The sequence below is a fragment of the Medicago truncatula genome, chromosome 5 (assembly GCF_003473485.1).
Source record: "Medicago truncatula cultivar Jemalong A17 chromosome 5, MtrunA17r5.0-ANR, whole genome shotgun sequence".
Classification (NCBI taxonomy): domain Eukaryota; kingdom Viridiplantae; phylum Streptophyta; class Magnoliopsida; order Fabales; family Fabaceae; genus Medicago; species Medicago truncatula.
In genome coordinates, this window is record NC_053046.1 from 29,287,573 (window position 1) to 29,338,746 (window position 51,174).

General features: G+C 32.6%; 5 protein-coding genes across 9 annotated transcripts; 3 read left to right on the forward strand and 2 right to left on the reverse strand.

Annotated features, from left to right (window-relative positions):
- Nucleotides 1-1,263: 1,263 nt before the first annotated feature.
- LOC25494816 (glutathione S-transferase T3) lies at nt 1,264-2,133 on the reverse strand. Its single transcript, XM_013598635.3, has one exon. It carries the CDS (start codon nt 2,131-2,133, stop codon nt 1,264-1,266), a length of 870 nt encoding a protein of 289 aa, XP_013454089.3.
- An 8,805-nt stretch (nt 2,134-10,938) lies between these two features.
- Nucleotides 10,939-20,693, forward strand: LOC11442321 (kinesin-like protein KIN-4C). 2 transcript variants are annotated; one of them, XM_024784129.2, is made up of 27 exons: nt 10,939-11,313; nt 11,821-11,967; nt 12,074-12,229; nt 12,324-12,568; nt 12,978-13,117; nt 13,324-13,448; nt 13,981-14,017; nt 14,114-14,205; nt 14,325-14,441; nt 14,528-14,641; nt 14,759-14,842; nt 15,050-15,254; nt 15,440-15,546; nt 15,730-15,822; nt 15,918-16,010; nt 16,088-16,204; nt 16,306-16,386; nt 16,559-16,630; nt 16,709-16,799; nt 16,882-16,910; nt 17,026-17,111; nt 17,655-17,726; nt 18,132-18,356; nt 18,530-18,674; nt 18,869-18,934; nt 19,020-19,544; nt 19,889-20,693. In XM_024784129.2, exons 1-27 carry the CDS (start codon nt 11,170-11,172, stop codon nt 20,303-20,305), a joined length of 3,825 nt encoding a protein of 1,274 aa, XP_024639897.1. In that variant the 5' UTR covers nt 10,939-11,169; the 3' UTR covers nt 20,306-20,693. The 2 variants fall into 2 exon arrangements, with proteins under 2 accessions (XP_024639897.1, XP_003615299.1); XM_003615251.4 differs by having other exon boundaries at nt 18,135-18,356.
- Nucleotides 20,694-24,662: 3,969 nt separating this feature from the next.
- On the forward strand, nt 24,663-27,943 carry LOC11442322 (uncharacterized). Of its 3 annotated transcripts, none has more exons than XM_003615252.4 (3): nt 24,663-24,866; nt 25,781-26,265; nt 27,448-27,943. In XM_003615252.4, the coding sequence occupies exons 2-3, from the start codon at nt 25,800-25,802 to the stop codon at nt 27,495-27,497; spliced, it is 516 nt and encodes a 171-aa protein (XP_003615300.1). In that variant the 5' UTR covers nt 24,663-24,866; nt 25,781-25,799; the 3' UTR covers nt 27,498-27,943. The 3 variants fall into 3 exon arrangements, with proteins under 3 accessions (XP_003615300.1, XP_024640848.1, XP_024640849.1); XM_024785080.2 differs by lacking the exon at nt 24,663-24,866 and adding an exon at nt 24,873-25,009; XM_024785081.2 differs by lacking the exon at nt 24,663-24,866 and adding an exon at nt 25,353-25,670.
- A 2,670-nt stretch (nt 27,944-30,613) lies between these two features.
- On the forward strand, nt 30,614-34,186 carry LOC11426030 (protein NETWORKED 2A). Its single transcript, XM_024784906.2, has 2 exons — nt 30,614-32,392; nt 33,023-34,186. Exons 1-2 carry the CDS (start codon nt 30,614-30,616, stop codon nt 34,103-34,105), a joined length of 2,862 nt encoding a protein of 953 aa, XP_024640674.1. The 3' UTR covers nt 34,106-34,186.
- Nucleotides 34,187-42,816: 8,630 nt separating this feature from the next.
- LOC11427415 (beta-fructofuranosidase, cell wall isozyme) lies at nt 42,817-49,038 on the reverse strand. 2 transcript variants are annotated; one of them, XM_024783312.2, is made up of 7 exons: nt 48,882-49,038; nt 48,710-48,718; nt 47,111-48,003; nt 46,422-46,580; nt 43,735-43,979; nt 43,558-43,648; nt 42,817-43,028 (listed from the first exon to the last, which is right to left on the reverse strand). In XM_024783312.2, the coding sequence occupies exons 1-7, from the start codon at nt 49,036-49,038 to the stop codon at nt 42,840-42,842; spliced, it is 1,743 nt and encodes a 580-aa protein (XP_024639080.1). In that variant the 3' UTR covers nt 42,817-42,839. The 2 variants fall into 2 exon arrangements, with proteins under 2 accessions (XP_024639080.1, XP_003615304.4); XM_003615256.4 differs by lacking the exon at nt 48,710-48,718.
- Between the last annotated feature and the right edge of the window lie 2,136 nt (nt 49,039-51,174).

Below are 51,174 nucleotides of genomic sequence, written 5' to 3' on the forward strand. Positions count from 1 at the left end.
ATGCCAGATCCATAGATCATGAGATGCAACTGCTTCAAGAATAACTGTGGTGGTTCCCTTATCCCCCTGGTGAATTGACCTTCCCATGCTTTAGGACAATTTTTCCACTCCCAGTGCATGCAGTCAATACTCCCGATCATCCCTGGGAACCCCTGCATTTCACTAACATGTAGTATTCTTTGAAGGTCATCTTGGTTTGGTGCTCTCAGGTACACTTCCTCATACAATCGTATGATTCCTTTGCAGAATCTACGTAAGCACTCAAATGCTGTAGTACCTCCTATTTTGATGTATTCATCGACCGCATCTGCTGCCACGCCATATGCTAACATTCGCATTGTTGTGGTACATTTTGCTAACGGTGATATACCTTCTTTGTTAGCGGCATCAACTCGCTGGGTGAAGTAGTTATCAGTAATTGAAAGGTCTCCAACGATTCGAAGGAAAACATGCTTTTGCATCCGGTACCGACGACGAGACATTGCATCGTCATATGTAGGCTCATTGGCAAAGTAGTCGTCAATGAGTCTTTGGTTTGCCGCTGCATGATCTCTATTTAAATATTTTCTACTACGAGATCCACTACCTTCCTCTAATTCTTTTCGACGCTGAATAAATCGGTTGACGATATAAGTGTCTTCAATATCACGTTTTTGTTTGTAGGCTTCGATATCAAAAGGATCCATTGATAGTCTTTGGTGATATTGGAAATAGATAGGAATGAGATTTGTGATATTGGAAATAGATAGGAATGAGATTTGTGATATTGGAAGTAGACATGAGTCCCTATATATAAGTACATTGTGTGGTGGACACTGACGGATTCGAAATAAGTTATTGTATTGTATTAAAGCAAACACTGATAATTATTAAAGCAAACAGTGACGACTAGACAACACTCTGATAATTATTAAAGCAAACAGTGACGACTAGACAACACTCTGATAATTATTAAAGCAAACAGTGACGACTAGACAACACTCTGATAATTATTAAAGCAAACACTACGGACTAGACAACACTGACAAATATTAAAGCAAACAGTGAGGACTAGACAACACTCTGATAATTATTAAAGCAAACAGTGAGGACTACACAAGACTCTGGTAATTATTAAAGCAAACAGTGAGGACTACACAAGACTCTGATAATTATTAAAGCAAACACTACGGACTAGACAACACTGACAAATATTAAAGCAAACAGTCGGAACTAGACAGCACTGATAATGTTGACTGAATACAAACAAATATTTGATTAAAATTAATTTTCAAACAGCTCACGCTCCAACTTCCCCAACAGCTCATTCTTCCGGTCATCGAGATGCTCTTCGTCCCTTAACTTTAGATACATTTTCATTTTTTTAGCTTGAATCTTTTCTTGCAGCAACTTGTTTTTCTGTTGTTTCACCAAAGTTAACTCTTTCAATTGTTCAATCTCTTGCTCTTTTAATTCTTTGAATTGAACCCATTCCTTTTCCACCTTCTCCAATGTCTCGCCCTTGCTTTTCTTCTTACCTTTTTTTTTAGCTGCATCCCTACCCATTGGACGAGCACTAGATCCTACAGAGTCCTCGTAAGATCTCTTAGATCCACTACTTCCTGAGTCAACATTTCCTCCCACTTGACTACCATACCGTGGTTGATCTCGGAGAGCGCGCCATTCTTCCATTAAAGTAAATTGAACATTCTTCCCACATCCATATAATTCTTGAGCTTTTTTGAAAACATCATCTTCCGACCAACCGCTTCCTTGCATACGCTTAGCGCTATCATAAGCACCAACCCATTTATTTATTAATTTGTTCATATAATTAAAACGGTTTCGGCATGCAACTACATCGCGCGGAGAATCGAATGAGCAATGCTCGTTACAATACTCAGCAATTTTACCCCAATATGATTCACTTGTCTGGTTTCTTCCGACAACACTGCATGTTCCATATTTTATCCACCCACTAATTAACACCAAATTTTGTTCAGTGTTCCATGATGGTTGTTGGTTTCTCTTGCTCTTTGGAGTTGTATCCTCTGGAGTTGGAGCAACTTCATTATCTCGTGTCATTCCACCACGATTTATTTGTGATGAAAATTCAGGATATTCACCAACACTCTGAAAATTTTCATTCACCATTGGCATATAACCATTAAATGGGGGTGTTTGAGATGGATATCCCATCATAGATCTAAAATATGGATTAAAGTTGTTTGGAACAAAGGATGGGTGATTGAAATTTGAGGCAAAACCAAAATTAGACATGTTTTGAGGATTTTGGTTGGGGAATTGATTTGGGTTTTGAGGCTGTTGGTTGAGGAATTGATTTGGGTTTTGAGGATATTGGTTGGGAAATTGATTTGGGTTTTGAGGATGTGAGTTGGGAAATTGATTTTGGTAGCTAAAAGGGTAATCAGAAGAATTTTGGGTGTTGGATTGATTGTTAGTGGGATCCATTTCACTAATTAAAGACTAAAACTTCAAAAGAAATGCTAATAATAAGATTAAGAGAGTGAAAATTATGGTTTTTTTTCTGTGTCCAAATCAAATGATCCAAGTCTCTATTTATAGAGGAAAAAAAATCACGAATTTTGGTGAAAAAAAAAAAAAATTATTTGCAATGAAATAATTGAGTCCAAAGTATTAAGAAGATAAAAATCCAGGTCAGCCAACCAGAAAGCGACGCGTGGCAGCATCTATCCAAAACAGCTTCTCTCTCCGCGTCCAACTGTCACCGACGCGCCTTGTCGGCGCGTGTAACGCACGCGCCAAAAAAAGCTCAATCCGAACGCGCCACGTGGCTTCCGGCGTCAAGATTCAACCTATTGAATATATTCATCATCTCTTTCCTCCGGCTCACTTTCAACACCCCCCTCTCCAATGGTTTGCTTGTTGAATATGGCTTTCAACACCCTCATTGTAGTTGGTCTTAGGTATGAAACTCAGGCTCCGTAATAGAATCAGACTATGAACAAAATAATTGCGAAGGGAATTAATTTTCGACACAATAACAAAATCAATGTATGCATGAATAAATGACGGAAAATGAAAGGGTTAGTGGCCTAAACCAATAAGTCTACATACAATCAAGGAGCAAAACTTATTATAGTTTTATTTGTCTAATATAAACCCGATCCATGGTGAAACATCTTAATTTTAATAAATTTTAGTAAGTATTATATATTTCAATTCAGCATTTTTATTATTATATTTTTTTATTAAAAATAAATAAAGGTCCGGCTTTAAAGCATTTTTTAGAAGTTTATATTAGACCCACCGTTTATTATTATGTCACTCATAATTCATATTTAAATTGGACACTTGCATTAATAATGCAGTTGATAATAACTAACATATAAATTTTACATCTTTAACGGTATCTCTTATATTTAAGGATAGACATGGTTCAGTTTGGGATGAAAAATGTACCGAATCAAACTGAATTGTTTGTTAAATTTAAAATAACTAAACTGAACTGAATTGTTTGTATTTCGAACTGAGCTGAATTGTTTTAAATCGAACTGAACAGAACTGTTATTATTGATACCTTTGAAAAATATGGAAGAAAAAAAAAATCGAATTTTAGTTACCAAACCAAATTGTTTCGAATCAAACTGAACTTTTTTAAACCGAACTGAACTGTTTTCAGAACTATTAGTAATAGTTCAATTTTTTTTGGTTTAGTTCAGTTCGATTTTTTTGGTTTTTTTTTTCACCCTTGCTTATATTCATGTATGCAGTCACAAATCACAATCCAATGATGGACGGTTCAAATTTTAAGTAGGTCTTAAGAATATCAAAATATTTACTTTAAATTCTTCATTGTTTGATGATAATCAAAATCCTAATACATGCCGTTTGTTTTTGAAATTCTCGTCTTCGCATTATCATTTCATCTCAACCATATATTTATTTCATCTCAACCATATTCCTTTGTTTTTTTTACAGAAGTTTCAACCATATTGTATCAGACAAATGCTAGTGTCGCAACCACTAACACTCTCTTTTAATTTCACTTACCGGTAATCGGTTCATCCTTGTTACTATTTATTTTATTTTTTAATTATTAAATTAGTAAACTAGACTTTTCATGTTCTCTCCCATGTTTTCCTCTGTCAAAACTGCAAACTGGACAGCGTGACTACACCACATCCAAAATTGAAACATTCCTAATATCATTTCTGGAAAAAGAAAAAAAAAAAATCTACCAACAATGGATATCATATTAAAGTCCAAGAACTATGTTGCTTGTCCTGAACAAAATAGAGTACCAAAATGTGCCAATAATCCCAATGTCAAACCCGCTATAAAATAGAACCAACAGCTGCCAATCATTCTTAATTCACAACGACTGTGTGTGTTGGCGACGTGAGCTATTCCGGCGGTGGCACGATTGAAGATGAGGGAGAAGAGAGAGGAGATACCAACATAGATTGTGAAGGGTCGAACAGATAGCAAGAATTATGGATTTTTTATTGTGTTTTGGTGAATAGAATTATGGAAATTTGAAGGGGAAGAAGATGAATGCACCCAATATGAACAGTAGTAGAAGAAGATGAACGTGATTGGGGCAAGGGTAACCAATTGAACAGGTAACCAGTAAATGGGATTAAAAATGGAACACATGACTGGTTTTTATTGGGTGTATTAAAAGAGAGTGTTAATAGATGTGATCCTAGCATTTTTCATTGTACTATATTTATAGTGTTAATTAAATTTTTTTCTATCAATAATCTATGAAAGACATAAGCCATGGTAGATAAAACTAAAAGTGCTAATTAAAGCTCTTGTGGGCCGCAAAGCGTCACCCTACTAGATGGCTTATTTGAGAACAGGAGTATTCAGGAGAGAGTTACTTTTTCGCAAAAATTCTAAAAATATCTCTAGTTCAGATTTTATTTTCCGAACTAGATTGTTAGTGTTTTGCGAAAACTAAAATTCAGAAAAATACGATATGAAATTTTTGTGTCTTTCTTTGATGTCAAAGGTCTCTGTTGATCATTATATAACCCCACAGAAGCTGCAATGCAATTGTATGGGTCATATGAATGGTCAACAATGACCATGACACCACAGACACAGCTAAAAACTACCTAAAAAAAAAAAATTAAAGAAAATGTAAGAAAGGAGGTGAAGTGAAGAATGAAGGAAATTGTTGAAGATTCGAGTCTTTTTATAGCCTTAAATCAGTCATCGTTCATAAGTACATTCAAATAAAACGTGTTCCACAATCAAAACCGTCCAAAAATGTATTAAAACTCCACTAACCGTTCAAACCTTTGGTGAAACGCCACCGTCTAAAATGAACTGAGAGGTTCCGGATTTATATTCCATAATGCATTAAGTTTGTCCGAATTAAAAAAATCCAAACTGCATCACACCCTGTATTTGGAGCTTTTTCGTTGCGAATGGCTTGGAAAAAAAAACAAAGGTACATAACATAAATAAAAACAACATAAGACAAACAAACAGTTAAAAAAAGCCATAAAACAGAAGTGATGAATCTTTTGGGAAGGTGTTTGAAGAGGAGCTTTTGAACTTGATCATGTCGGCTTGCCAACTGATATGTTATGATCGGTAGGCCGACAAGATTGAGTTCATAAGAACCTCTTCTTATGAGTTAGATCTGCAACATAATGAAGAAAGGCAAGGTGTTTCAAGAGGATTTCTTTGAGTTAGATCATGCTTCCTTGTCAAATGACTTATTCATCTGGCAGGAAGCAAGATCTAACTCATAGAAACCTCTTGATGTTCATATTTATAGATCAAGTTCAGAAGCTAGATAGATATATACAAAGCTTCTCAACTTGATCTATAGATATTAACATCAAGAGCTTCATAATGTCGTCAAATAGAGAGCAATCTATTTGCGACAACATTAGAAAGATCTTCAGCACAATGACAAAAAATTTCATGGTTTCTTTGGTGTGTTTGTGTGTTTTTTATGGAAATGAAAATGAAAATCGGAAACACTTATTTATAGAGGTTTATGGATGTTGTGGACCACAAAAATTATCGGTGCAATGTGGTTCCCACAAAAGAATATTATGTTGCGGCAGTCCGGATTTTGTAATCCAAATTGTACATACACCCTATAAAAAGTGAGTTGAATTATTTTAATGTTTAAATGGACATCTTTGCCGTAAATTAAAACATAATGAAAATATAATGCAACAACATAATTAAACAACATATAACTAACACGTAATTAAAACAACATAGCACATTATCATGGATCACCTAAACTAACTTCTTCCTCTGGTCCCTCCAGCAGAGCCCTGATCTCTTCGTAGTTCTTGGGTCGGATCAAACTTTTTTGAATTTTTTCAACAGATCTAACTAACTAAGCGTCCAACTCGATCGGCCATCTAGTATTGTGCTGACTAAAGACATAGATCATGGTTCTCACGTCGTTGTCGTTTGTGAGTTTCATCCGACTGAGTCGGACAATGGACATCGATATTCAACACCGACCGCCATCCTCGTGTCTCTGTAGTTGAGTTGACGGTTGATTTGATCCAGCTGATCCTTCAGCACGGAAAGGGTGACATCGTTGCGAATCCTAAACAGATGGGGTGGTTTTCCCTCGTTGTAGTAGATTGTCGCTAGTTTCGTGTTCGGATCAAAGTTAGAGAATTCCATGATTTTTTTCTGGTGTAGTTTACTTGTAATGAAAACATGGACCCCTATTTATAGAGGTATTTGGGCGTTGTAGACCACATAAATTGTCGGTGCATTGTGGATCACACAAAAGAATCTTATGCTGAAGCAATCCGAATTATATAATCATAACCATCATTCAGCCTACCGAAAGTATCAAGTTTCCTTTTGTTTCACCATGATCGTATTTATTCGGATTATAAAATCCAGAAAGTAATGGTTCAGTTCGGATTATATAATACATATTGCATCAGACTCATTTGGACGGTGGTCTGCACCACATAGAAAACGTTTTTCAAACGTCTTGGGCGGTGGTCAGGTCCAAAAACATGTTTTTCGACCCCTATTTACGGTTTTGTGACCATCCCTTCCTATAAATACTATCCAATTCTCCACCATTTCTCACACAAACATCTCCCACCCTCTCCTCCTCTTCCTTCTACAACCATGTGTTTCCATCGTTAGCCTTTCATAAAAAGAGGCCTCTTTGGAAATTTTCAGGGATTGTATGAACAGTCAATGGAGATGGAACCGCGCTGCGAAGAAGTGCGGTTCATCTGGGGGGTCATGTTGGTCAGTCTGGGTCTGAGGTTGATCTGTCTGGGTGTCATATTGACCATCATGGTCTCTTGTTCCATAGAGGCCCATGTGCCCTCGCCAACATTGTTTTCTTCTTCCTTCCATCCTCTTTTCTCCCCCCATCTTTCCTCTCCACCTCAGCCACTGGTATAGCTTACCCCCTTCCCCTTAGAAATAGTTTTAGGTTCTTATGTAATAAGCTTAAAAAGCTTCAACATTATTGTAATTATTATTCATATATTAATAAAATGAGTTCTTTTTATCTTTGTGTTCTTTTTAATTTTGTTTTGTTTTTTTATGTTTATTTGCATTTTATTACACGAATTTGAAAGGCAAAAATAAAAAAATTCTGGAAAAAGAACATTCCGAATTTTAAAATCCGAGAAATACTAACAATCTGATTCAAAAAACTTAATTTGGACAGGGGTATTTTTGGAAGAAAAAAAATAGGGCGCACGAGAATTCCACGAGGTGGGAAAAGTAATTCTCTATTTAATATTCAGTCTGGATGTCTAATTTTTTGTGACAGATATTCAAATATAGTATCAAAATAATTTTAAATTTTATGTAAAACAATATGAGTTGCGTAGATTAAAAGAATTAAATAAAGGACCTATTTGTACCCTATGATTGTTTTCCTCGATGCACATATTGTGTGAACCCGTGAGCATCCAAACCTTTAGTCACACAAAAAAAAGCATCCAAACTCATCATCAAACCATCATGGGATCATGTTTCTCTTCTTCCCAAGAAACAAAGACAAAAAAACCTTCTAAACCCATCAAACCAAAGACCAAAAATGTTTATAATTAAACCCGTGAAATCATCAGGAGGTGCCATTGTTATGCCTCCATTTGGAGGTGGTTGTGGTAGAGGCGGTTGCTGTGCTGGTGGGTGTGGAGGTGGAGGTGGGTGTGGTGGTGGTGGATCTTAGTAGCTTTGTCCTCCTCTTCTTCTACTTCTTGTTAGGTTTAATTAAATGTGTTTTATGTATGAATGAAATTCTCACTATAATTTTGTTTGAGTTTGATCGATGTCTAAATTAAATCGTCAAGTTTGATAAATTCCCACTGTGTGTTGGGTTTGGATTTTTTTTTTGCACTATTTTGTATGATTATCATCCTTGCATTGGGCTCTCTTGTATCATATATTTTTTAAAAATATGAGAATGAGAGAAATTTTAATTAATTAATTAATTTTTTGAAGGAATCATTTACTAATTAATTAATTAATGTCATTTTACAACTGATTTAATTTGAACTCCGTATAGACTATAACAGATATAAATAAATATTTAATTGCTCCAAAAAAAATCTAGTCAGACCAAATCCTGTCTTTATTTGAAATCCTATCATGCCCAATAGGATTGATTTTAATTTAGCTCTTAACCACTCAAGAAATGATCCAAATCCAATTGGGCATTTCCAAGTAATTATTTGCATGATCATGGTTCATAGAAAATCCAGTTATAAATTGACACGTGTGGAATCCATTTTAAGGATATATGTGACCACGTTCTGATACACCGGCTCTACCTATGTGAAAGACAATGTAGAAAATGACACAATTTTTTCTCTCTAAATTAAAACTTGAAACCCCAAGCATGTGATACATCTTTTAGCGGCTGTTATTTTTTTTTTTCAATTTGAATATATATCTATGTAATGCAACCAGAATTTGTCAAAAAAAAATGTAATGTAACCAGCAACCCAAAGTAAGTAACACGTAGAAAAGGAATATTACAGCAAAAAAAACATTCTTGCAACTTTTATTTACCTGTTATCAATCAATAAAAATACAATTAAAGGAGACTAAATTCTTTTTTTGAATGATCTATCAACTAATCAAGTCTTGATTTTATGACGGAATTAACAAATCAATAAAACTTAACTCTGTTGCTTGTTATATGGTCTGAGTGCCGTGATCATACCAATGCAATTATACGGTTACTGAATGTAAGGTCGTTCGATTAAGATTGAACAGTTCAAATTTTAATCTTTACGATAGTGTTTTTAATGTGAAAGAAGTAAACACCTCCAAATGAGTGGTTGTGATTGTGACGTGTCCATACCTAGAATGTAAAAATCATGCAAGTTACACATTAAAAAATTGTTAGAATGGACTTTGTGAGTTGTGACAACACTGGATAGAAAAATCAAGTTAAATTAGGACTATTGTGATGGAGTAAGCATAAGTATTGAAATTAAATTAACAAATAGAGAAACCGAAAAGAAAGTAAAATAAATAATGAACTGAACATGAAGTGAGACAAAACTAATCATCAAATGGACGAACAAAAAAGGAGACGCATTCCTAAAATATTGGTGATGGTTTGTTGTAGCGGTTCTTGAACATTTTTACTGTAAAAGATTTAAGACTTGGGAAGACTGATGGCTTGACCTGATGCTTCCTCATACTGTGTTAAAATCTGCTTCATCACAATAGCCTGGCTCTCCTTCGCTTGAAAGAACAAGAAACAATCATCAGCGAAGAGTAAATGGGATACTCTCGGAGCAATACGGCAAACACGAACACCTTAAAGATCCCCTCTATTTTCAGCATTTCTGATCAACGCTGATAGACCTTCGGCACAAAGAATGAATAAATATGGTGACAACGAATCACCTTGCCTTAGCCACACAACCTGGAATGATAGGTCCCACCATCTCTTTGTTCATGATGACAAAATAGTCAACTGTTTCTACACGCATCGTGATCCATTGGATCCACTTAACAGAGAACCCCATTTTGTGCATGACATCTTTGAGGTAAGACCAATCAATTCTATCATACGCTTTCCTGATATCTAGTTTCAGCGCAACACTTATCTCATTGCCCTTCGTCCTTGTCTTCATGTAATGGCCCAATTCAATAGCTACTAAAGCATTATCCATAATGGATTTGTCAGGTGCAAAAGCTGATTGTGAATCGACAATACATTAGTGTAAGATTTTCTTCAGACGATTTGCCAGAAGTTAGTAACGCTCCCCTAAAAAAAAACAAGTTAGTACCGCTACAATTATTAAATTAAATTATAATTTAATCAAAATAATAAGTTAATCTTTAAAATCCCATTAAAAGTTAATCTTTTTTTGCAACAATATCCTTATTTAGGTGGGAATATATCTTTTTTTATCAATAGGTGTGAATAATTTGCTTCAATGTCTATTTTTTTTTTTGGCAATATAAAGATGCAAAATTATTGGTATATTTAATATAAGTATTTTTACTAGTATTTAGCTAGAGTTGTCATTTATATATTTGGTGGTGTAAAGTATGTCCTTACTTTTTTGAATGAAAAATGTTAGGATTTTAATTGTTATATTAGTTTTCTCTTTAGTAGAACTTAAACTCTGAACTTTTACCTCATCTATTCATTGAATCTCTTGGCTCCCACCCCTTTTTACCATAAAAAGATAATGAAAATATAAGAAAAACTAAATTTATTTATATTAAATGACATTATTTATACCACGCTCTTCAATTAATTTTGATTCTCCCAAAAAAAAATGATTTGATTTGCCAATAATCTATGTTTTTTTTCCTATGAAATGAAACATGCAATGAAAAATATTGGGATAAAAAAAAAAATTAAAGAAAAAGCGAGTATTAATTATACCGTTAGGAATCTCACTTATTTTCCCTTCATCACGTGACACGCGCGTGATCTCACTCTACATTTGAATTCGGACGCGAGCCATTTCCTCAAATCCACTTGAATCCAAAACCCTCAACGTCCACATTTCAAAATCCACATTTTCAAATCACAAACTCTTTCGTTCCTTTCTCTTCAAACTCTCTCTTCTTCTTCTTCTTCTTCTCTCGCATCTTAATCATCAAATCCACTTTCATTTCAAACCCTAACCCTAACCAGCTTCTTCAACCAATCACAGATCGAAGAAGATCAAACGCAGTTTTGATTTCTTCGTCCAAAAAATGGAACACACGGAAATGAACGGTGGTAAGAATGCAGATTCAACACAATGTGTTCGTGTTGCGGTGAATATTCGGCCTCTTATTACCGCAGAGCTTCTTCATGGATGTACCAATTGCATCACCGTTCCTCCTGGTGAACCTCAGGTTCGTTTCGTAATTCTTATTTATTAGCTCTAAAAGTTGTTTTTTCAATTAATTCTTCAACTCACATTGTTTAATTTTAGGTTTTAGTTTATGAAATTTTCAATTTGTATTTCTTTTGTAAAATTGACGTTAAAAGATGTAATTAATTATTCAATTGATATGAATTATTGTTTAAGTATTGGATTTAGTATTTTAGTATATGATAATCTGAATCTGTAACCGTGTGTGAAATTGATGCTTAAAGCTGTAATTAATTGTTCAATTTTGTAAGAATCATTGTTTAAGTGTTGGATTTAATTGTTCAATTTTTATGCAGCAATTTTTAAGTTTTGATTTTAGTTCATGAAATTTTGAATCTGTAATAGAGGGCCAATTTGTCGCTTAAAGCTGTAGTTAATTGTTCATATCCTTGGAAGCATTGTTTAAGTGTTCGATTTAGTGTGTGAAATTGAATCTGTGATAGTGTGCGAAATTGATTTGTTGATATTGTTTTTGGCTGATTTTTAGGTACAAATTGGGACACATGCGTTTACCTATGATTTTGTATATGGTGGCACCGGATCGCCGTCGTCTGCGATATATAATGACTGTGTGGCTCCGCTGGTTGATGCGTTGTTTCATGGATACAATGCAACAGTTCTTGCTTATGGGCAGGTATAGTTTAACTGGTTTTGATTTTGATCATGATGATTGAGACAATTTTATTTTAGATGCTTTCGTTTTCTTATGAAATTGGTCTAAATTTCCGTTTTTTTCTTAGACGGGATCCGGCAAGACATATACAATGGGCACTAATTATACTGGAGAAGAAAGTGCTGGTGGAATTATACCCAACGTGATGAGGACCATATTCAAGAGGGTTCAGGATTTGAAAGAAGAGTCTAATGAGTTTTTGATTCGTGTATCTTTTATTGAGGTAAAAATTCTGTTTAGTTTATTGTTTAGTGAATTTTTTTGGTGATTGATTGAGATTAGTCATTTTAAAATTTCTTTTTTTAAAAAAATGACAGATTTTTAAGGAAGAGGTGTTTGATCTGCTTGATCCTAATGCATCTAAAGGAGAATCCGTATGTAATGCAAAGTTTGCTGCCCCTGCTAGAGTTCCAATACAGATTAGGGAGACGTTAAGTGGGGGAATAACCCTGGCTGGTGTGACAGAGCCTGAAGTCAAGACAAAAGAAGAAATGTCGTCTTATCTCTCTCGCGGTTCCATGTCACGTGCCACTGGGAGTACAAACATGAACAGTCAATCAAGGTAAACCACTGTAAATGAAACTTAAGTTGGATACCGTAAAAGCCACATATTTAATTATATAGTTTGATTTGACGTAATGGCTCTAAATTCTAATATACAGTGCATATTCGTTAATTAATGTTGACGACTAATAGTTTTAATCCTTCCAGCTCAGCTGGGAAATTAATCTACAGAATAGTGCTAGCAACTCTCATTCTAACACACGCTTTCTAACACCAACTCTCTTATTTAGTGAAATTTATGAATCCCACCGCTTTATGTGGGATCCATTCCAGAAGTGGTGTGACCCCCATGTATTTCACCCAGTCAGAGAGTGATTGTTAGAAGGATTGTGTTAAAATGAGTGTTGGTAGCATTACTCCTTCTAAGCTATAATATGATGACTCTGTGGTTCCTGTGTTTGATCCAGTCGTTCACATGCAATATTCACCATCACAATGGAGCAAAAGAACGGCGATGATGTCTTATGTGCGAAGCTACATTTAGTTGATCTTGCTGGTTCTGAACGAGCAAAACGAACTGGTGCGGATGGAATGCGACTGAAAGAAGGTATTCTGATAGTTTGTGATACAATATATTTATCTTATTTGCAATTGAACAATTAGAGAAAATTTTTCTTAGTTTATCATACTTGTTACAATAGAATTTTGAAAATTGAGTTGGATCATGACCTCTCTATCAGCTCAGTCTCACGAATGTTTTATGTTATTTTTTTCAAAAGTTATTTGACTGTAATTTGATTTTTCATGTTTAAGGAATTCATATCAACAAGGGACTACTGACTCTTGGAAATGTAATAAGTGCATTGGGAGATGAAAGAAGGCGAAAAGAAGGAGGCCATGTACCGTATCGAGATAGCAAGTTAACACGCCTTTTGCAGGTTTACATCGTATTTGTTTAAGAAATACTTTAATATACTTATTTTAACTGCTCTGCATTTTCTATCATATGATATAACGATACTTTTATTCTACTTGGTGAAACAATGTAGCAAAAAATATCTGAACAAAAAATCTTAGCCTAATTATTTGTCATGTTTTGTTGGGAAGGGAGTGTGACTCTACTGTAGGTCTGCATGATATTTGTTTAAGCAATTTTTATGCACTTACCTTCAAAAAGTCTGTATCTTGTATCATATTATTAATATATAATGATTCTACCCTAAGTGGTGGAATAGTTTAAGATATAATATCTGGACAGAAATGAACATTCATGATCTAAAAGTCATGTTTTGCTGGGGACTGGAGTGAAAATTTCTTCTTGTTTGACAATTTTGACTGTCAGTTAGAATTTATATTTGAACACCTAAATCCAAACTTGAAAGCAAATGTTAATGAAGAATGTGATGACAAAGTTATAATTTCTTCTTATCATGTTTGCTATTGACATGCTACTGGTTAATTAATACGTAGGATTCTCTTGGAGGGAACAGCAAAACGGTGATGATAGGTACACTGTTATACCCAACAAATGACAATGGATTCTTAAATTTTTTATACCTTTTAAATATTGCGTGTCTCATTTAATCTGTTTGAAATGCCACAGCATGTGTTAGTCCTGCAGACACCAATGCTGAAGAGACGTTAAATACGTTAAAATATGCAAATCGTGCGCGGAACATACAGAACAAAGCAATCGTAAGTGCTTTTATGTTAGTGTTCTTTATAATTTTGATGTAGTTTTTGTTTGCTTCTGGACAGGGTCGTTTATGTTTCTTATATTTGATATTTGATGAATTTCACTTTTATTGTTTTAGATTAATCGCGATCCAATAGGCGCCCAACAACAAAGATTGCAAAGTCGTATTGACCAATTGGAGGCTGAACTTCTGTGTTTTAAAGGTGTTGGTGGTGTACCGTTTGAAGAAATTCAGGTACATCATTCTGTTAGGTAGTGTGTGAAGTTGCTCCCTCATTTACCAGTCATATGTTTCTGATGTCCTTTGCTCATCCTGCCCAGATCCTCAAACACAAGGTATCCTTACTTGAAGCAAGCAATGCACAGCTGCAACACGAGCTTCACGCCCGTGGACAAATTTGTGAGAGTTTAAAAGAACGTGCTTGTGATGCTCAGGTGTTTAGTCAATCCTTAGTGTTCTCTGTTTTGGTGAAATGTTGGGAGTCTTGCAAATATCATAGCGTTTTTTGACTTCAAGTTGTTGGGTCTGACTCAAAGTATCGAATGTTTTAGGTTGAAAAGGACCAACTGATCATGAAAATAGAAGCACTTCGAAATGGTAGATCATGGGATGAGATTGACTCCAACTCAAACCAGGTTTGAATACATCAGTTCATTTCCTTTTTTTTTCAAATGAAAAATGTTAGTGGAGGAGTTGAATCGACAACCACTTATCTCTCTAATTCCTGTGATCCTCCCCCGAAACCACCTCATCACTCCTTACATAAAATCTTTCTAATGCATGGTGAGTATTTTTTTAACGAAATAGTATGTCACTAACTTGCGATCTGATCTTGCTTTTAGGATTGTGACCTGGTGAAGTCTTATGTTTCAAAGATCCATGATTTGGAAGGCGAGTTGCTGCGTTTGAAAAATCTGAATGTGAAATCAAGCAATTTCGTTGACTGGGTTGATTCAGATGATCTTGGACTCCAGTCAAAGACTGGTTTATTCGGAGATGGAAATGAGTATTCTTCTGACTGTGATGTCAAACCTGTGGACATAACAGGTAACATTTACTGCATCATAATAATAATACTTGCCCATCAACTTTTTTAGATGACAAATTGATTTTTCAAGTTCAGGCATAACACACTATTTATTTAGGCTTCTCCATAGCCAGATATTTTGAGTTGTTATTGAATCCTAAATATCAACTAGATATTTTTTGAACATTGCGCAAATTTTATGCAGATGTGGAACCAGTGGAAATTCATGAAAAGGAGTTAGAACACTCTTCTGCACAACAAAAGTTGGACAGGGAGCTCAAGGAATTGGACAAAAAACTTGAACAGAAGGAGGTATAAGTTACTGTGTCCAGATGTCTAGTTTTAAATTCAACAAAGACACGGAATCATTTTGGTTTTCTAACATCTTGTTAAAAAACAATGCAAATTCACAATTTTTTTTACATGCTTGGTATTTCATATTTTATATTATCGATTCTAGAACATATTTGAACTGTGATTTTTTATTTGTTGAAGGCTGAAATGAAGCTGGTTAATAATGCTTCAGTTCTCAAGCAACATTATGAAAAGAAACTTAATGAGTTGGAACATGAGAAGAAATTTTTGCAGGTAATCAATATATGCGAAAAGTTTTTTGTGGAATTATTATTATTATTATTATTATTACTGTGTTAACTCAAATCCCTTTTTTGAATCATTGGTAGAGAGAAATTGAAGAACTCAAATCCACCTCTGGAGATAGCACTCACAAATTAAAGGAAGAATATCTTCAAAAGTTGAATGCACTTGAATCACAGGTGAATTATTATTTATAATGTTTTTAACTCTTAATTAGTGGCTACTCGAATCCGTTAATTATTTATTTACTTTCCAGGTCTCTGAGCTGAAGAAGAAACAAGATGCTCAGGCTCATCTTTTGAGGCAAAAACAGAAAGGTGATGAGGCTGCAAAGAGACTGCAGGATGAGATCCAAAGAATTAAATCTCAAAAGGTGCAATTTTCCTGTTAATGGAACATGTATTTATAGTTTGAAAAGTTCATATTCTTCTTTTTTTGCTTTTATGCTCTTCATTGATAGTTCATTTTTATTAGGTTCAATTGCAACATAAGATTAAGCAGGAGTCTGAACAATTTAGGTTATGGAAAGCTTCACGTGAAAAGGAAGTTCTCCAGGTAAATGTAGTAAGGATGAGTTTTCTTGAACTTTTTAATAGAAAATATATATAATAGGTTATCTGTTCTTGATAATTAGAGATGATTCTAGTTTCTAAATACTGTATTTCGCTGCTGAAAATTTTTGTCAACAAATTGTTAACCTACTAATGAATCATGGTATAATCTCCAGCTTAAAAAAGAAGGGAGGAAGAATGAATATGAGAGGCATAAGCTGTTAGCGTTGAATCAGAGAACAAAGATGGTACGTGCATTTTCAAATCAACTGTTGTTGTGGTCAAGGTTGCGGGGACATTCCCACTATTAATTTGTTTCATATTAGGTGTTGCAAAGGAAGACAGAAGAAGCATCCTTGGCTACAAAAAGGCTAAAAGAACTTTTGGAATCTCGAAAGGCTTCCTCACGTGAAACTGGTTAGGAGATTTATCAAGCCGTGCATCTTTCCCTATTTAGTGAGCATTTTACCAATAAGCCTAATTTTTATTTCGTATTCAGGTATCAGTGGGAATGGTCCAGGAATTCAGGTGCTAAGTTTGTGAATTTTGATCAGTGCTCTATGTTGCTATATATTATTATGTTTGTGATTTCTTGGGGGGTTTCGGTTTCCTCTACTTGACATGTAATTTTTCTATTTTAAAGGCTTTGATGCAGACAATAGAGCACGAACTTGAAGTCACTGTCCGAGTACATGAAGTACGTTCGGAGTATCAACGTCAAATGGAAGTGTATGTGTTATTATTATTATTATTATTTTTTAGATTCTTCATCCGAGACTTTTAGATACCTGAATAGGCTCCCTGATCAAATTTTTAAAGCATATTGTTGAATAATTTGGTAAAGGCTGATTTCTGAAATCTGGATCTTTTAGTATCCTCTAAGATTAACTTATGACAACTTTGTGTCAATTTCACTGTTTAAATTGAAATGAATTAGGACCTGAGTGATACTTAATAAAGTCAATTTTATAATTCATTATTTGGATTTATTTGCTATGCTATATATTCTCGATTACTGATCCGAACTTAAAATATGAGAAAGCATTATCTGATTTACTTACTATGTTTGGCTTAGATGTATTAATAATATCCACCAGTGTGAGTTTTCGAAAAATAATTGTTCCCGCGATTGTAGTTTACCAGCAAATGCCAGAATTCTGTGGTTGATTTTGTATTTTTGCAACGAAAACAGAAAACTAAGTGCCAAGTTAAAATGGCTACGGACCACTGATGATATACTTATAGTCATTTAATTTTTACTATTCATTTCAGGAGGGCTGAAATGGCTAAGGAGAGTGCCAGGTTGAAAGAAGAAGCAGAGATGATGAAGCTAAACAATACAAGGTGATAAGAACCATAGTTATCGAATTCATAAATTATTGTCGAACAATACTATATGTTTGACTGATTGCTATCGTATGTGATAGAATAGAGAATCTTAAAATATCTTGTTATCTTGTAAATTAAGTGTATCTTATATTTTCTCTTGTAATTAGTTTCTCCTAAGAGTATGTTATCTTATTTACATACATATCACACTTTTTTTCTTATTTAATTCAGATTAGAGGTCTGGCATATCACACTTTTTTTCTTATTTAATTCAGATTAGAGGTCTGGTATTAATATAAATAAATAAGGTTATAAATTTTTCTTTTGTCAAAACAGTTTTATTGTAAATATTATGCCTTCTGTATTTTTCCTTTTTTTCTATCTGTAACTAAAACACTAACCCTTATAACTTCAATTTAGCAGTGATGTATCAATGTCTCCGGCTGCAAGAAGTTCAAGGATTTTTGCCCTTGAAAATATGCTTGCCACTTCTTCTACAACACTAGTGTCTATGGCATCTCAGTTATCAGAGGCAGAAGAGCGGGAACGGGTTTTCAGTGGCAAGGGACGCTGGAATCAAGTCCGGTCCCTCGCTGATGCCAAAAATTTAATGAACTTTTTGTTCAATCTAGCTTCTTCCTCTAGGTAGAGCTAATCTTCATGTCTGTTTTACGTAGTTGATTAAAGTTTAACCAATATGGTTTAAAAAGTTGTTAAATTTTTTATATTCTGTTGAGAAGTAACACCTATCAAGTCTTAAGTAGTTCATAAGTTATCTAGCGATTTAACTGGATTTTCTGTCTGCTTTTTTATTTCAGGTGTTCTTTGCGAGAAAAAGAATTTATCTGCAGAGATAAGGACATGGAAATATTTGATCTAAAGCAAAAAATAGTTAGTCTAATACGTTCACTTGAACAGTTGAAAAGGCAGAGAGATGGACTTGATCATCAATTGAAGTTGATGGTTAGTATATTTGACTTTGAGATGCCATATGCTGTCCCCTTTTTAACATTCGGAAATTTTGCAATGCAACCTTGACTTTACTGATGTTCTGAGATAAACTTATCTCCTTTCCAAATTTAAGTAACAAATTTTCATACGCCATTAATGTCTCACTGTCCATACAAATTTTACAACTTTTTATTTTAATTTTGCAGAGGTCAGAATCCATGCGAGATTCAGGATATTATGTTGGAGGACATCCTTATGACTTACGGAAGCTGGTAGGTCTTACCAAGAAATATTCCATTCCATCATTATTTACGTTTTTATTTTGTGGCTTTTATTGATTCATTGGTTATCAAATAGGAAAATCGGCGATCTACCATTTTATTCGAGGATATGGAAATATCAGATGCTGAATCAGATGAGTATGGTGTAGATGCAACTGATGATGAATGGGTAATGTCTGCAAAATTGCACGGCAGGAAAAGAAAATCTAAAGGCGGCGAACATTCAAACTTGGAAAAAAATCATTCAAATACAAGTTCAGATGATGCCAAAACTATTTCAACAGAAGCACCAGATGGACCACCTGTAAAAACTGCATCAGATGTTTGCTGCTCTTGTAGCAAATCCTCTTCTTGCAAAACATCGAAATGCGCTTGCAGAGCTATGGGAATTGGTTGTGGAAGTTCATGCGGTTGCCGGGAAACAAAGTGTGCAAACAGAGAAGGAGGGACTGTAAATGATCCCGGTAGCGACGAAGCAGATAAAAACCGCCTTCTAGCAACTCAAGGTGCTGAGTTGCTTCAGGGTGCATTGGTTGGGCCTGCTGAAGCTAACACTGATCATGGGCCAAGAAAAGCTCTCTCTGACATTGGAAATACACTGGTTTGTCCCTCTTTTTCATTTTCAATGTCTAGTATTTATACATTACTGAATCTTTAATTTTTTGTCATTCATTGCATTCTAGTGAAATGCATGTGATTCGAATTGCTAGTGATTGAAATTAAAATGGAATTTCTTCCTTGGCTGACACCGACACTTTAGCTCAAAGATGTTTGACACATGTTGGTTGGTATCTCTCAACTGATATGGCATCATTGAATCACTTTCATTTTTTATCAAGTATTATTGGTTTCTACGTGGCATTTGTTGTATTTAATGTTCGTGTCTGTGTGAGTGTTTCATGTTGCTGCTGTGATAACGACCATTTCCTATTTATTCTTTTCCAGACTAAATCAAATGCCATGAAGGGTAACCAGAGAAAGAAATGGCGGAAATCCTCAATAGTTCTTGTTACAGAACCGCCTCCATCTTCATCACAGCCAGGTAATTCAGATGCCCCCAAGAAAGAGAAGAATAACAATAGTGAAGCAAATATATATGAGGATATACCACAGAAAACGCATCCTCCTAAATTTGAAAATGCTTCACTTCCCCCAAAGCCAGAGATTAATTATATTGACACAAAAATCCCTTTGAAAATACCACGGGCCATGCAAAAGCAAGGGTTTTCAAATACTATCCTTCCATTGGGAGACAAGAATGCTAATAAGCAAGATGAGTCAATAAAAAAGGAGCCTGAAGTTGATGCTACAATTCCAATTCGTCCAAAAAGAACACTTGAGAAAGAGAACAATGGGCTTTGAATTAATTGTACTCAAGATTTTATGACGGTTGCCGTTGCCATATTCTTATGGTGAATCTATTGAAGAGACTTGTTTGGGTGACTAGAAGTTTGTATATCAATTCAACTGTTTTGGTTGTATTTTGAAGTCCCTGGTAATAATTATAAGTCCAAGTAGTGAAGTTGAATGGTCAAGATGAGAAAATTTGAATTCTTCTCATAGTCGGTAGAATTAGTTGAGAATGAAAGACCTATGCAATTGATAGGCTACTATTTTCTTTATTATGTGATTGTCACGGCCTAGAGATCAACGTGAGTTGAATTCGTACATATGTATGTGCATCCATTTAATTGCTCTGATTATACTATGTTTCTAATTTTTAAGTATTTGCACTACATTATTAAATCAATTTCATTTTTTATGGTTTAGATAATTGATCCCTTGTTATTTTAGGTTTCTCGCAAATGTTTTAAAATTTATTTTATGTTACATCAAATTGAAGTTGATCCTTTCCATTATGTGTGCAACATTGTTAGTTTTTCTTACTTGGCAGCCATCTCTAGTGACCATCCCCCACTCCGTCAATCCCACGTGTCCAAATCCTACCATGCTGCATGGCCTAACAGGTTCAGACACTAACGTGTCAAAATCCCCTCTTTATTCAAATTTCTAGACATATAAAAATGGAGTTTTAACATTTTTTAAATCACATGACAAATAAGATGATATAGAATGATCCAAATTTTTTTTTTAATTTAAACTTCATTAATCAAATTATAAATATAAATAAGTTTAAATTGAAGTTTTATAAGGGTTTTATTGTAATTTTACTTGTGTTGATCGTTCCAAATCATTAAATCATATATTAGATCGTTTAAAACATGTCTCAACATTATATTGGTAGACCGTAAAATAGGGGAATAGTTATGTGAACTAGTTAAAATAGGAGAACAAAGTTATAATTATAAAACATTGGTTATGTCTATCTAATACTCACAAAACATTTTTTTTTTGTCAAGTAGTCTAACGGCTTGAAAAATTCAGCTTGAAGGTTAATAAATGGGGTGTTCGGGGTTCGAACCCCAGCCAACCCCTACATATAACATGCATTATCCTTATTAAGTGAGCTACGCTCACAAGGACCTCGCAAAACATATTTATTACAGGGTTTAAATATACTTTTTCGTTGAAATGGTACCCGGTATGTGTAATAAATAAGTACAAGAGTGAGTTCAGAAAGCTCTAGAGTGAATGAATTATCCACGATGCACCATGAAGAGTTCAGAAGGTCCCACCTCCTCTTATTTGACATCACCAGTCATTGCCATAGGAAAGTGAGAAATGACAAAATTTAGCTATGTTCATGCTTCTCTTGATAAAGTGATGAGACATGGCCATGAAATCTTTAGGAGACATATTTAGCAGTTATCTAAGGACTAAAGTGTCCTACCCCGTCTTTACATTACAATCTGGAGGTCCACCTTCCACGTCAATTTTTGTTTAATGAAATTTCGTTATATACTATATAAGATAAGATTTGATTCATGAATATATATAGAGACAGGGAGATAGCTTTTATTAGTACAATATAATTAATAAATATGATTTGAGAATACAAAACCTTGTGGATGTACTCTATCCTTCAAATACTTGTCAGTTTTCTAACGAAATGATCATTAATTTTTTGGACCTTATACATCATTGCTGAATTGTACATAAAAGGGAGTAATAACATATCACATGGTCAATATTAGTTCCACCATTGCTGCTCTGAAATGAATGGAACGTCTAATAATTAGCCGGTGTTGAGTATATTTGAATGAGTATATAATAAAATTTTATATTGTCAATGCATACTTTTGAACGTATAATTATTAAATTAAATAAAAAATAAACATAATACTTTAGATATATCGGATGAAAAAGAAGTAACTCAACTTTAAAAGTTTGATCAAGTTGTAAAATGAAAATAAATATAATTTTCTCTGTAAATAAACTTAGACCTTGAAAGGTTTCTATGTTAGACCGAGAAACAATTCTTTCATCTTAAATTTGTTCATAAAAAATATATATAAGTAGCCCAAATAATAAAATGTATTAAGTGGTATTTCAATCACAAAGCAAGTTGCCCATACCACATGGCACATGTGAATTTGTTGGCACATTAGGTCCTAAAACACCAATCATTCATTAGACAAAATAAAAGAAAGAAAAAGAGTTGTCGATGTCTTTTTCATAATGAACGATTGATTGGGGAAGAAATTGATTAAATATATATTGAGGCAAAAAATAAACATTATAGTATAATAGTTTTGTCTAAGTAGAAAATTTGTGGACCTTGTGTCATAGGTTCTTGAGACGGATATGTATTAGTTAGTACCAGAAGTTAATTATTTATTTTTTACCTGTTTTTGGAAGTTTGGATGTGGATGAGGAATTTAAAATCAGCCATGAATTTTTGTGGATGGGATGGATGTGTCTTTGGATGATTGATTTGGCCAATGTGGATTTGCCACTTGATTGACTCTAAATAACATAACATAACATCTTAAGACAAACAAAAATCTTAGACCAATGACTAGGGACCGTCTTTGTTACGTTGCGACCAAATCCCACATTTTCCATCGATTTCAATTTTTTCCTCCCATACACTTGGACATGCTAATCAGGGGCATCTTCAAAAAGTAGCCTCTTCAATTTAAAACTTCATTTTCTTCTTTTTAACCGGTGTCTTAAGGATATCGAGTAGCATGATGACTCGTAAATAAATGAGTATATAATATTAAAAGAGAAATTATTTTAAAATGATTGCTTAAATAGAATATCTCATATCAAAAAACTTGAATGATGTATCTATATATATATATAACAAAATCTCTAACAATAGTTTTCTTCTTAAATTACTAAGGACAATTATGTATCTATGTCAATGCATCTATTCTATAATATAAAGAAGATACATGAATTTGAGTTCATTTTTTACTTTCAATTATACTTTTTAACATTATTGTTTAAATAAAATCAATAAGTATTTTACTATTGTCTCTGAAAGAACCAAACAGAGTACCTTAAATTATGAAGTTAAACTCCTGCAATGATCTAGCACCTCAAGTGTGTAGAGTAGGACCCACTTGTTTTTATATATAATTTTTTTTACTATTGATTAAAATAAAATTAATTTTAATATTAATAATTTTTTTCTCAAGGAATCTTTTAGATATTTTTACGTAAAGTATACACTATTTTGTGATTGTTTAAAATTAGGAAAATGGATTCCATATTTCTTTCTCTTCTATTTTTTTTTTGAGGGAATTTCTTTCTCTTCTATTAAAAATGATATTTTTCACAAGCTAATGAAAAAAAAATTAAAATTGTCAGCATAATTTTTTTCTTTTAAAAGATCAATATATAGAAACATAAATTAAACTTTAAAAAAAATCGTTTTCTTTATAATAATCTTAAACAAACGGTCCAAAGTCTACATTTTTGTCCTTATGGGCAGAGCTTGATTCACCAAAGAAATATAATAATTTCGAAATGCCAAAAGGGTAAATGTATTTACAAGATTATAAAATGCATCCATATTTTTCAATTTTTACGCACAATGAAGATGTATATATGTATTTTTTTTGGTGAAAGAATTAAAGTTTGGCCTGTCTGAAGTTGAACCAAAACTAAAGTTATACTAGTATTATTAAGAAGTCAACATTAGAAAAACCAAACATTAGCATGAATCAGATCATAAATAATAGATGACCAAAACCATAAGATTTAAACTCTAACCAAGTGGGCAAAATTAAAAAAAGAATGTTCCTTGAACCACACATCTACGCAAACATTACAAATTACAATACAATATTAGTGAAATTCATCAAATTCACTTTCTCCAGCAGCCATGTAGCACCACATCTATGACTTTGATCGAACCTGGATTTCTTGCTGTTACATCAGGACGTTGTAACAGTTAAAGATTGTCTGATCTTGATCAATGGTTCAGATCATTAAATTGTGTTATAATATGGATCGTCTGATTTGATATCAATGGCCGTGATTAATTACAGCATGAAACTTTGTGTTTTTGTACAACACCAAATCCAGATCCGACTTTGATCCTACCATATACTCTTTACCTTCACCAACATTTTCTAGAACCCGCTTTGGATCCTACGCAATCCGTTAATATTTATAGACAATAAAAAAGTCGTGACCGAGTTTCAGAACTGACTTTGTCTTTATAAAATTTTAATAATTGATGTCATTTCGTCTATCTAAAAAAACACGTATGTAAGATAATTTTAAATTTTTTAACAATGTCTTATCGAAATTGATTCTCAAACAAATTTCCATTATTCTTAGAACAAAAAGTGGCATTTCAGTTTCAGCAGAAAAAAAAACAGCATTTCATTTCGTGGAACTTGTTACACCTTACTTCAGTTGTCGTGTTATTCTCCATAATCTACGTGGCAATTCATCATTGTTCCTTCCAACCTTTGTTTATGCCAACTGACCTTATCATTGGAACACCTCAGGTTATATCCAACGGTTCTCCTAACCTCCACTTGTTTCTCATAACAATCCAACGGTATCTGCAATACGTATACAAATTGCATTGCAAACTCTCTTTCATTCTCTCTTCTTCATCTTATTCACTTTATACAAACCTTCTTAAGTTCTAATTGGATTATATTTTTAGAAACTTTCTCAGGTTTTTTTGTACTTTTTAAGGTACACACAATTGTTATTCTATGTTCTTTGTTTTTGTTTTTGTTTTATTTCTTGAAATAGAAGTTTATGAATTGTTGAATTTTATTCAAAATTTATTGCTTTTATGACATATTTTATCATTTTAGCTTCTGGGTTTGATTCAGTTCAACTTGTTTTTATCTGATTTGTGAAAAAAATAATTAAAGATTTGTTTTTTTATTTTTGGTGTGTAAATTGAAGCTTTTTGTTGATAAATTGTTAGCTTAAGATGTGATTTGGTTACCTTGGTAGGTGAGGATTTTTGTTTGTGTTGGCTATTTTAAGGTTTGGTTTTTGTTTGCCTATTTTAAGGTTGTTCTTTATTTTTTCCTTAATTATGTTTTTGTATTGATCATGTGTCAAATTGGGTTTTTAGTTCTCTGAATTGTGGTTGTGTTGAAAATGAGTGTCTATGTTCAATGTACTTAGAACTAATGTTTTGGGTTTGGTTTTGGGTGTATATACATTCAATGTATATTGCACAATTTTCAGGACATGTGTGTTTGATAAGATTTTGTTTTGGTCTCTTTTTTATGAAAAGCTATAAAACTCATTTCTACTACCTTTTTGTGCTCTAGTTCAAGTTTATCACCAAACTTTTCTGATTTTAATCTTCAAAACAAAACAACCCCTTTTTGTCGAGGTGCAGCATCGAAAAGTTCAATTTCCTGATTTTCTGTCTTCAACATTGTTTTTTCACTTTAATTGAGTTTGTGTTGATTCATTGTTACTAACTTTTGTTCTTCTTAATAGGTAAAGTTTTCAAGAATAAATGTCGGTGGCGTTCACCAATCTCTCATGGTGGTTATGGAGTGGAAAACATCAAGAACCAAGAATCTCCTCAAAAGGGACATCAATAAATTCTTCAACAGATTTGAACATGTTGGAATCTGAGGTAATGAGATTTCCTTTGGTGCAAGCAAACATAGGATCATCATCAAAAAAGGTGAAGAGAAAATGGAATAGTAGGGAAGAGAGGAGGAAAGTAGATAGGGAATATGATGTTGTTCTTGTTCCATCTGATGGTGGATGTGTTTCTGGTTCTGAATCTGATGATTCTGATTGGTCAATTGGATGGTTGGAACCTCATGGACCTGGTTTTCCAAGTGATGATGAAACTGATAATAGTTTTGCAGTGTTGGTTCCTTGTTATGGAAGAGATTATGGTAGAATTGAAGAGGATACTAAAAGCAACTTACTCAATGGTGTTGGACATTTTTTAGATAGTTATTCTGATGGTAAGTGTATTTTATTTATTTTTATCAACATCTTTTAGAGTTAACTTTCTGCTTTTTGTCAACTTTAATGAATCATTATAATATGAATGCTTGAATTGGAGTACATACTCAAGTTGGTCCTTGTAATTGTCGAGTTCTATCAACCTAGTCCTCCACATTGTCAATATTTACAAAATGATCCATGAAATTGCATAATGTTGGTTAAGTTGGTCTCTGTCTGAATTCGTTATTAATTCAACATGATATTACTAATTTAGTGTCATTCTAGGCCCTATAAATACCAACAGAGGGATGGAATTGGATTAAATTTTTGTAATTTCAGGGTTCCATTTAGAATATCAATAATGTGAGGGACTAGATTGATACAATCCTACAATTTTAGTGACCAATTTGAGCATTTTCTCGCTTGAATTGGGTTGAATTGTTGTTGAAAATATCGAGCTTATTAAAATGTTTGCTGTGTCTCAGTTTTTGTTTGGGTTTGTGCATATAGTACTCTGTTCTCAAAACATAGTTTAAGCTTTATCTTTTTAAAAAATGTAGGGAAAATTGCACTCACCTCCACTCCATTGAATATGCTTATAGCACACACTTATAAGAATATGATAGCGGTTAATTTGTTAGGGAAAGAGGAAATTTGTTAGCAGCAGGAGGATCGAACTTTGAACCACTTTCATAATACGTTTTTAACGTCCCAAACCATACCATTACGCCACACTTTCAGGAATACACACTACTCATCTGTTTTTCAAACGAGCACTTATCAGCCTTATTTATGTAGGAAATCACACTCACCTCCCCTCAATTATATTTAAATGACACACATGTCCCTCTGCTTTTTAGAAGCTATGTATGATCGAGGAGTGATCCGTGTCTTTAACATAATTGAGGGGGTGTATGCGTCATTTAAGCATACCTCAGGGATGTAAGTTAAATTTCCCCCTAAAATTCATAGCATGATAGCCTGCTGCACTCTTTAGTCTTGAAAGATAGGCGGTATCAGCTGCATAGCATGTCTTTCTGCATCAAATGAAAACTAATATGAATTTGAAAATCTTGCTGCATTGGACTTTAAGCTTTGTGCATATGTTAGTTATGTGGCATTTCAGATTTTTTTTTCTTCTTATGGTGGCTAGAGCCTAGAAGTGTCACATTTATGCCTTTTATTTTTGGTTGTTGCAGAAAGCAAGAAATATGTGGAAAACTGGCTATCTTCTATTCGAAATACCTGACACACTAATCCTCATCATTTTGATCCTGTATCTTCATGACAAAATCCTCTGATCTTAAGCCAGCAAATAATTTGTATATTGTAAATAGTGTAAAAAAAAAAAAGAGCACTGGTATGTGATGTGATGTCTAATATGATTGGTAAACTTCTTGGATAATAATTGAAACCTATGAGGAGAAGACATTGTCAAGAATAAAGCAATTGTGGTAGTGATTTTGCATTGAAAATGATGTGTAGCTTCTGTTCTTTTCTTGCTTTGAGTGAGAATCACAACAATGTGGTGAAATTGGGAGCAAGAGAAACATGTTTGAAGTGTGGTGGTGACTTTGTAGTTTGAAATTTGTTGATGTAAATATCAATGTAGATATGAGAATTGATTGAATGCTCAATCAGTGTTCTCGAATTTGTACATAAATTTTGTATAATAATATAAGTTTATTTTGTATATATGTCTATATGTGTTCTTTGAGTTTGCATAAATGTATGCCCTATTATATACTTATATGTTACTCCCTAGCATAAAAATAATATCCCAACAATTAACTCATAAAAATGATAAGAACAAACATATGAGTATTCATAAAGACTATAAATCTATAAGCAAGGTTGTTTTGTTAGCAATACACTATCCAACACAAACATTAGAGGCAAGGTAAAGGTTGAAGTGGAAAAAGAGAATAGGTATTCCAAAAAACAAGAATAAAATTATATGAAAAAAGACGGATTAAAACTAAAACTTTATGAGAGTAAACAAAATTGTGAAAAATGTAGATTAGTAAAAGTATATCTAAATTGATAGATAACATATGTCATGTGGCCGTATGACTTCTAATATGGCTGCCCCTGCCACATTTGCCCACTTGTTTACATGCACACAAGTGGACAAGTCATCACTTAATAAAAATATACATGATGTCTCTAATTTATGAGATAAATTTCTTCTATGGTCAATCTTCTGAGTTACATTCATAGATACACATATACTTAAAAAGATATTTCCCATATAGGTATCTTCGAAGAAAAAAAAAAGAAGGGTGAAAAAGTGAGTTTGTATTGTGAAAATTTAATAAAGATGTATAAGATTCAATTTAAGATATGAATCGGTAAAATTATTTTTTGACTAACCAATTCAAAACTATGTTTTTGGTGGATAAAGGTAACGAGAGAGAAAGGAGATTCAATCAATCAACATTTTGAAGGTAACTATGTTTTGAGTTCTTTTATTGATATCCTAATATATGAATAACAATAAAATATGATTTATACAAAAACTTCTCATTTTCAGGATGAGATACACCACGATGTCACTGATGGTGGGTATGACCAACAACATATACCAGAGTAGCATATACCAGACCAGGATAACATTGCAGCAGCGACAGTCCCAACGACGTTACCTTTGCAGCCTCCCTTTCCTGGAGGACCGGAAGATACATCTCTGCTGCACTCTTATGCCAACCATGTGATAAAATATGTCATAAAAGCAATAAATTTTGTATAAAGACTTTTATAAGAAAAGAGATTTTTGGATATTTCTTTATTTTGCTTGTTTATGTATCGTACGAATTATTTTATAATATTATACTGTATATTTGGTTTGATTTGTATGGCTTATAGTTAAAGGAAGCTGACCCCCTTACATCAAACCTTTTAGGTACCAAAGAAGAATCCCAAAATTGTTGGTGTTTGACTCGTTGAAGTGTGTACGGGGCAAATTTAGATTTTACAAATAAAGAAAACTCTTATAAAAAAATTTGTTGTATTATTTACTTTATTTAAATTTATCAACTTCAAATATCATTTGGTGAGATAGGTAATTCTATTTTATTTATTAAAAAAAGAGAGATAGACATAACTTCAATTTTATATATAATGAATATTTTTAAATAATGTTTTGGATCAATATCTGAGGCGTTATAATATGATATTAAACATAACAAGAAAAACATATTAGCAAGACAAACATTTTAAGAGAAACATAAACACTGAGCATTTTATAATATTTGCTAACATGAAGAAGTATTTTTGATAAATAAATTAGCAAGTTAAGTATTTATGTTTTTCTTGTTATAAAAACAAACTCTTAATGTTTTGACAAATAAAAACTAAGTATTGAATCCTTCCATTTACATAGGTTACCTGCCAGCAAGGACCAAACTGACCAAACAAAAAATCTCCCAAAGTGAGGTAATATTTCTAACAAAATCTCTCCAACTTTTGAGCACTTCAAAGGACCCAACACCTTACACCTATGCATGTGGCGAAGTATCCTCCTCTCCATGTGTACTCCTTAAAATCAAAAGGGCATTTTGGTCAACACCTTTTTCTTTTCACCATAATTTCATTAATCATCAAGTTAATCAAAAACAAATCTCTTCTTTGATCAGAATTTTTTTTGTGACATTTTTTAATTTGTTTGTCACATTGAATTGACATTGTAATTGGTTTCACTCATCTGTGTTTTTTTGTCAAGGGTTTGCCTCAATGGGATGAATGTGTATGATTGAGACCTAAGATAAAAATTAAAAATGTTGCAACGGGCAGCAAGTAATGCATATTCATGGTGGTGGGCCAGCCACATTAGGACAAAGCAATCAAAATGGTTGGATCAATGTCTCCAAGGTATGTTTCATAGTATATATGTTATATAATTGTTCCTCATATTATGAATCTGGATTATTTTTTCCAACATCATTATTTCCATCAAAACATGTATATTTTGCTGGCCATTTGGTGATTTAAGAATGACCAACATTCTCATTTCCTCAACTAAATTATCTGAAAAATGTGAAAATTTGTTGATCCATTCAAAGATGGCAAACAATTTACATGCATGAAAATTATTCATTTCCTTCTAGATAGAAAGTGTTAGTATTCGACAACGACACATATAATTACATTAAACCACTTCGACTTTCTTATATTATTATCAATGTCTTCATGCCAATATCAGCGTCATGTCTTGTGTTCGTGTCGGTGCTTCATAGAATTTTATCAGTTTCATTGCATAGTGTTTTATGAATGTCGTGTACAGTGTCCATGTTTCTTATAGTTGAAGTTATCATCTGCACCATTGCCTTTTAACTCATTGGTAAATGGCATTCAAACTAAACAGATATGGAGGAGAAAGTGAGTGACACCCTAAGAGTCTTACAAAATGATGGAGACTCATTTTCTCAAAGAGCAGAAATGTATTACAGAAAAAGGCCTGAGCTTGTTGAATTTGTAGAAGAAGCCTTTAAAGCATATAGAGCCTTAGCCGAAAGATATGATCATTTATCAAGAGAACTTCAAAGTGCAAACAGAACTATTGCAAGTGTCTTCCCTGATCAAGTTCCACACCATATTGATGATGACGACGACGAAGAAAGTGACGCAGGAACAATTTCTCCATCTCCTGACTTCAACAACCAAATTCAAAAATCAGTCGTTCCAAAGGTTCCAAAGAAAGATTTTCGAAGTCCTTCGATGTTGCTATCCCGAAAAGGTCCAACTAAGAGAACTTCTTTTTCAAAATTTATTCCAACAACTCCAGGATCAGATCTTACCAAAACTGAAGCAATAGGCGAGATCGACAAACTTCAGAAGGATATTTTGGCGCTGCAGACCGAGAAAGAGTTTGTGAGAAGCGTGTATGAGCGCGCATACGAAAAGTATTGGGAAATCGAAGATCAGATAACAGGTATGCAGAAACATGTTTGCAGTTTGCAAGATGAATTTGGCGTCGGTACTGTCATTGAAGACGACGATGCTAGAGCTTTAATGGCAGCAACGGCACTGAAATCATGTCAAGAGACGCTTTCAAAGTTGCAAAAGATTCAAGCACAGTCATCAGTAGAAGCTAAAGTTGAATATGAAAGAGTTAAAAAAGCTCATGAGATGTTTGAGAATCTTAGAGATCAATTCATCACTAAATTCACGGGTCAAGAAGAACAAGAACATGCCGACACATGTAAGAGCATAATTAGTGAAGAACAGAAAAATATTGATAAAGAGATAGCTAGTTTGGAACAACAAGAGAATGATGTTGTTTTGTTGAGAGAAACGATTAAAGAAAAATTGGAACAAGATTCTGGAAACACTCTTACTGTGACTGAAATGGCCGAATGTATTGATGAGCTTGTGAATAAAGTTGTTACTTTGGAAACCGCGGTGTCTTCCCAAAACGGTATGGTTAATCGATTGAGATCAGAAACCGATGACCTTCAAACAAATATAAAGAAATTGGAAGAAGACAAAGAAATGCTTATAGCAGGATCAGAAGTTACTAATAAGAAGCTAAAAGAATTTGAAGAGGAATTGTTGAGAGTTAAAATTCTCAACAAAAGTGTTAAATCACAAGATAATAGCTTAAGAACGCATTTCACTGAAGCTAGTTGTAATATTGAGCATTTATCTGGAAAGTTGAATAATATGAAACATGATGTGGAAGATGTGAATTTAGTACTTTACAAGAAGAAGAAAACTGATTCTAACGTTGATGATTCTGTAATGAAGGATGTTGACGGTCCTGCTATGAAGGATGTTGACGATTCTGCTACGAAGGATATTAATACAAAAGAGGAAAATGATGATGGTGTAAATGTGGATGATAACAAGTCTATGATGAGCCAAAATACTAATTTTATTACTGAAAGGATTGAAAAAATGGGACAGCACGATAAAGATGATTTGTCCGATACAATGAGCAATCTTGATATTGAATCACAGGATTTTGACACTGGTGAGGGTGATCAGCCTAATTGGAGGCAGATGTTTTTGAATGGATTGGATGATAGAGAGAAAATTCTATTGGAGGAGTATACATCTGTTTTGAGAAACTATAAAGATGTTAGGGTGAAGCTTAATGATGTTGAAAAGAAAAATAGGGACAGCATTTTTGAGTTGGCACTTCAGGTAAGCTATATCAAGCTATTTAAATCAACCATATAGTATCATTATTTTGGATTTGGATTGGATGTAGTCAGTTAGTACATCGATGGCCGTTTGGTTAAGTTGAGACGGTGCACACAAACATGAATATATATAAACCGTCTGATCTTAACCAAATGGACACGGTTGTACCGACTACATGAATGCGTGTATTTATGTTTGCATGAAATCCAAATCCCATTATTTTAGTATATCTGACATGGAAATTGGTAGAATTGCTATGTGTGACAACTGACAACTTGTTTGAATATCTGCACATAGGATAATAAGATGAAATTTGAAATTAAAAATGAAAATGTACATATTCCTGTAATAATTTGTAAGATTTTATTATTAGCAGAATGGAACTCAAGTTTCTAAGTATAGCACCTCAAAATAGTTCAAAATTCAAGTCATTTATCAAATGACAAAAGAAAAATGTCGTTTTCAGTGTTTGTGGATGTGTTCATAATCCTTGACAAACACCGACATGTGAATACCGGTAATAATTTAAGAAAATGAAAGTGATTGAACGTAACATATCGGACACCAGTCACACACACATATATATTTAAAACTTTTGTACTCCAACTAATTTTATTTTTGTTTGTGCAGTTAAGAGAAATGAAGAATGCTCTTGTGACAAGGGACAAAGAGATACAATTTTTAAATCAGAAGATAAACGGTCCAGACACAAATCCAGACGAAAGTCCATACACAACAACCACAGAATACAAATATACACCACATGAAGCACTTTTTAGAAAATCAGGTCAAGGATCCAACATGCAGGATACTGATACTTCATCTCTAAACATCGACAACAATTCTATCAGAACATCTTTCGCAGACCAACATGAAAACTCATCAGCCCATGGCCTTAGAACCCTTGAGAAGCTCATGGCTGACCAAGATAAGCGGCAAAACCTTTCGGATTTAGAAAAGAAATTCCGTTCAGACCTTGACGACCTCCTCGAGGAAAATCTCGAGTTTTGGCTAAGATTTAGCACATCAGTTCATCAGATTCAAAAGTTTCAAAACTCAATACAAGACTTAAAAGTAGAACTAAGGACAATAAAGGAAAACAACAAATCCGAAGGACATTCACATTCTAAACATCAACAACCTATGCAATCTCAACTTAGGCCGATTTTTCGACATTTAAGAGAGATTAGAACTGAATTATCGCTTTGGCTTGAACATAATGCAGTGTTGCAGGATGAACTACAAGGTAGATATTCATCATTATGCAACATTCAAGATGAAATTGCAAGAGCAGGTAATAATAATAATGAAGAATCTGGTGGTGCTGATGAAAATAATAAAGATAAAGATGCTGAGATAATAAGTGGTTATCAAGTTGCAAAATTTCAAGGTGAGATTCTTAACATGAAACAAGAGAATAGTAAAGTTGCAAGTGAGTTACAAGCTGGTCTTAGTCTTGTGAAAGGAATGAAAAATGATGTTGAGAAGACACTTGATGAACTTGATCAAGCTATTGGGATTAGCAGTGCTCATAGAGAGACAAAAAAGAACACAAAAGGTAATAGAATACCTTTGAGGTCTTTCTTGTTTGGTGTCAAGTTAAAGAGACAAAAGCAGTATCAATCACTGTTTTCATGTGTCAATCCTACACTGTCTAAACAAAATAGTATCAATGAGCAAGTACCAGCTCCAATAGAGAGAGAGCAAATTTGATTTCCTTTATTTGAGTACTTGGAAAATTGTTAAGGATATTGTAGTGTGATTGTGTGACAATATATAGAACATGAATGTTATTATGGTATTTCTAATTTCAAGGTTGGATTTTCTTCTATAATTCTTGCATCTTTAAAATCCATGTATTTGTGTTTAATGTGTTCATATATTCAGAAAGCAAATGTTTTTTCTCTCTTGATTTCAAGTCAATTTTGAAATGTTTTTTTCTCATGAATATAATAACCAGCTTACTTTTATGATTTTTTTCATGTCTTACACAATTAATACCATTGATTTGCTTCCAAAACACACTTCTTTAACTCCAATATACTCCATTAGCAACAAATTGAAATGGACCACAATCGCTTTTTTTGGTTTATATATTGTATTTACCATTCCAAATACATAAATCAAATTAATTATTATCAATATAGAAGGACCTATTTTGACCTACTGCAATGTCCCAACTGCTCTTCAACATTCGATTACCAGCATTATGGGAGTTCAAGACGTTGTTGGCACCGGTAAGTACTTAGGTCTCCCATTGATGATTGACAGGGATCGAACATATGTGTTCTCTTATGATAAGTATTGTGTTTGGCAGAGAATATATTCTTAGAGAAACAAATGTCTATTTAAAGCAGGAAGATAAATTATAATAAAATCAGTGTTGCAGGCTATTCCGTCGTATGTTATGAATATATTTCTTTTACCGACTTCCATTATTTCAACCATTGAGAAAATGATGAACTCTTTGTGGTGGGGGCATGGTGGTTCTAATAATCGAAGCATCCATTGGATGTCGTGGGATAAGTTCTCAATACAAAAGAATCACGGAGGCATGGGTTTCAAGGATTTAACTGCTTTGAACTTGGCAACGTTAGGTAAACAAGGTTGGAAGTTTAGACCGAGCCTGGTTCTTTGATTTTCCGTATTTTCAAAGTCTGCTATTTCTCTAATCAAAGTTACCTGTTTGCTAACTTAGGACACAATTGAAGTTATTTGTGGCGGAGTATTTGAAAGGCACGTTTCATTATTAGAGGTGGTGCGTGGTGGTGTATTTGAACAGGTAATTCTATACTCATTCTCAATGAACCTTGGTTGCTGAATGGTGATCACACTGATTAAATTTTCTAGGAGCACAATATATTAGCGGTTTTCCTGTGAGTTACTAGCGTTATACACATCGAAAACTTGGAACGAGGATGTTTTTCATTAAATTTTTAGTAATGACATTGGTGAGTCAATTTTGCGCACTCCATAAATTTTTTATGTTTTTACTGAATTATTTAATTTAGTTGCAATGTTAAATTTACGACAACTATATAAAGGTTATTGAAAAAAAAAAATTGAAGGAATATAAAAGTTATTGAAAAAATTAATAACTAGTAAAAACTTCCCCTAAAAAAAAAAAGAAAACTAGTAAAAATTTATGCAAATTCTATGATACATCCAATATATTTGAGTGTATCGGTACACTTACTCTTTAAATTAATGGTTAAATGAGTTGTTTTTTGAAGAAAAATATTTTTTTATCATTTATAATTATATAATAACTAAATCTTATTCATCAAAAGTACCAACGAAATAAAATTATTTTTTTTGAATTTTTATCACTCATAATTAAGAACATTGATTATTTTTTAGAGTAAATTACCATCTCCTCCCCTCAAAGATGCTTGAATTACACTCCCCTCCCCTCTTATGTTAAAATATACATTCCCCTCCCTTGAAAAGTAAAATTAATACTCCTCTCCCTTATAAGATGCTTAACTTACAACCCCCTCCCTTACTAATTAAATATGCATTACACTTTAATCTATTTTAACATAAATAAATATTTTTATGATATATATTAATTTTGAACCACCATTTAAGAAAAAATAAATTCATTTCTTTATAATTTAAATGTAAATGATAATTAAATTTAAATATTTTGCTATTGATTTTATAATTTAGAGTTAAAATTAACTTTTAAATAACCATGCTTTATTATCTTTAGTAATTTTTCACATATTTTAATTTTATTTTGGGTTCTTTCATATTTTATAATTGGGTTTAAAACTACATATCAGTGAAATTGTGAATAAAAAATAGTAAAAAAATATGTATTCAAATTTTGATTATATTTAAATAAACCCGCAATACTATTTTTTCCCGAATTGTTTTAGATTGTTATTTTTTACTAGATTATTAGAAATAAAAAAATATTGAGGGAGTAAAGTGTAGATTTTAACATGAGAGGGGAGGGGAATGTAATTCAAGCATCTCTTAGGGAAGGGGAGTGAAATTTTTTCTAATATGTTTTGAATAAGAGGGGAGGGGAGTGTATATTTTAACATAAGAGATGAGGAGGGTGTAATTCAAACATCTTTGAGGGGAGGGGAGTGTAATTTACTCTATTTTCTATGATAATATGTAAAAAAATTATTATGATTCTTATAAACAATTAAATGATGTTTTTTCTTATGAAATTATGTTCTATAAAATATAAATATTGACAAATAGCTAATTATTACATAAAAATGATCGTTAATTTATAAAATTATGAAACAAGAGTACCGCTACATCTCACTTTGTAGGTTTACCGTAGAAGTTCCCAAAAATTTATTAGTAAAATTCATATTATTTTAAAATTCGTTGGACTCTGGAGGCTTGTAGAGCCACTGCAAAAGGCTTAGGAATGGGCCTTTGGAGGAAGAAAACAAAGAACCGCTTTTTCACACAAAAAATAGGTCTTTACCGTTTAAACTTCATTTTCACACTAAGATGATAGAAGTGAGCTTAAGACCGATTGCACGCTACAAATTTCGAGGGGTTTATAAAGAATTTTTTTTTTTTAATTATTTAGGAAACAACAATGTAGATACATTCCATTTTTTATAATTCTCCTTTATTTCCTGAAATATTAAAAAAGAGTACACTGATAAATATTATTAAAAAATAATTAAAACCAACAAATATTATTAATGAATCTCTCACACTATACAAAAAGTAATTGTTTAGTTTTTTTAGAAATGTTTTAAAGTTTTCATTTGGATTGGTTTGGATATTGATCTTCAATTTCCTCATTTTATCCACGTAATTTATTTGTTTTTAAATTAACTTCTAGAACGTACCATTTACTTTCGTAATTATATTACATTTAATAAGTAACAAATAAAAAAAATACATAAATAGGATATACATATTAGATATTAGATGTTTCATTCTCATTTTAAATGGTTGTTAAAAAAATAATTAATAATTCCCTTTTGTTTTACTCTATCCATTTCATATTAGATGTTTCATTCGCATTTTAAACGGTTGTTAAAAAAAAGATTAATAACGTTGATTTAATGATAAAATGTTCATAATTTATTAAAACGTTCTTATGAATCGTAGGAGAAACTCAAGGAGCTTAGGTATCTCACCTATTGGCTACTTGGATAGCTGGTACATTTGTTGGGGTTGAATATCCTCTGGTTGTGGAAAAATTGTTGGAAAAATATCATCTTCTCCACTTTTGTCTCTATCTTCTTTATTATCATCGAGTGTCTTTACTGCTACTTTGTTATTTTTATAACACTTTCTTTACCCAAGTGTGGAACTCTTGAATATGCTTTGGTGATGGTGTTCAACGGAATAGTTTCTCGTAGTAACTATGTTCGTTTTGTTAATGAAGACCATGCTATTAAGATACGCATATTCTGGACGGTTTCAGTTGGTATTATCTTGTTGTACACTCTTGAAGAACGGGAAAACAATTAAAGAGAATAACGGTGACAAAATAGAGAGCACATGGTACATACCCAGCCAGATTTGGAAAGGATGCTTGTTTGTTTGGAAATGGTATCAAAATATGTCGGTTCAAGAGAATCAAGAGGAAGAAAATCAAGATCAGAACCAAGATAAAGAAAAAGATACGTTTGTTTGTTTAAAATACATAAATAGGATACATTCACTTATTGTCAAATTTCGCTACTCAATGTTCTCGCTTATTGTCAAATCAATTTTGAGTAAATAGATAGATTGCTATTTAAAATTGTAAAAGCCGGTTAAAATAAACCTTTGTTTTTTTAATCGAAAAAAATATATCCAAATTATTTTTATTTTTTTTAGCAAAGTAAGTGTAGTGATTGAGAGGTTGGCTAGCTAACTGATTAATTGGTATCATCCTGAAAATGTGTTTATATTAGCTCCATACAGTGTTGGCCTTAAGCACAGTCAAGATGAGTGATCCCATGAGCATCATACTTAGGACCCGTTTGATAGACTTATTCTTGGGCTTTTGAAAAATAATTTATGTAAATATATAAATTTATGTTAATTTATAAGTTCTTATTAACAATTTTTTTATCTTTATTAGTTGTTTTTTCATAAATTACCTAAATAAATTTATGAATAATACATAAAAATTTATTTATTTTCATAAGATGTTTTGTATAAGTTCAAAAATAAGTCAATCTAGACGAGTACTTCATATGCATCAATTTCACCAATTTTGTGTAGTAATACATGTAATATAAAGGAACGCTAATTTTTTTCTAATATTATGTGTAGATAGGTGGCGTGCAGATTTCTATTTCTATTACTTGCAAGATGCACGAGTTTGCACAATTAATTTTCTATTGTTTTTTTTATTTATGTATGTAGAAAGAAGAAATAACTGGAAAAAAAATACAAAATAACCGATGAAGTAATTTTTGATAGTAAATAATATTCATCATCTCTTGATATAAATGATTTTTCATGTAATATATCATTTTTGACTTATGTAATATATCACTTTTTTAAGAAAGAAAATAATATAATTGTTGTTGATAATAATTTTTTATATTTTAACTTATCTAAAAATAGTTATTTAATACATAATAGATACACAATACTTAAATATATTAGAGTGATAATATTTACGATCACGTTGTATTACTAACATATATAATATTCATCATCACTTGACATTTTCCTTCAAAAAAAATCATCACTTGATATAAATGATTCCAAAAGTCATATTTAATATATGTGTAAAAAGACGTATATAATATCCACTGGCATATAACATACATGATTCTTCTTTCAAAAAAATAAATAACATATTTAATACTTATAAAATGGCGGTTAGTGAATTATTTTACCAAATACTGGTAGCTTGGTGGTTCTAGACATGTAGTTTGTGATGTTATTGATTGATTACTCATATACATGACTCCAAGAATCATATTCAAAACATGAAAATGGGGTAGAATCAATTGTGTATGATATACCATGCTTTTTTTATGAAATTGTTTAAGTTTTATCAAATATTCAAAATTGTTTTTATTTTATTTTTTATTTTAACCAATGATATATTATTTGTGGTTTTGAAAATGAGTCGATTAAGAAAAGTAGGATGAAATTTCGAAGGGCACCTAAAAAAATCAAGCGAGTTTCACACGGTACTCTTTTATCACGAATTATCATTTATACACACTCATCATGGTAGTAATATAAAGAAAGAAAAAATAAATAATGTGCATCTCCTTCATATGAGAGAATTTTGATTTATCCCTGTAAAAAAAATTAGATTATTCCTTATAATTTAAAGATTCTTTTGTTTTGGATCCTCGAAGCATATGACTGACGTGTTGATTTTGTAAATTAATTTTTTTCAATTGTTTTTAATACATGTGGGTAATTTAGCTACATCTTTTTTTTTTTTTCACGTGACTTTCTTTTACTAAAATTTATTTTTAAAAAAATCATTTTGATTAATTTAAAAGAGTTAATAAATTCAAAAATCTTTTACATCAAACCTAGAAATCATCAAGTTTTTCATAATTTAAAAGGTTGTTCATCGTGTTTTTATAATTTAAAAGGTAGTGTTAGAAGGATAAATTACGGATGATGTGTTAAATAACGATCGCGGTCACGATCAGGTTGTCGTGAGATTGGCTGTTACGGTCTTACGGATGATGTGTTACAAATTGTGGTCGTCGCAGGGTGAATTAATCACAACATTGCACAATTATCCCCCTCACCACTTACTCTCAGTCAACCCGCTTTATTCTTTGCAGGTTTTACTTTCTTACTCTTTTCCAATGTCACATTATTGAAGCAAGCAACCACGAACTCATAAATCACTAAAGTTCTCATCTCTAAAGTCCAAACTCACAACCATATTCACACAAAGACACACTCAACTCAAAGTTCCAACTTTTTTTTCTCTCTAAAATCTCATTTCATCTATGTTACACACTTATACAACAACACCAAAATTAAGAGAGTGAGTGGAGGAGAAGAGATCTAAAAATTGAAGGAGTAATGAAGCTGTAAATAAAGAGGTGATGACTGGGATCTGGAATATGTGTTCTATTTTTGCAGTTGTAACAATCGATCGCGGCCAAAACGTCGTGTCGGCCGTAACGGTGTTTTCCTGTGATTTTTCTTCCCAACTTTAACGGTGTCTGCCTATACTATTTTGTAACGACCTTTATCACGGTAACGCACCGTTTTTAAAACCTTGCATAAAACCATTTCTTAATTTCCATGATTTTGTCATTGTGGTTGTTTATAAGACGAGGATAGAACCAAGACCAACCATCGTCGGTAACTTTATGCATTTATGTGTGTTAGCACATCAATGGCCGTTGGGTCAAGATCAAATAGTTTAAAATTTAAATTTAATATTTTAAAGAAATCTACGTTGACGAGTTCAATCTTAATATAACAACCACATATTTTTTGACTTCTTTAATTGCTCAAATTTCCTGTAATATTATACAACTTACTTTTAATTTGAAAGTTAAATGGATGCTGCCACCAACCAGCAAACTCAAAAGATACAAATGCAGCATTATGCTTCAGCCACGAGAAAGACACATATTTGACCTTATCGAGCAACTCTGTTAACCATTTCTCCTTTTGGTCAAAGATCATGTCATTACATTCTTGTCAAATAACTCACACGGTAATAAACCAAATTAAATGCAAAAAGGATCTTCTCATTTTTGAACAACTTGTCAAAATAACATACTGAATGAAGTGATCCGAGATAAAACGAGGATTTACCGAAGAAAACCCCAACCAACCATGAACCATATACCAAAGAGAACCAAAAAGACTACAATGAAGGAATAAATGGTCGATTGATTCCATCTCACGACAACCTGCTACACAAAAATGATCTTCAACCCGAATAACACCACACCTAACCAAATTATCCTTGGTAGGCAACCTGTTTCGAAGTAACAACCACGCAAACGCTGAAACCTTCAGAGTGCCACACCAACTCAGAATCTACATATGAGATGAGAACCTGATGACTAGTGAGAAACTGATACACACCACGAACATAGTAAGTACCACTCTTGTCCAAGTATCACTGCCACTGCCACTGCCACATATCAATTGTATCAACCAACAAGTGCCATGAGAAAGCAGAAACAAGCACTCCCAACCAACTCCTCCTCCCACACCCACAGACGATGACACCACCTCCAACCCTCCCCACCCTAACTCCCTCATATCTGCCACTGAAATCCCTCTATCCACCGCTAACTCAAACAATCTCCTATATCGGACACACAACGATACCTCCCCTAACCACCCATCTGTCCAAAAGCATGTACGAACCCCATTTCCTAGCTTCCTAATCGCATTCGCCTCAAACAAACTCCCTCCCTGAAAACCAACACCATCCCAAATCCTCACAATATCCCTCCGCCGACAAGACCCTCTACTCCTCACCTAGTATATGTGTGTCTATATATATATATATATATATATATTATGTTTGCATGTAAAGTTGGTATGAGTGTTATTATGGACTCGTTTGTTATATATTAAAAAGTTTATGTTTACTTTATATTTGTAAAAATGTTTTTAATGAGAAAATACTAAAATATAGTAGAAGTTATTTAGAACTCTTCTATTATAATTTAAAATAGTGATTTTATTCAGTAACTTAGCTAATCATCGTTGGATATTTTAAGATGATAAAAATCACATATTTTTTAAAAGATATCTTTAAAGAATGATTTTTGAGAAATTACTCAAAATAGCTTTTTATTTTAAGCATTTTTTGAAATTTTAACAAGAAAAAATTGTATCAAAAGAAAAATCGTATCTTTTTATGTTTTTTTTAAATATTCTATTTTATAAAATTTATAACCAAAAAAAAAAAATGAAACACTTTAAAAATATTTTTTTAAAAAGTAACAATTGGCCATATATCCATTAGTATAGTAGGATCCAAAAGTTATTTTTCCATCTATAGATGAAGTATTAAATTATCTGAAACTCACCACCTACTATATGGGGTTTAAGATGTGTTCAATTATTTTCATCAATTATATTCGACTCATGTATGTCTATATCGTATTGAAGAAATGTCAAGAAAATGTTTTAATTATGTTCAATAGGGACCAAAAATGAAACAAACTTTTGGTTTTTTCTTTTAGAGAGTAAAATCAAAATTCCCTATATTTTTAATGGCGAAAAAAATTAAACTTCTTAATAGTTTTGATAAATTAAACGCCGCATTCCTTTCAAAATTGCCCTAACACAACTACATCATCTTCAATTATAAGTACAAAATGATAAATACCTGTATTGTTTTCAAATGCAAATAAAAGAATTAACATTGGCATAACATTATTTCAAAAAACAATTGACATAGTAACATGTTTCCATAAACGGCTAGACAAGATGAATAAAAGAGATTTCTTCTTGTGTTTGTTTATTCCATTATCTCCACTATTTTTCTTGATTATTATTAATGAATTTCATTAATATTTGCTTTATTCATGCTCCAAGCACTTAACTTCTTGATCTTAACATCAACTGTTCCATTATTGAATGCATGAAGGTGTGCTTTATCATTGATTGCCAACGTTGGATAAACTCTTGCCGTGATGCATGTTTTTCCTTTTGCTCCGAAACTCTCCACTACTGAGTGATCTATCTGTGAGAAATAGAGGGACACAAAAAATTGTTAGTGTTTAAGAATAAAGAAGACTAATAAGAAGTCTTCTCCCATGCCATGTTATAGAATGATCTTATAGATACCATGACATGAATTGAGAGGATGGAACCATTTCTTAATTTTCATGATTTTGTCATTGAGGTTGTTTATAGGACGAGGATAGAACCAGGATAAACTATCGCCAACAATTTTTATGTATTTACATGTGTCAGCACATTAGTAGTCGTTGTGTCAAGATCAAATAGTTTAAAACTAAAGTTCAATAATATTTTAAATTTTTTAAAGAAATCTACGTTGACATTCAATCTTAACACAACAACCACATATTTTTCGACTTTGTTAACGACTCAAATTTCCAGAAATTCAGAGGTTGTAAATTGTAATATTATACCACTTACTTTTAAGAATTTGCAAGTTCATCTTATAATGATATTCATCTTTAGCTTCTTAAAAATAAAAAAATCATGCCTCTTCAAAAAAAAAAAAAACAATCATCTTTACCACTTACCAAGCTTCTTATTGACAACTCCTCATGGATAGGGTCCACATCCACAAAAGCTCCATATGTGGTCAAATCGTTCTTGTGATTCAAAGAAGACCTAGTGAAGATGCATAAGTTGCTTGAAATTGACACTATGGTTTGGTAAGAATTTGATGGATAATGAAAGAGGAGGGACACACTTACCTGCATTGGTCACTACACATGAGCACAACGTGCTTTTTGTTTGCCCTAAATACCTTAAAGAAAATTCTTGTGTATTCTTGCATGCCCTTTGAAGCCAAAACTAGTAAACCAAATGGTCCTAATCCTACCCCTTTAACTTTTGCATCATTTTCATTACATAGATGTTGAGGGTCCATTTTCCAACTAGGGTCTAATGCTTGTGCCTTTTCAAGTTCATTCACTTCAAATGAAATTTCAACATCAGCCTGCAAAAAGAAATGACAAATTATAATCACATATTCCTAAATTTGGATGCCACATATATGTTGTGAATATTTGTCACATGTTGTGTTGGCATGCATCCACTATATATGATAATTTTTTTTACACATAATGGAACGTCTTTACCAAATAAGTTAAGTTCACGTGAACAATTACCCATCATTAATTAATCTCATTAATTTACAAAACCACGTATATAAACCAATTATTTTCACTCATTAATTTATCTCAACTTTGAAAAAAAAAATGATACAAAACAAAAATCACACACTGGATTTTGTAACGCCCGTTTTATTTATTTAATTATTAATAAGAGTTTAGAATATATTTATATGATTTGTGTGATCTTAGATGATTTATATGATTGGTGTGATTTAATGAGGAGTTGTGACTTATTTTATTGTTTAATAAAATAAGATTTGAAAATAAAATAAATATTGAGTTGAGGGGTTGTTTTGAGATTTTAGAGAGTGTTGGGGGAGAAAGATGAATAAGATAGAATAGATAGAGGAGGTATAAATAGGTGAAGACCTAGGTTTAGAAAAGTTTGTACGTACGTTCAGTTTTGGAGAAAAGGAGAGAAAAGTCAAGAGAAGAGTGAACCACCAAGAGGAGAGCTGCGATTTCGATTTTTCTAAGGTAAGGGTGAGACTAACATTCAATTCTATTAAGTCTGTAATTCTGATGGTTAAATTTAACAAGTGTAGGATTAATTTAGAGAAGTGGGAAATTAGGGTTAAAGTGTAGAATTGATGATTAAACGGTGAAAAATAGTTAGATTGATGTAGAAACTGTGTACAGACCCTAGATAATCCATAGGATGAATTCTGGAATCAATGTTAAGCTTAAAACCATGTGATTAGGTGAATTTTCGTGAAAACTGTACTTCTGCCCGAGCCAACATTCATCGCTCGCCTCCCAAGTGATGATCCTCACCATAGCGAGTGATGAAGTTCATCGCTCGCCTAGCGAGCAAACCTTCTTCACCTCGCGAGTTGACCAGTGAGCCAACCCAGATTTTAGAAGTTGATCCTTTAGTTGAACTTTAGATGGTTTTAAGTGCCTGAATACTTATAAGAATGATTAGGCAAGTTTTTAGAATGAAATTCATTGCAGGGAAGTTAAAAATGAGAATTTTGTGTGAAAGATGTCAAGTTTCCAAGAGCACCCATTCCTGGTTCGCCAAGGCGAGCTGCTTGTTCGCCAAGGCGAACAGCCAACTTTTGTGAACTCGCCGTAGCGAGTAGAGGGCTCTCACCTCGCGAGCTAGTGTTAGACAGACTACCTTGTAGAGTATATATGACCTTTGTCGCACGAGTTGATGTGAGTTGATCATGAGGTTAAGGAACTAAGTTGTTTATATATCTGTTGTTGTTCAGAATGTCTGATAAGATGATTTATGTTGTTAAGAATGTGATATAAATTTGTATATGCATTGATGTGAATTATACAAGATGTTTAAATGTTGATGTTGATTATCATTTGATATTGTTATATCATGAGCTGTTTTAAGAGTTGTCTACGTTCTTGTTTATTAACTAAGCTGCATGAGTCGGTCTAAGATGAATGATGATGTTCCAAATTATTGGATTTATATAAGAGGTCGATGTTTCTAAGATGCTAAGTTGTTGAGTCCATGCATACTCATTCATTGTTGGGGGCTTGATGCCCTGGAGCCTTTGCTCACCACGTTGAGGGCTTGATGCCCTGGAGCTTTAGCTCAACTAAGTTGAGGGCTTGATGCCCTGGAAGTATATTAATACTTAATACGTTAAGGGCTTGATGCCCTGGATTGGTACCACATGCATATAAGAGGTTTAAGTTGCATAGTCAAGTCGAAGTCGCATTGTTGAGTCAAAGATGTTAAGTTGTGTTTTCACATATATGAGCTGTTAATGAAGTGTTATATGATTATATAATTATCTATGATGATATTATGATGTTTTCATGTTGTTAAATATAATTGTTGAATTATATGCTTAATATTATTGCTTTGTGAAATCTCACCTCTTCTGCTTGGAAATGTTGCTCTTCGTATGAGTAACTCTCAGGTGATCGAGAGTAGGTTGCTGTTGATTGCTGTCGTGATTGGCTATCCCTCGCTGTGTCTTTAGGTGCTCTGATACGTAACGGGATGAGAACTTTTGTTGCATGTTTTTCTATTCCTTACGTATTTGATTATGAATTTTCATGAATAAGTTGTCGTTTGACTTTATGAGATGTTTGATTAGGCCTTCGTGCCAAAGACTATTTATGATGTCGAATTTAATCCGCTGCGAAGTTTTGAATAATTATGTTGACGGATAAATTGTTATTTATCTCATTTATGATTTTTAAGAAGAGTAGCATTTTGTTTATATGTTGAATACTCTAATATTTATTATGAAATTTTTATGTTGGAAAAAACAGGGTGTTTCAGATTTCACCTGTGCTGCTGTTACTCCAACAATCTCAAGCAATGTTCCTCCCTTTAACACTTTGGAGTTAAAGTTAATAGGGTTGGTACGTAATTTTTCAATTTCAACTATAGGCCACTGGATCAATTGCTTCCCAGATTTATCAAGCCAGAGAGTCCTAGGAATCGCCTGCAAATTTATGTATACGAGTTTAGTCAATAACTAAAACCAATAATTTATGTATACGAGTCTTAGGGCATACGGTCTAGTAAATTGTGCCAATTTATTTTTCTACAAATTGAAAATTAATGTTTTGTAATAAATATCTACTATTTATGGAATCATTAACATGTGTCCTAAGAACACAAGTTAACATGACTCATAAATTAATAGTAAGTTTGACACATTATGCTATTGTCAAATGACAATAACGATATTTAAAGTTTAATAAAATTACGATGTTACTACAATTCACTAAACTACTCCCTCCGTTTCTAATTATAATTTATAAGTAAATTTAATTTTTTAAGTTCTTTCAATTAATGATGTATTTGGTTCATATTATAGATTACATACATCATTAATTGAATGAACCTAAAAAGTGAAATTTGCTTATAATTAGCAACGGATGGAGTAACTATCAACCAAACCTTTTCAAAAAATAAAAAATAAAACTCTCAATCCAAATATGTAAATATGTAGAAGCAACAAGTTCTTACCTGAATTCCAGACCATCCTTTTTGGACATCATCCTCTCGAATTGAAGATTCATTAATCCAACCCCATAAGACTCTTCTCTTTTTTGCATCATCGTAAAATGTTTTAGATGCATAAAACTTACCATAATCATATCTTATGACCAATGTTAATTCATTGTTATTTTGCTCAAATCCATTTTTAGGAATATACACGTCCTTGATTGTGTCATAAGTACCAATCAAATAATAATCATGTGACACATCAATTAAACTAACCTTAAGCACATATCTAATACTATCATGATCATACTTAATTGATGTGTCAAGTCCAAATGTACCATTAATCAACACAGGAAAAAAATCAGGACACTCCAACATTCCAATTTTTTTGGCTGAATAAAAAGGATATTTAGCTTGAATCCAATTAATAAAATCTTTACTTTTAAATAAAAGTGTAATTCCTCTATTGTCCTTTTGTTGGCTTCCAACAAGTACCCTCCACAATCCATCATGATGACCAATCCAAGCAGTTGTAGGGTCTCTAAACGATGTTGCATTAATTTTGTTAACAATATTTGGCAACATTATAGGGTTCTTAGGTGATTTTATCCATTCCCTAAGAAATGGGTCAGACACATTTTTGGGTATAGCTAAATTTTGAGTTTGGTGTTGATGGATGTCAATTCCTGTGTATAAGATGGTTGGTTTGTCATTAGAGACAAATGTGGTTGAACCTGACCAACAACCATTGATGTCATACGGTTGAGAAGGGGTAAGAGCATGTTGTAATGGGAACCAATTCACTAGATCTTTTGAAACAGAATGCCCCCAAACAATGCTATTGTTGCTCCATGTAGCACCTTTTGGGTTGTGTTGGTAGAACATATGGTATAGTCCCTTGTATCTCATAGGACCTAATTCACATGCAAAAAGAGCATTTAACATGGATGTAAAGTCTTTTTAATTCATATAAATATATATAGTTAATGGTCCCTATGAGCATAACTCAGTTGACAGAGATATGCACGGGTTGTGACACCTTCTGTAATAAACTTGATTATGTTGACGATAACTAAAGATGTCAAAATCTTTAATGATGTCACACCAAATCATTAATTGAATGAATGAGTCCCCCCTAAAAAAAAGTTATATTAGGCTTTGATTTGTAAATGAAATTTTTATTTTACCTTTTTTTTTCCTTCAAAACCTTTCATTAAAACAACTTGCTTTCACTATATATTCTAACCAACTTTAGGATGATAATCCGAAAAATATGATAAGGGCTCCAACCTAAGAAACTTAATTATTTATCCAAAAAGAAGTTGATTATATTTAGAGAAAAACCGAGCTTTAATTTGATTGATTCCTTTGTAATTTTCGCATTTAGTAATATATATTTTCAATCAAATAATCTAGTGACGAGAATCACGCACTTTAAATAAAAGTATGTAATGAATCGCAAGTTCAAATCCATGCCACCAAATTCCCTACGTCTACCAACTAGGTCATACTTACATAACACTTGCATTTAGTTATTTGTACTTTAGAGTTTAGACAAATTCATTTAACCTCTTTTGGTGAAATTAGCAAAAGAGAAACATGATCAAGAGTAGAACTAACCATTAGGATCTGGAAGTCCAATCCACCGTATCATGCCAAGAGTAAGAAACAAATTAATAGCCATTAGAAAAAACAAGAAATAAAGGAATGAAAGAAAGTGGATATGAGTACTAACAACATTAAACGAGGTTATTATTAGTTGAAATAAAATTAGTTAAGTTGAACGAAATACCATTCATCCAATTCTTGGAAGGTTGGAAGTGAAAAGAAGGTTTATATGTTTGGTTCAAATTAAAGATAGAAGAATGAGTTTGATGGAAAGCTTCAATATGAGCAAAACCATAGAGAATAATGACGGAAAATGTAGCCAACAACCAAGAAGTTCCCATGAGCAACCTTTGTAGAAATGACAATGGAAACCGTGCCTTGTAACCATCTATTTATAGACACAAACTTTTCAAACACAACGTGACTATCTTTTGTGGAATTAAAGTCATTTTGATTCATAATAGAGTCGATACAGTTTTAGAATGTATTGAAATTATAAAAGCATCGGTGTATATTCTATGTTAGTAATTTTACGGACCAAATCCTTCTTTAATTTTTTTTACAAACTAAATTAAATAACGAAAAACACATACAAGAATCAAATTGATCAGCAAGAGACTACAAGTACCAAACTATCAAAACACAATTTCCTGGTATGTCTTTCTAACTTTCATACAATAAAAAAATTATAGTAATAGTCACTCACCTATTCAATAACCAAATATAATTGACAATTTACTCTTTTTATATATCGACGAAATGTTTTTATTTATCAAACAATTTACACTTATTTTATGAGATATCTACTTGTCAAACAAAATTATGAGATACCACTTGATTAGCTTCTTGTTTTGAAGCATAATTTTTTTTATTAAATATCAGAACTATCACAAGGTGTGCTAGTCAAGATACAAAAGTACAGTTGATTATCTTGGACCTCAGGTTCTTGGAAGATAGCGTTGAATGACATTTTTATTTTATTTTAGGAAAGCGATGAATGACGACCTTTGAGCAAAGTATTTTGCCAATAACAACATACTTCTTCAATGGATGGGTGTGTGTACATGCGCACAGTTTGATGGTCAAGTCAGAGTACCATGGATAATAACGTATTTTAGGGTAAAAGTATGTGTATCTAAGCCAATGTCCTTGACTTAATATTTATAGTGAATGTTTTCGGTTTTGATCCTTGAACTTTTACCTTAACAACTATCATTGAGGGATAGTTGTGGTCCTCAAGAGAGACTTATGAGCAGATTATGTGAAGATGGTCTTGGATCCATACTGGACAGTCCAGATTGACTTGAAGGGGTCATTATTTTAGAGCGGTCGTGGGAGGTATCCATGTCACGGCCCTTGTGAACCTTGTTGAAAGGATAGCCATAACATATCATTGATTGAGTCTTGGCGAGTCCGGAACAAAAAAAAAATAAAAAAAATACAACAAGCAATAATACTAGACAAAGAAATGATGGCCCTTCACATTTGTTTCAAAAAGACACTCACCCCTAACCCTAACATCTTGGAGCTAGCTAAGCTCCCAAACCCAACATACAGTAAATTAGTAACACGCAAGACAGAGAAAAATATAAATCGATCAAGATCTGATCAACAGCAACAAACAATGACTAGGTATTTGAGATAACTTCAAAATATTTTAAGAACAACATAAGCTGTTATCAACTCATTTTAACATGTTTTTTAGAATAGCTTATATGATCATATTTTCCTTTTGGACTATACACACATAACTTATACATAAATGTCTATATATGAGAAGCATTTTGTATATCCAAACGAACCCTACATACTTATGTAAGTGTTTCATAATACTAATCTAGATAATCTCTCAAGAGAGTCAATAAAAACAATCTCTCATGAGATAAAAGTTAATTAGAGCAAAAATGTTTTTTTATTTGAAGTTATCACATTTATTTTAAGCTCAAGTTATTTAAAATAGGCTAGATGTTCATTTTTAAAATTTAAAAAAAAAAAAAAAAAAAACCTAGATAAAAATGAGTTAGTTCTTATGCATTGATGTTGTAATTTTTTTTACACATAAATCCAATTAAATCACAACACAATGTCACTTTTATAGATTAACTTCTAAAATGTCTTCAAAAATATTTATGTGATATAAATTGATTAAATGTATGTGTAAAAAAAGTTTTACATTAACGGTGTATACAAACCACACGATCGAGAACTTGTTATTTGATAAATTTGTAATTAAGACTCTTAAACTTGGGTCACTCTGCCATTTGCACCAAATGTCACAAAGTTGAATTGATATTGACTACTAGTATTTTTTTTGAGAGAACATTGACTACTAGTTTTGTCAACAATATAATGTTGTTCAACTTTTTTTTAAACAAAGTGGACCTAACCGTAAAAAGAGAGATTACAAACAGGAGAAAATCTTGTATGACACAATCATAAATAAATATCATTTAGGCACTCTCAATGAACAAAATTTA

Bases quoted from the DNA above. Each gene is read 5' to 3' on its own strand.
- LOC25494816 (XM_013598635.3), bottom strand. From the start codon at position 2,133: ATGGTGAATGAAAATTTTCAGAGTGTTGGTGAATATCCTGAATTTTCA.
- LOC11442321 (XM_024784129.2), top strand. From the start codon at position 11,170: ATGGAACACACGGAAATGAACGGTGGTAAGAATGCAGATTCAACACAA. The intron at 14,018-14,113 runs GTACACTGTTAT...GAAATGCCACAG, and splicing joins CAGCAAAACGGTGATGATAG to CATGTGTTAGTCCTGCAGAC. The intron at 16,800-16,881 runs GTTAGGAGATTT...TTTCGTATTCAG, and splicing joins GGCTTCCTCACGTGAAACTG to GTATCAGTGGGAATGGTCCA.
- LOC11442322 (XM_003615252.4), top strand. From the start codon at position 25,800: ATGTCGGTGGCGTTCACCAATCTCTCATGGTGGTTATGGAGTGGAAAA. The intron at 26,266-27,447 runs GTAAGTGTATTT...TGGTTGTTGCAG, and splicing joins TTTAGATAGTTATTCTGATG to AAAGCAAGAAATATGTGGAA.
- LOC11426030 (XM_024784906.2), top strand. From the start codon at position 30,614: ATGGAGGAGAAAGTGAGTGACACCCTAAGAGTCTTACAAAATGATGGA. The intron at 32,393-33,022 runs GTAAGCTATATC...TTGTTTGTGCAG, and splicing joins TTTTTGAGTTGGCACTTCAG to TTAAGAGAAATGAAGAATGC.
- LOC11427415 (XM_024783312.2), bottom strand. From the start codon at position 49,038: ATGGGAACTTCTTGGTTGTTGGCTACATTTTCCGTCATTATTCTCTAT. The intron at 43,649-43,734 runs GTAAGTGTGTCC...CATCTTCACTAG, and splicing joins ATGTGTAGTGACCAATGCAG to GTCTTCTTTGAATCACAAGA. The intron at 43,029-43,557 runs GTAAGTGGTAAA...TATTTCTCACAG, and splicing joins AGTTGTCAATAAGAAGCTTG to ATAGATCACTCAGTAGTGGA.